This window comes from Zingiber officinale, chromosome 8B (genome assembly GCF_018446385.1).
Source record: "Zingiber officinale cultivar Zhangliang chromosome 8B, Zo_v1.1, whole genome shotgun sequence".
Classification (NCBI taxonomy): domain Eukaryota; kingdom Viridiplantae; phylum Streptophyta; class Magnoliopsida; order Zingiberales; family Zingiberaceae; genus Zingiber; species Zingiber officinale.
In genome coordinates this window covers 40,252,719-40,324,807 of record NC_056001.1, presented here as the reverse complement: position 1 = coordinate 40,324,807, position 72,089 = coordinate 40,252,719, and the positions used below count along the sequence as shown (strand labels likewise).

Here is a 72,089-nt window from a genome sequence, read left to right as displayed (position 1 = left end):
ACCAAAATCAGCATTCCCAATCGATTGAAGTTGAGTCTCAATTGATTAAAACTATTTCAATCGATCGCCTGATCGATTCCACGAGCTTTTGTTCGCAGAAATTGCCTCTGAATTGATCCACTGATCAATTCAGGTAGGTTGGATCGATCGGCTGATCGATCTAGCGAGGCTTTGCTCGCAAAGAAACGCAGCTTAATCGATCGACTGATCGATTGAGGCTTCCCAATCGATCGGCTGATCGATTAGGTTTCTGAAATTCTGAAATCTAATTTCAGCCGAATTTCAGAAATGCCATAAAAATTCTACAAAATTCTAAAAATCATGAAAATTATTGTAGACATTATTTAGGATATATATTATCATGGAAAAAATAGTTTTCTATGAAAATACTTCCTATTTTCAAAGATTGACACAAACTTGAAAATTTATAAAAACTTTAATGTTTTTTTCTAGTTTGTGTCTAACTTTTCAATGATTCTTACTATCAAAAGATAGTATTCACCAAGGTTTTCCAAAAGTATTTTAAAATTATTTTCAAAGCCAATTTCCAACCATGTTCTTCGGGCTCAATGCGCATGACTTGTACATTAGTTTTCCCAATGATTGGAGTACACACAACTATGTGTTTTGATGAACCTAAAACTCAAAAAGAATACACTAAATCAACATCTTGAGTGTCAACTTCATCAAGGTTGGGTTAACTATCCTTCTAATTAGAGTTGACGCTCTCTAACCCATCTAAGGGGTAGAGAAAATGCTCCTAGGAACCCAAAACTATTGATGCTCCTTGGATGCTCTAGGTACTCACTAGGAATAACCTCCCTAGTTATCTTCCTATGACCTTTCTAGGTTTCTTAGAAGCCTTGGTCATCTCCTCTAGGTCAACTCTAGAGATTACTTCCCTTGTGACCTTCTTAGTGACTTTCTTTGACTTCTTAGAAGTCTTAGTCACATTTGTATTTGTAAAGATACTCCTAGGGATAACTTCCCTTGTATCCTTGACTTGACACCTAGACCTAGAGTTGATTCCATAACTATATGGAACCCTATGGTAAGAAGTTACATCGTTCTTAGTCTTAGGTTTGCATCCCAAACTTTTATGGCCATTGGATGACTTTTGCACTCCTAAACCTAGGTTATGTTCATTTTGCCCTTTTAGGATATTTTCCATATTTTTTAGGGTATTTTCCATTTCATCAAGCCTTGACCTCAAAACTTTATTTTCTTTCCATAAATCCCTAGATTTTGGTTTTTCATTTTATCTTTGAGCATTTTTATTTTTAGGCCTATAACTAAAATCCTTAGAGTTATTGTCAAAATTTTTATCTACCTTCCTAATCCTAGGTGTGGTAGTCTTAGCATGAAGAGCCACATGATTTTCATTAATTCTATCATGTCTCCTATGTTTATGGTAAATAACATTAAAATGATATAGGTTAGAACTAGCATGTTTTTTACCATGATTTAGAGGGATAGGCTTAATAAATGATACCTTGGGTTTTACCTTGGAAGCTCCCCTTGACTTGTGCTTCCTCCCTTAGGCTTGATCAATTTCTTCACCTTAGGACATTGACTTCGATAATGTCCTTTTTGGTTGCACAAGAAACTCACAATGTGTTCCTTGCTTTTCTTTGTTGTGGGGATGGTCTCCTTGTGCTTCTCCTTACCTTTTTGTGCCACTTGGCCCTTCTTCTTGGTTAATTTAGGCTCTTATAATGCCCATGTTCCCTACACTCAAAGCAAATGATATGATCTTTATTATTAACAATTGAAATTGTTATACCTTTTCTTGTAGGGGTGACATCTTCTCCTTTTGATCCGGATGTAGAGACTTCATCTTGATCCAATAATGATGCTCCTCCAATTGATTTAACTTGACTTTTGGATGTGAAAACTTCTTCATCTTCATCCCTTCTTGATCCAGAGATGGAGACTTCTTCGTCCTCTTGTACATGAAACAAGGAGTATGCTCCCTCCTTACTCTTTTGATTGTACTCCTTTGAGGATGAAGCTTTTAGGACTTCTTCTTTCGATGTTGAGCATCTCTCAACCTCAGAATCCTCCTCCTCTTGGTCTTGCTCCAATGAGTTGCCCTCTTTGGATTTGTCTTAATTTGGTGTAGTGGAGGGTTCTTCATGAAACTTGACAAATTTGTTCCAAAATTCTTTTGCATCTTCAAATTCTCCAAATTTGCATAGAATTGTACTTGGCAATAAATTAACCAATAATTTGGTTACCTTGTCATTCGCCTCGCACATTTGGACTTGCTCTTGGCTCCACTTGTTTTTTTTTAAAGAATTTTACCTTTGCTATTTGTTGGAACTTGGAAACTTTCCATTAGAGCAAACCATTGCTCTATCTCTATCATAAGAAAATTTTTGATTCTTGATTTCCAAGAATCGAAGCTTGTTGATATGAATGGTGGATGCACCCTTGTATCGAATCCAAGTCCATCTTGGAATTCCATCTTGAAGTTGAGCTTTTTGAATTCTTTGACTTGATGAATTTTACTCCAACTTCTTTACCCTCTAGCTTTTTTGCCCCTTCCGGCGATGATTCCGATAAAGAGAGATCTCGTTCTGATACCACTTATTAGAGTCGAAATGTGCTAGAGGGGGGGGGGGGGGGGGGGCGAATAGCTCGTCGCGCTTGATTGCTTACTTCGTTGTTGTTGATAGGCAACGGAATAAGACTATGAAGCACTCTACAATGCTAACACGAGGATTTACTTGGTATCCACCTCAAGAGGAGGTGACTAATCCAAGGGTCCACACATGCGAGCACTCTCCACTAAGAAAATACTCCTTCTCGGTAACTACCGAAGGTGGAAAAACCTCGTACAACACTCATACATACAACACTCACACATACAACACTCAACACAAGAAGAAAAATATAAAGAGTACAAGTGTAAAACCCTCTTTTCTTGCTTACTTGTTTCTTATTGTTTCCTCTTGAACCTTGGAAGTGCGCCAACACTTGCCCCCAAGAACCTTCAAGAACTGGCGGTGAGAGCTCAGAAAGAATCGCTGAGAGTGGAGTCGAAGATCTGTAGAGGAAGACGCTCGACAACGGCTATAACTTGCGTAACGGTCAGATCCCAATCAATTGAGTTTACTCTCAATTGATTGGGGAGGTTTTGAATCGATCGATCGATTCAGAGCGCCTCTGTGCTCTCTGGAAATAACCTGAATCGATCAACCATTCGATCTAGGCTTTCTCATGATCGCGCAAGAAATCCAGCCTGTCCTCAATCGATCAACCGATCGATTGGAGGTTCCCAATCGATCGACTGATCGATTGGGAAAGCTTCCGTGCGCGCGACATAAGCTCCTAATCGATTGATTGGGCCATCTTTCTTCGTGGCGTGTATCCAATCGATCAATTGATAGATTGGACTTCGGTTCAATCGATCGGTTGATCGATTGAACCACCTTTAACTTACCTAAAACCAAGTCCAAGGTCTCCAATTCCAACATCCAGTCAACCGTGACCTAGGGATATTGCACCAACATATTTGTTGTTATATGAATGTTTTGCATATATAAATTATATTAGATTTTTTTGCAACATACATATGTTGCATTAAAATCTAGGTTTTTAAGTAGATCCTTTTTCACTAGATGTTGTTCACCTATCATAGAGATTGTTGATTACTACCAGTTAGATAGGCTAGTTTACTGTAGTCATGTAGTAAATCTAGACTTGTATGCACAATTTTACAACAATCTAGTTAAAATTGATAACCTGACTTATTCTACTAGAGTTGGTGGGAAGGACTTTCACTTCTCCCCCACTCTATTGTATGATAGCTTAGGACTCAGGATGTCAGCTTGTCCATTTTTATGCTACCCTAGTAGAGATTTACCATTTGGCGAACCCTACTCCCATATTCATTAGATATTATCTACTGTTGGATCAAGAAGTGCTAGAGGACGGGGGTGAATAGCGCTCGTGGCTATTTCGTACGATTTAGAGACAGAGTCGCAATACGTAGAGGAAAAATAAAAGCAAACACACACGCAAACACAGGTTGTTTACTTGGTTCAGAGCCTGTGACGACTCCTACTCTAAGGCCCATGCTCGTTGAGCGTTTACGGTGGGCAACACTTATAATATCGAAAAGATGTTATAATTTAGGTACAATAAACAGAAATTAAATATACCAATGACACTGGAAAATAGAAGATTCAGAGCTCCGGGTCGTCGGGATGTTGTTGCAGCACTTCGGGATGGACTCGTTAGCAGCTAGATGCAGAAGGATTGCTTTTTCGAAGATCTACTAGACTGCTGCTTGAGACCTCCATTTATTTACTGCTGAAGGCGCTTTAAAGCCCATCTGAGGCGCCTCCAACCCGCCGAGTCAGCCGCATGGTTCAGCACTGATTTGGTCGCACCTCATCCACTTGATGGTGCCTTCAAGCCACTCCAAGGCGCCTCCAAGCCACGGTCCAAGGCGCCTTCGGTCCCCATGAAGGCGCCTCTAGCTCCTCTGCACAGCTGGCTTCAGCTTGCACCCGAGGCGTCTCCAAGCTCCATGGAGGCGCCTCGGACACTGTTCATCCGAGACTTAACTTGTTCCTTTTGTACCTGCAAGATATGTTAGTCCCAAAACAACACCGTACCCTGCAAGACAAAGTTAGAACAGATATAAACATGATAAATTAAGTGGTTGACAGTCATCAGACTGTCCGGGTCTGACTTCGGATTTTCGCCGAAAACCCTAGGTCAACCCGACGCCTACTGTTCCCTCTACGGGGAACACGCCCTCACCTACTCCCCTCAGGAGAGATTACCTGATGCCAGTCCGGTCCTCTAGACCAACTGGACTTTCCACCTAGGGTTACCACCCCCTAGGATCTAGGGTTACCGCCCCCTAAGGGTTTTCTCCACCTAGGGTTACCACCCCCTAGGACCTAAGGTTACCCCCCTTAGGATTTTTCCTCCACCTAGGGTTATCACCCCCTAGGACCTAAGGTTGCCGCCCCTTAGGATTTTTCTCTACATAGAATTACCACCTCCTAGGACCTAAGGTTACCCCTTAGGATTTTTCCTTCCCCTAGGGTTACCACCCCCTATGACCTAAGGTTACCATCCCTTAGGATTTCACCCGTCTAACTGCAGTTAGGACTTTCCTGAAATCTCATTTAAGCACGTTAGATAACAAGGAATCCTAAATTTGAATCTCTTTGCCATTATCAAAACATGGGTTCGATCGTCGGATGCTTCCCGCACCAACATCTACATGTATTTTTTGGGAAGCAGATGCTGGTGCAATATCCCTGGGTCAAGGTTGACCAGGTTGACTGAGATTACGTTGGCTCAAGCTTGAGTCTTGATGTTTAGGTTTTGATGTTTGATAATATGTGGAGATTACAGGTGCAATCATTTGATAGGGGAGATTGTTGGTGAAATTCTCCTCTGGTCAAGGTTTGACCAGTTTGATGTGAAGAAGAGTCAAGCAGGTCAAGGTTGACTGATATTTGACTGGTAAAGTTCCTAACTAGAGGTTGTTAGGATCCTTCGTACGGAGGCTAGAGAGGGGGGTGTGAATAGCCGACCCCAAATCGTCGTTTCTTTCTACAAAACGTGTTAGCGCAGCGGAAAATAAACACAGAAACGAAAGGGAAAGAAGACAAACCTCAAACAAACCGATGTAACGAGGTTCGGAGATAAACTCCTACTCCTCAGCGTGTCCGTAAGGTGGACGAAGCCTATCAATCCGTCGGTGGATGAGTCCCTGGAAAACCGACTAATATGAACTCCTTCTGGGTGGAGAAACCTCGCCACAAAACTTGCAACAACAAGAAGGAGTACAAGAAATACAAGTAGAAAGACAAGAACAATGTACAAACACTAACTCGCCTTCTCGTCGACTGCCTGTGAAGCAACAACTTCTCGGACAACAGGCAATGACCGTCGATCGGAAGCTCACACTTCCGGAGAGCTCAAACAAAGCTCGGTTCAAGCAAGAAGAAGCTAGAAGAAGGAGGAAGAAAAGCGTCTCGACCATGGCCTTGACTTCTTTATATTACCCGTACTGCAAAGAACTCGCAGCGAAGGCGAAGGCGAGAACCTGGCTTGTTACTCTGGCGGCTAGATCCGCACCGATCGAGGCTTCACCTTGATCGGTGCAGGCCTTCTGATCGGTCGTGGGACCGATTAGGCCTGATCGGGTCCCATCGAAGGCTTTAACTCTATGTGGAATCTGATGGGTCCCTGGACCGATCCCACCTCGAGTGGTAGCGTCCCGATCGGTCCGGGGACCGATCAGGGCTCCATCTTGATCTGTCCCGGGCCCGATCGAAGCCTAGACCATGATCGCCTCATTTGTTATCGATTGGTCACGCCGATCGGATACACAACGATCAGGATCGGTCTGCAGACCGATCCAGAGCTTGGTTTTTGCCCAAACCAAGTCCCAAGTCTCCCAAACCAACATCCGGTCAACCTTGACCTGTTGGTACATCATGCTTAGCATCCGGTCACTCCCTTGACCTGCTAAGACTCCCCACCAAGTGTCCGGTCAATCCCTTTGACCCACTTAGACTTTTCTCTTCGTGTCAAGTATCCGGTCACTCCCTTGACCTACTTGACCTTCTCAACACCAGATGTCCGATCATCCTTGATCCATCTGGATTTTTCCTTGCCCGGCTTCACTCACCAGGACTTTCACCTAGCTTCACTCACTAGGGTTTTCACCTGACTTCACTCACCAGGATTTCCAATCTGCCTGGCTTCACTCACCAGGACTTTCCCACCGCCTGGCTTCACTCACCAGGACTTTCCCTTTCACCTAGCTTCACTCACTAGGATTTTCACCTGGCTTCACTCACCAGGATTTCCAATCTACCTGGCTTCACTCACCAGGACTTTCCACATCCGGTCCAGAGAACGAGCTACCGAGCCCTCTCTGACCACAGTTCGGAGAACGAGCTACCAAGCCCTCTCCGACTTCCACTTGCTAAGTTCCCATACTTGGACTTCTCCGTGCCAAGTCTCCATATTTGGACTTTCTCCCGTGCCAAGCTTCCTGCTTGGACTTTTCCCGTGCCAAGCTCCCTGCTTGGACTTTTCCCGTGTCAGGTCCACTCACCTCGGGTCAACCAGGTCAACCTTGACTTTTCCCGTGCCAAGCTCCCTGCTTGGACTTTTCCCGTGTCAGGTCCACTCACCTCGGGTCAACCAGGTCAACCTTGACCAAAGGTTGCACCCTCAACCCCCCAAGTTTCTATTCTTGTCAAACATCAAGATACAACTTGAGTCAGGTCAATTCGAGTCAGGTCAACCAGGTCAACCTTGACCTAAGGTTGCACCAACAATCAAAATACAACTCTTTTGTTCTTGTTAAACATCAAAATACAACTCGAGTCAGGTCAACTCGAGTCGGGTCAACCAGGTCAACCTTGACCTAAGGTTGCACCAACAGAGGTTAGGTAAAGAAAAGACCTAGTAAGTGAAGATAGACAGTTAGAAAAATCCTGGTGAGTGAAGCCAGGTGAAAAACCTAGTGAGTGAAGCTAGGCAGGTGAAAGCCCTAGTGAGTGAAGCCGAGCAGTGTGAAAGTCCCGGTGAGTGAAGCTAGGTAGTTGGGAAAATCTTAATGAGTGAAATCAGGTGAAAGATCTAGTGAGTGAAGCTAGGTAGGTGAAAGTCCAAGTGAGTGAAGTCGGGCAGTGTGAAAGTCCTGGTGAGTGAAGCCAGACAGATGGAAAGGCTTAGTGAGTGAAGCTAGGCAGATGGAAAATCTTGGAGAGTGAAGCCAGGTGAAAGACCTAGTGAGTGAAGCTAGGCAGGTGAAAGTCTCGATGAGTGAAGCTGGGCAGTGTGAAAGTTCTGGTGAGTGAAGGCAGGCTGATGGAAAGTCCTGGTGAATGAAGCCAAGCAGATGGAAAGACCTAGTGAGTGAAGTTAGGCAGATAGAAAGTCCTGGTGAGTGAAGCCAGACATAAGAAAATCTAGATGGGTCAAGGGTGACTTGACATATGGTGGAAGGAAGTCCAAGTGGGTCATGGAGGACCGGACACTTGGCATGAGATGGTAAGTCCAAGTGGGTGAACGTTGACCGGACATTTAACACAAGGAGAAAAGTCCAAGTGGGTTAAAGGATTGACCGGACAGTTGGTGAAGAAGTCCCGACAGGTCAATGTTGACCGGATGCTAGGCATGAGAAGTTCCAATAGGTCACAATTGACCGGATGTTGGAATGGGGGCCCTTGAGCTTGAGTTAAGCAAGTTAAGGGTGGACAATCGATCAGTCGATCGATTGAACCGAAGCCCAATCGATCAGTCGATCGATTGGGAGAGTGGTGCTATAAACAACAGTCCAATCAATCGGTCGATCGATTGGGAGCTTATATCGCGCGCACATAAGCCTCCACAATCGATCAGCCAATCGATTGGACACCGCCAATCGATCGGTCAATCGATCGGGGGCTGGTTTTCTCGCGCGATCGTGAGAAAGCTTGAATCAATCAGTCGATCGATTCAGGCAGTTTCCAACAAGCACAGAGGTGCTCTGAATCGATCAGCCAATCGATTCAAGCCTCTCCAATCGATTGGTCAATCAATTGGGATATGCCTGTTGCGAAGGAAAGCGCACAAAAAGCCTTCTTTCTCACAACGATTCGATACTTCTTCCTCTCTACTTCTTGCGATAATTTCTCACAGGTTTATGCTAGTTCTTGAAGCTTCTTGGAGCAAGGTGTTGATGCACTTCTAAGGTCAAGAGGCGTTCCACACAAGAAGGAGAAGCAAGCTAGGGTTTCCTCATTGTAAATCTTGTAAGATTTGTTATTGTATAAGCTTGTTTTTCTTTCTTCTTATATTGAGAGGTTGTACAAGGCTTCTCCGCCTTCATTAGTTATTGAGAAGGAGTGTTTTCTTTAGTGGAGAGTGCGTCGTGTGTGGATCCTTGGATTAGTCACATCTTCTTGAGGTGGATACCAAGTAAATCTACGTGTTAGCGTTGTGAGTCTTATTTCGAGTTCTTTCCACTGCATATCAACAACACCGAAGCAAGTAAACGAAGCTTGATGAGTTATTTACCCCCCTCTAGCTACAAATTGACCCTAACAAGTGGTATCAGAGCGAGGTCGCTCTTCACCGGAATCATCACCGGAAAGGGCAACGAGCTAGAGGGAGAAGAAGTTGAAGCAAAGTTCAACAAATCCAAAGACTTCATCAAATGCTCAACTTCAAATGGAATTCTGAGATGGATTTGGATTCGACACGAGGGTGTCTCCACCGTACACATCAACAAGTTTCGATCTTTGGAAATCAAGGATAAAAAATTTCTTCATGGTGGACATAGAGCAATAGTTTGTTCTAATGGAAGGTTTCCAAGCTCTAACAAATTCAAAAGGCAAAATTCTCAAGAAGAGCAAGTGGAGCCAAGAGAAAATTCAAAGAAGCAAGGCCAATGACAAAGTGACCAAAGTATTGGTCAACATATTGCCGAACAACATTTTGAAGTAAATAGGAGAATTTGAAGATGCTAAGGAGCTATGGAGCAAATTGGCTAAACTCCATGAGGTCCCCTCCACTGTACCAAACTAAGAAGAATCCAAAGAGGGTGACTCATTGAATCAAGATCAAGAGAAAGAGGACTCCGAAGTTGAGAGATGCTCAACTTTCGAAGGAGAAGAACAAGAAGCTTCATCCTCAATGGAATGTAATAAAAAGGGCAAAGAGGGAGCATACTCTTTTTTCAATGAGCAAGAGGATGAATATGAAGAAGCCTCCACCTCTAGGATTGAGGGGGAGCATCATGTATTGACACCGGAGCAAGAAGAGGCTTCCACTTTCGGATCAAATGAAGAAGAAGAAGATGGTGTCATCTCCACAAATAAAAAAATCAAATGGAGGATCATGTGCTACCCCTACAAGCAAAGAAGGTATAACTATTTCAATATTAAATAATAAAAGTCATATCATTTGCTTTGAGTATAGGGAACATGGGCACTATAAGAGTACGTGTCCCAAATTAGCCAAGAAAAAGGGTCAAGTGACACCTAAGGGCAAGGAGAAGTCTAAAGAGACTGCCCCCATGATAAAGAAGAGCAAAGAGCACATAATGTGCTTCTTGTATAACCAAATAGAACATTACCAGAATCAATGTCCTAAGGGGAAGAAATCGGTCAAAGTCAAAGGAGGACACTCAAGTCAAGGGGGAGCTTCTAAAAGGAAACTCAATATATCATTTGTTGAACCAATTCCTTTGACATATAATAAAAAGCATGCTAGGTCTAGTTTATATCATTTTAATGCTATTTATCATGAAAATATAAGGCATGATAGAATTAAAAAAAAAAAACATGTGGCTTATCATGCAAAAACAACTCAACCTAGGGTTAGGAGGGTAGAAAACCAATTAGGCAATAATTCTAAGGGGTTTAAGTAAATGCCTAAGAAAAGGAAAAATCAAGGCTTTAGTGAAAAATCTAAGATTAAGGAGTTGTGGAAAGAAAATCAAGTCTTGAGGTCAAGACTTGATAAAATGGAGATGACCCTTAGAAAAATGACAAATGAAACACAAGAGTCCAATAATCATAACCTAGGTTTAGGATAACAAGGGTCATCTAATAGTCGTAGAAGTTTGGATGTACAAACCTAAGGCTAAGAAGGATGTGACATCTTATCATAGGGTTCCATATAACTATGGAACCAATCCTAAATCTAGTGGTCAAAACAAAAATACAAGGGAAGTTAACCCTAGGAGTATTTTTGGAAAGATTAATATGACTAAGACTTCTAAGAAGTCAACGAAAGTCATCAAGAAGGTCACAAGGGAAGCTATCCCTAGAGTTGACCTCAGAAAGTGATCAAGGCTTCTAAGAAGCCTAGAAAGGTCATTAGGAAGGTATCTAGGGAGGTTATCCCTATTGAGTACCTAGAGTATCCAAGGAGCACCAATAAGTTTTGGGTTCCGATGAGCATATTCTCTACACCCTAGATGAGTTTAGAGAGTGTCAACTCTAAATTGGTTAAGGTGGTTAACCCAACTTTTATGAAGTTGACACTTGGAGGTATTTTCAAAGTTTTTGTTAACCTTTGAAAATGATAAGGATTAATTATTACTCTTTGGAAGAATAAAATGTGCCAAAATTTGAGGAATTGGACTTAATTTTATTTGGCACAACAAATCAAGAGTAAAAGAAATGCCAAGTTAGGGTTTGGCATTTTTCTTGAGAAAATGAGGGTAAATCTAGGATTAATTTTAGGTTTAACTAAAGATTAAAGACACTTAGATAGAATATCTAAGTATATTTTATTTATGCTAATAGCCATGATTTTATTTATGCAGTAAATTCTCTTTGAACGTAGACAATCATGATATTTTCCAAGAACTCTTCTTCCATATTATTTCAAAGAGAAGTTTTAAGAAGTTTCATAGTTGAGAATAATCGTTCCATTGTTACAATAGAAATATGAAGCATTAAAACAAGACAAATCAGCCTGTCAATTAAGTGATAATACTTTGCCTTTTTAGTCTCTACTAATGGTTGACATAATTCAGAAATGGTAGACATATTATAAAACCTTTCATGATGAATTATATCTAACTTATAATGCTCCAACTGACTTCTTAAATAATGTAATTCTCGTCCTTTGAAATCACTCATATAAAATTTCTCTACAAGATTGTAAATATCATCAACATTAAACAACTTAAAGTTGTATCAAGGTTCCAAAGCAGCATTAAGTCTAAGAACTTCTACAACCCCATCATCGAATCTGCTATTTATCTCTTCCACTTGAAAATCTATTGTAGTATTAAATACATCGAAACGATAATGACACTCAAATGTAATAGAATCTCTTTATTGGCATGAACGTTCTGTAGCAGATCTATAGCAAGCATTCATATATTTATTATCTCAATACTATTATTTTCACAAACTGATTGCACAATCATTAGAAGAATATTATAATCTTCTGCTCTCAACGTATAAAGTAAAACTTTTGTAGTTTAGACAAGATTCATTGCATTTAATATGTCTAAAGACTTCTTTTGCAAAGCTCGACAAAGCAAATATGTTATCCTCATAATCTTGTACGTCAAATATAAAATAAATATAAAATCAAATGATCTGAGCACAATCAAAGAACCCGTAGCTTCCTCACATATAGAATTCAAAGATGTTTCCTCCATCATGTGCTCAAGCACAACAATTACTGATTTGTATATATCTATCAAACTGCAAATCGACTCAAAATGAGAACTCTAACGTATCTTACTAGCTCACTACAATGTACCAATTTGATTAAGGTCAGTACTTGTGTTTAAAAAAAAAGAGAAATGGATGATTAATAATATATCAAAAATACATTATGTACTTAAGTTTAGTGTCTATCTCACGAATAGCAATGGTTACCATATTTGCAATTTAAATAGGAGTTTTAGACTATGTGGGCAACTGAGTGAACTTGGGGTTGTTAGCTAGAGCCCTAGAGTCAATCATTTGATGATTGTATTTTGGACTTGTTGTATCATATTCTATATAAATAAAGGCATTTGGTTTTTGGTTATTATACTTACTTGTATTGGTGCCAAATAAACTAAGTATAATAACGTCCTTGAGTAGACGGTTCTCACCTATATCAATCGGTTAGTTGAACCGATAGTGAGATGATATAGGGAACACTACTCTTAATCATTCCTGGTCGAGTATTAACATTCAGGGACAATGTTAATGCAATAAGACTAGCATGTAGGTCAACTCGATGACTTAATCTCACAAGTCATGGATATAGAGATATCAAGTTGACACATGGGTATGCATTAGAGAATATATACTGAATGACCCGCCATGAGAAAGTATCATGGATCGTTATATGAGTGTCATATACTTTCTCATGTGGCTATTAGTATGACTACTAGTCCTTAGACCTGAAGTCACCATGGTTCCCTACATAAGGAGTTATGTACTTTGGTTTCGTCAAACGTCACCCGTAACTAGGTGGACCATAAAGGCGATTACTGGGTATGTAACAAATTATGCGGAGGGATGTGAGTGATGTAGATGGGATCTATCCCTCTTATATGACGGGAGAGATATCGGTATTCTTGATAGAGTGAGACCACGAAGTGCATGGCCATGCCCAAATGAGTCAATATAGGATATTGAGCTCATTTGATTGAGTGAGTCTACTTGGAGTTCAAGATTTAGATTGATTAGAGGATGACACAGTCTATGCCTCACATTGATCAATCTAGATGTCTAGGATAGAAGGACACTTGTCATATATTGTGAGGAGTCACAATTAGTAGTCACAAGGTGATGTTGGATCTCAACATTCTTGTAACTTGGGTAGTAATGATGTATTGCTAGATACCGCTCATTACTTATATTTCTAAATGAGTTTAGGGGCATTACCAACGTTACAAGAACCTATTGGGTCACACACAAAGAACAAGTGGATGGAGATTAGGTTCATATGATGAACCAAGAGGATTAGATTCATTTGATGAATCAAATTGGATTAAGAGTAATCCTAATTGGGCTAATTGAGTTGGACTCAAATTGATTCATGTGTTCAATGAGTCTAATTTAGATTATGACTCATTGAATCAATTTAATTAAATGAATTAGATTCATTATATTAAATTGGCTTGAATTAAATGGTTGGATTAGATCAACCATGAGAGAGATTAAGTCAAGTTTGACTTGACTTGAGAGGAAGATGAAGAGTCAAGTTTGACTTGACTTTATGCCACCTCATTGGTGAGTTGGCATTAAGTGGACCAATGATGATGCTCCACATCATCATGGTTACTTAAGTGAAGTGCCACCTCATGGGAGTTACCAAGAGTTGTGACTCTTGGTATCCCATGGAGGTTACAAACCACTTAATTAGATGAAAAGAGTTTCATTTTGCAAGTGTAACTCTCATTCAAGTGATCTTCCTCCTCCTAAGCTATCTTCTTGCTCCTTCTCTTCTCTTGGTCGTGGGTTTCAAGCAAGGGAGAAGAAAGGAGAGTGAATCTAATCCAAGAAGAAAGGTTAGTGAAAGTCACATAGAGATTTTAGAGGAGTGTGTTCTCTTCTTTTCCTTTCTTCTTCTTCCAATCCTACCCGAGAGCCCTAGAGAGTGCTAGCACACTTGTGGTGCTCTCTTCTCCATCCTTGAGTGTTAGAGAACACTTCTTGTTCGTGTGAATATCACTAGAGAGTTGTCTACGTTGACAACTTCGAGATCCGGCGTACCGTTGGATGAGTGGGATTTGCGAGGGCACGCTTCAAAGGTATAAAATATTTTTCCTTTGTAGATCTACTGTAGATCATAGTTTGAAACTCGTACTCGTATTTTCGAAAGTTTTTCTTCGCACGAGATCCAGTGGCATGAGTAATTCGGGGTTTCCGCGACGCGAAAAGCAGTTTTTGCGGCCCGAAAAACCCAACAGTGGTATCAGAGCCACATGCGAAGCGAGTACGAGTTTAGATTCATATTTTTATGAAAAATATAGATCTGTAAACTTTCTGTAAATTCATGTTTTTATAGTTTTTATGGGTATTTTTCTCGTAGAAGCGAAGCACAAGTGTTTAGACACTTGTAGGCTTCGACTACCGAGAAGAATTTTCCGAAACGGCAATGTTTCGCCCCAAAATTTTTTGGGACAGCGGGCTTAGGTGCTGTTAGATCGCAAAGGAACCCTCGCGATGGTTAGATCGTGGGTAGGGGCGCTGCCCCTGGCCCCGCAAGGGGATTCGTTCCGCGATTGCGCCCGAAAACGCTAAACGGGACCGCCGGGAAAAATTTACTCATAAAATTGTAAAAATTATGAAAATTACAGAAAATTATAAAAAATATATAATTTAGAATTATATATTAATTTTGTGATAGTCATGGCCCAAACAACCCAAATTGGATTTGAAAATGTGTTGTAATTCATAATACAGCCTGCGTGCCGTTATGTGATGTGTGTGCTGTATTTATTTTATTTTCACGGCCTGCGTGTCGTGCCTTTCTCTTATATTCTGGTTGTAAATTAGATTTAGGCTCGAATGTAACTCGAGTTTCAAAATTGTAATGTAATTTTGAAGCGGTGGAAGGTCCACACGAAACGGAGTTACGAGGAGGGCGCGAGCAACACAAGGTGGTCAAAGGAAGAAGCTTGAGAAGCTGTTGACCTTAGGTTGACCATCTGATCTTCTCATTGGCTTGAGAAGATCGTAGTAGGGCCATGACACAATCACAAAATAATTTAATTAATTGCTTATATGTATGTGATGCATGTTTAATTAAGTAGTTAATTAGTGCCTAGCGATTAGATTAGATCTAAATCGTGCACATGATGCACCCCACGATTAGATTAGATCTAAATCAAGTATTTGATATGCATCATCGTTTAGATTAGATCTAAATCGCGTCAACTCATAATGCCTACCATGCCGTGATACCTACCACTACCTTGATCGCATGTTGTTGTTGAATCTGCCAAAGCAGAGCAACACATACTATCTTGGTAGGGTATGGAGGGACAATCTTGGTCCCGCCTATCAACGCATGGGTGAGTACAACTCAATTAGATTGAGTATTCCTAGTTAACTCGGTTGGATCGAGTATAACTATATGCATTCTTCCAACGGTTGGAAAGATAGGTCAAAATCGCATATATATTAACTCTCGGGCGTATTAGCCAAAGCTAACTCGAGTTTTAATATAAATGCGGATATTGATCCTATAAACAAGAGTTGCATAGAGATGTAATTGGTAATCGTTACCTACCGATCATACTAAGTCTTGGGCGTATTAGCCAAAGCTAACTTAAGGGTTAGTATGATGTGGATCTTGTCCCACATGAATTATAGAATTCAGTGGGAGCATCATTTAGTTAAAGGCCTAATTAAATGATTAAGAATATGATACTTATTTCTGCATTTATTTCTGTTGTAGAATTGCCATAACGTCGAACACGAACATCTTCTCTCTGCGTTCTGTCCTTAAGAAGGACAAGCTCAACGGAGCAAATTTCCTGGACTGGTACAGGAATCTGAGAATAGTTCTCACTCAGGAACGTAAACTTTAGAGGCTCCTCCTGCCACTGCCACGCGAGCAGACCATGATGCTTACAAGAAGCATCAAGATGACGCATTAGATGTGTCCTGTCTTATGCTCGCGACCATGAACTCTGAGCTTCAGAAGCAACATGAGTTGATGGGCGCTTACGATATGGTTGAACATCTTTGTCACCTATATCAAGGACAAGCAAGGCACTGGAAGAGGAACTCCAAAGAATACCTGGAAGATCTTAAGAAGAAGAGAAATAAGATTTCTACTTCAGGTATACATGTTATAAAAGTCAACCTCTCTATTTCTTCAACGTGGGTATTAGATACCGGATGTGCTTCGCACATTTGTACTAATGTACTGTTGGTTGCTACTCGGAAAACCTAGAGGTTCCACTGTACAAAAATTTTGTACAAAGGTCTGAACCTTTTCCTAGCTACCATGTGTTCTTTTAAATTAAATTTTGGATCGCCTGCGGAACTTAACACGTTTTATCCAAAACTTAATCTATTTGTTCTTTTAGGTTTTGACTTGGATCTCCTGCGGAACTTAACACGTTTGATCCAAATCACCTAAGTTATTTAATTCCATTAAATATTAATTTCCAAAATTGGTTCCCAGTACTGATGTGGCGAGGCACATGGCCTTCTTGGATATGGGAGCAACCACCACCGACTAGACAAAACCTTTTAAGGAAAGCTAATATTTAATTTCCTAAAATAACTTTAGGTCAACCGAAAAAAACAATCAAATCACAAGGGAAAGAAAAACAAAAGAACACTATATCGAAAACAAATTCGAAACTCTAGAATCGTATGCATCTTGTATTTAGTATTATTTCCAAAAATAACTAGTATGATGCGGAAACAAAAATTACTAGTTATACCTTTTAGAAAGACCTCTTGATCTTCTACCGTATTCCTCTTCTAACCTCGGACGTTGTGTGGGCAACGATCTTCCGAGATGAGAACCACCAACCACCTTCTTCTTCCTTGCAAGTTTCGGCCATCAAAACTTCTTCTAGGATGAAGAGGTTCGGCCACCACCACCATGCTCCAAGGGATACTAGAAACGAGGCTTGCTTTCTCTCCTTCTTCTCCTTCCTTGATCCGGCCACAAACAAAAGCTCCACCAAGAGATAAGTTTCGGCCAACAAGAGGAGAGGAGAGTAATAGGGCCGGCCACCAAAACCAAAGAGGAGAGGAAGGAAAAGAATAGAGATCATTAACCATGAAGCCTTCTCTATCCCCTCTTTTATAATCCTTGGTCTTGGCAAATAAGGAAAATTTAATAAAAATTTCCTTAATTCTTTTTCCATTGAAAAGGAAAAATTATTTAATTAAAAATAATTTTCTTTTTCAAATACAATGGCCGGCCACCTCAAGCTCCAAATCAAGGAAAGTTTTAATTAAAACAAGAATTAAAATTTCCTAATTTGTTTCCAGAAATTTATAAAAATTTCTCCAATAATTTAATCCCTTCATGATTGGTTAATAAAAAGGAAATTTTATAAATTAAAATCTTTCTTTTAAACATGTGGATAAAAAGAAAGTTATCTCTAAAAATTAAAATCTCTTTTAATTTACAAATAAGGAAAGATATCAAATCTTTTCTTAATCTCTTGTAGAAACTTATAAAAGAGAATATTTAATTTTTAAACTTTCTTTTAAATCATGAACATGGTTAAAAAGGAAAGTTTTTCTTAAAATTTAAAATCCTCCTTTAATCAACAAATAAGGAAAGATTTCAAATTTTAAACTTTCTTTTAAACATATAGATGATTTACAAATAAGGAAAGTTTTTACCAAAAATTAAAATCATCCTTTTAAACTACAAATAAGGAAAGAGATTAATCTCTTCTCTTAATCTTTTGTAGAAAGCTATAAAAGGAAATTTTTAATTTTTAAACTCTCTTTTAAAATCATGATATCCACATAAGAAATAATTTTAATAAAAATCCTTTTTAATATTCTAGTGGCCGGCCACCTAAGCTTGGGACCCAAGCTTTGGCCGGCCACCTACATGGCTCATCCATTTGGTCTTGGCCGGCCCTAGCTTGGGTTCCAAGCTAGCTTGGCCGGCCCCATTGGATGGGTAAGAAGGTGGGTATGTGGTGGGTATAAATCTCTATATACTAGAGGCTACGATAGGGACCGAGAGGAGGAATTGGTTTTGGTCTCCCGATGAAATTAAGCATCCCGTGTTCGCCCCGAACACACAACTTAATTTCATCAATAATAATTCATTCCACTAAAGAACTATTATTGAACTACCGCACCAATCCCAAATTACATTTTGGGCTCCTTCTTATTATGAGTGTGTTAGTCTCCCTATGTTTAAGATAACAAATGTCCACTAATTAAGTAAGTTACTGACAACTCACTTAATTAATATCTAGCTCCAAGAGTAGTACCACTCAACTTCATCGTCATGTCGGACTAAGTCCACCTGCAGGGTTTAACATGACAATCCTTATGAGCTCCTCTTGAGGACATTCTCAACCTAGATCACTAGGACACAGTTTCCTTCTATAATCAACAATACACACTATAAGTGATATCATTTCCCAACTTATCGGGCTTATTGATTCATCGAACTAAATCTCACCCATTGATAAATTAAAGAAATAAATATCAAATATATGTGCTTGTTATTATATTAGGATTAAGAGCACACACTTCCATAATAACTGAGGTCTTTGTTTCTTTATAAAGTCAGTATAAAAGAAACGACCTCTAATGGTCCTACTCAATACACTCTAAGTGTACTAGTGTAATTATATAGTTAAGATAAACTAATACCTAATTACACTACGACCTTCCAATGGTTTGTTCCTTTCCATTATGGTCGTGAGCTACTGTTTATAATTTATAAGGTACTGATAATATGATCTTCTGTGTGTGACACCACACACCATGTTATCTACAATATAAATTAATTGAACAACTACATTTATCATAAATGTAGTCATTTGACCAATGTGATTCTTATTTCTAGATAAATGTTTATACCAAAAGCTAGGCTTTTAGTATACACTCTTGATCCTGTCCGAACCAGGAGTCAACGGACGCTGGGGATGTGGCGCTCCCTGCTGGATCCTCGAGTGCTCCGGCGAACCTGCAACAAAACTGAGCCGGGAGGGGTGTCCCGGCGACGGCCCTCCGACGCTCAAGTCAGGCGAGGAATAATAGAGAGGTGGCTTCAGAGATTCAGACCAGCGTATCTCCGGTGAAGAAATGGAGATCTTATATAGACCTCTCGAAGGAGCGGGGTGCGCCAATCAAAGCAATCACCTGCTTTCGACCATGCCCAGGTATGGGTCTGTCAGAAGGGCATCCATAAGGCCATACCGCTACTGTATCGACCTCTTCATGATGTGACGGCAAGACCCACTATCGTAAAATCTTGTGTACGGCATAATCATCAGACATGCCTTTGCTGACATCCCATATCCCGAGCCGAACGAATAGGCCGCTCGGCTAACCTTTGTATCCTCGCCCTTATCCTGGCCGAACGGACTACCCGGCCCCGGTTCGGGCATGCACCGCCGGCTATTCAGTCCTCCGCCTTGGCGTGAAACCCAAGCCTATGGTGGGTTATCTCAGCTCCGCTCGGACCTTCTCAATTGCTTGACGCCATTACGCTTAGTCGCCCTCCATCCGTCCTCGGTGGGACCCTTGAAGTGGGTCCCCATTCTTCTGGGATCACTTGCCTCCCCTTCAAGTCTAGTCGAAGGAGGCAGTGAGTCCGACTGACTGGACTATGTGTCCGAGCGGGCGGTCGTCGCCTTACCGTCGCTTATAATATCCCTTGAGCCGTTCGGCCCAAATTCAGCTGCTCGGCTCTTCGTTTTGGATGTCTTGGCGCTCAACGTGGATGCTTGCTTGTCTAAATCTTCTCGAAAATCACGTAAATCCTTTTCATTAAGTCGAAGCATGCGCGGTATGGGCGCATTAATTGCGCCTGGTGACAAAGCGCCACGTGGCTCTTCTCGCGTGGCGGTGATGATCCGTACGATGGGACGCCGATTGTTTTGAAATGGACGGTTAGATGATGACCTCATCTCTCGTGACCTACATCCGACGGACGAGGCCGACCAGCCTCGTTCGCATAAAGCCTTCGTCTTCGCCCTTACGCCGCATTCTCTGTTTAATTGCGCGTCCTCCGTCGAAGGTGCCCGCGGCTGCATCGTTCCGGCTGTCCTAGTTCTTGCCTCTTGGTGGTTTTCGGCTTTCTGGTGATCCTCTCCGTTCATCTTCCCTCAGTAAGCTTCTCCCTTCCTTTCGTTCGGCCTTTCCCTTTCGCGGGGAACTCCTTTCGTCCCCTTGCTTGCGAACTTTTATCTGTCCTCCGTTTCCGAGTTTCTTTCGGCTTCCTTCTTTCTTTTTCTTGGTACTTTAGTCATGGCGAGCACTTCCGTACCCGCTGTTGATGTTCATGGTCCCTGGTATATGACCATGGAGAGTAAATTTGACGAGGGCGCTCGGCGTCTTGTTCGACGTACGGGATCCCGACGACCATGAAATAGTTGTGGCCGACCCGACCGACCGGCCCCGCTTTTTTTTGGACCAATTCCAGGAGGCCTTAGATTTCCTACCCATCGTTTTGTTTTGGAAGTTTGTAATTATTTTCGCCGCCCGGCCAACTTGTGCCGAATTCCTTTAGGTTACTGAGGTCTTTAGGCTGCACAGTATCCCGCTCGACCCCCAAATATTCCACTACTTCTTCTACCCCAAACAATCCGAGTTGGGTGCTTTTATTTTCCAAAGTAGGATAGGCTTCAAATTTTTTGATAATATGCCGACTTCCAACAAGCACTGGAAGGAGTTCTTCTTCTATATGCGACTTCCCGAGCGGCCAACATTCCGAACCAAATGGCAGACCGCTGTGCCGACCCAGCCGGAGCTCGGCAAATTCAGAAGCAATCCAGCCTACCTTCATGCGGCAAACTGGTTGTCCGGTCAGCGGTACAAAATCGACCAGTTGCTTCTCAAGGGGGTGTTGTACATTTTTGGATTATCTCCCGTTCGGGCCAATCTTCCCTACCGCATGAGTAAGGACTCTTTACTCACTTCGCCTTTTTTGTCTAACTGATCTTAATTTTTTCTACTGCAGCTGAAGTCATGTGGCGCTCCAAGGCTACTGATCATCTGAAATTGAAAGCCGTGGAAATTGAGGCGGCTACCAAAAAAGAACTCGCCGAGCGGGGTCTAATACCCAGCCGCCCGGCAGCTACAGGAGAGGGGGGGACGCATCCGCCCCTGAAACGGAAGTTACCCCAGCCGCTTCAACGGAGGTTGAGGCGGATCCTGTTTCCTCTGCTCCAGCAGAGCTGGGAGTCCCCCAGGCCGGGGATTCACCACTGGAAGTTCGGAGGAAACGTCGAAGAGACGCCAACCTTCCGTCGACCCAAGAGGGCGAACCACAAACGCCGATCGAGATCGCTTCGCCAGACCGCACGCCGTCGCAGATCAGGACCCCCGTGGCCTCGCCCACCGCACAGCCCTCTCGCTCTCCTCCACGGACTCGTCGTCGCTTACGACGGTTGGGCGAGACTTCAACTATAGGGGAGTCCTCGGGCCAGGCGACTGCGGCTGGGGAAGTGCCGGCCGGCCACCCGACCATCAAGACGACCCTTCGATTCCCATCGGAGGAATATTTATTGTCTGCCGATCGGCCATCAAGCCCCGTTCACGAAATAACCTTGATGGGTCTGCTCGCCAAACTTTTCGAGGACGCCCAGATCCTCATGACGCCTTTCGGCGATAACCACATGCGGCGAGCCACCGGGTAGGTTCGTTTTCTTCCGCACCATGCTCTTGTTTGGTTTCGATTTTATTATTTCACTTACATTGGGCAAATCGCCACTAGCCATCGGTGGCCGAGTGGAGGTTCTCATGGAAAACTCCAAGTCTCGGGGTCCATCGCGAACAGAAGAAGGCCGAACAGAAGAAGGCCGTCGACCTGGCTACAGAGGTGGCTCGACTTGAAGGATTGGTGAAGAAACACGACGCAGACGTGAAGCGCGCCAGTAGCCGGAAGAAGCGGGCGATCGCTGATCTGGACAAGATGAAAGTTGAAGTCCGAGCCCTAGATCAGCAATCTAAGGATCTGGAAGCCCAATTAACTGCCGAACGGGATGGGCGCTCAGCTGAACGCACTAAAGCGGAGGTGGACCAAAAAATTCTCCAAGATTCACTTATTGCCTCCCGAGCGGCGCTCAGAAAGTACAAGGAGGGAGAGCCGAGTCGCCTAGCAGCAGCGCGCCAAGAATACCTCCGCTCGGAGCGGTTCGGCGCAAAATTTGGTGGCAACTGTTGGAGTGTATACTGAAAGCCTAAGCTTTGTAAACATTCATTATGAATAAAGAATCACATTTGGTCTAATTATCTACATTTGTTTGTAGTTGTTCATTTAATTTATATTGTAGATAACATAGTATGTGGTGTCACATACAGAAGATGATGTTATCAGTACCTTATAAATTATAAACAGTAGCTCACGATCAGAATGGAAAGGAACAAACCATTAGAAAGTCGTAGTGTAATTAGGTATTAGTTTATCTTGACTATATAATTACACTAGTACACTCAGAGTGTATTGAGTAGGACCATTTGAGGTCGTTCCTTTTATACTGACTTTATAAAGGAACAAAGACCTCAGTTATTATGGAAGTGTGTGCTCTTAATCCTAATATAATAACAAGCACATATGTTTGATATTTATTTCTTTAATTTATCAATGGGTGAGATTTAGCTCGATGAATCAATAAACCCGATAAATTGGGAAATGGTATCACTTATAGTGTGTGTTGTTGATTATAGAAGGAAACTGTGTCCTAGTGATACTAGGTTGATAATGTCCTCAAGAGGAGCTCATAAAGATTGTCATGTTAAACCCTGCAGGTGGACTTAGTCCGACATGATAATAAGGTTGAGTGGTACTACTCTTGGACTTAGATATTAATTAAATGAGTTGTCAGTGACTCACTTAATTAGTGGACATTCGATATCTTAAACACAGGAGACTAACACACTCATAATAAGAAGGAGCCCAAATATGTAATTTGGGATTGGTGCGGTAGTTCAATGATAGTTCTCTAGTGGAATGAATTATCATTGATAAAATTAAGTTGTGTGTTCGGGGCGAACATGGGATGCTTAATTTTATCGGGAGACCAAAACCAATTCCTCCTCTCGGTCCCTATCGTAGCCTCTTATTTATAGAGTACTATACCCACATATACCCACCTTCTATACCCACCTAAAGGGGTCGGCCAAGCTAGCTTGGGAACCAAGCTAGGGCCGGCCTAAGCATGGTCGGCCCTAGCTTGAACCCAAGCTAGTAGGGCCGGCCATAATTAAATAAAAAAGAAATTTAATTTTAGATTTTATTATTATGTGGAAGATATAATTTAAAGAGAATTAAAATTAAAATATCTCTCTTGTAAAAAATTTACAAAAGATTAAAGAAAGAGATTAGATCTCTTTCCTTATTTGTAGATTGGAGAGATTTTTATTTTCTCTTTAAAATTATTCACATGTTAATAAAATTAAAATTATAGATATTTCCTTTTATTAACCATGAAGAGATTTTTAAAGAAAAATTTTATTTTTTAAAATTTCCGGAAACAAATAAGGAAAGTTTTAATTGTTGATTAAAACTTGTCCAAATTGCTTCCTCTTGATGTGGCCGGCCATTAGAGTTTATTTGGGAAATTTTATTTTATTTTTCTCAAATAAATCATGTCAAGGAAATTAAGGAAATTTTATTGTAATTAAATTTCCTAATTTGCCTAGGCCAAGGAATATAAAAGAAGGGGTGAGGGTGCCTTCACAAGACACAACCTCTATTGTTTTCTCTCCCTTTCTCCTTGGTGTTGTGGCCGGCCATTACCCTCTCCCTCTCTTCCTCTTGTGGTGGCCGAATACTTCATCTCTCTTGGAGTTCTTGTGGTGGCCGGATACTACTTGGAGAAGAAGAAGAAGAAGGAGAGAAAGCTAGCATCTCTTGGAGCTTGGTTAGTATTTTGATTTTCTTCTTTGGTAAAGTTCTTCCTTTGTGGCCGAACCTTGCTTGGAGAAGAAGAAGGTGGTTGGTGATTTCTCATCTTGGAGCTTGATCGTTGCCCACACAACGTCCGAGGTTAGAAGAGGAATACGGTAGAAGATCAAGAGGTTTTTCTACAAGGTATAACTAGTAATTTCTATTTCCGCATCATGCTAGTTATTTATGGAAATAATACCAAATACAAGAGGCTTACGTTCTAGTATTTCGAATATGTTTTTTCGAAGTTGTGTTCTTTTGTTTCTTTCTTTTCCTTGTGATTTGATTGTTCTCTTTGGTTAACCTAAAGTTATTTTAGGAAATTAAATATTAGCTTTCTATTAAAGGTTTTGTCTAGTCGGTGGTGGTTGCTCCCATATCCAAGAAGGCCATGTGCCTCGCCACGTCAGTACTGGGAACCTTTTATGGAAATTAATATTTAATGGAGTTAATAACTTAAGGAGACTTGGGTCGAACGTGTTAAGTTCCGCAGGAGATCCAAGTCAAAACCTAAAAGAACAAATAGATTAAGTTTTGGATCAAACGTGTTAAGTTCCGCAGGCGATCCAAAATTTAATTTAAAAGAACACATGGTAGCTAGGAAAAGGTTCAGATCTTTGTACAAAATTTTTGCACAGTGGAACCTATAGGCTTTCCGAGTAGCAACCAACAATTGGTATCGAGCTAGGGTTTTGCCTCTGTGTATTTGGTATTTAGTTTAATTATGCACATGTCATACATAATTTAGGCAGTATAATAGTAGGATGTGCTAACTTTGTGGATGCAGGATCCAACTATTATGGCTTTTAGTTAATTATGTGTGTGATTGGACCCTTGGACATGTCAAGGGCAATTTATATGTGTGTGCATGATTGTATTAAAATACAGCAGGAGCTGTATTTAGTTTTATTAGGATTTTATTTTTGATCTAGATACATGTACATTCCTTTTATGGAATATAGGATCAAAATGTAAAATTCTATTTATGTCGTGGATCGAATCTTGCAAAGCGTGGAACCTTCTAAGGACCAGAGGCGCAGCGGAACTCGGAGCAAGATGGATGCGACAGTTAGACCCGGTGGCGGTGGCCAAATATGGCAGCAGCTTCGGATGACAACACACGGAGGACAATTAAAGATAAAAGCCATAATAGTTGAAAATTAGATTTTCTATTTATTGCTTTTATATTGTGTGTGCATGTTAGTTTACAAGTTTAGTAGGCTAGCATAGTTAAAATTCCTCATTTATAAATAACTAAGTGGGAGAGGGATTTTTAAGTAAGTCCCATGGTCTCCATTACTGGTTTGTAAGTGATGCAAACAAGCTTGCGCGTTGGCTCTGAGTGCCTTCCTCCATAACGGATGAGCTTGTTTGCGGATCACTAGAACAGACTTCCATTTTTTGGATGACTATAGGAAGTTAATTAAGAGCGTGTGATCTTCCCCAACGGAAGGGGCATAATCTTATTAATGGACTTAGTGTTAAGTAATGGTGTACACTTAGACACATCTAATAGTATCCTCCCCAACGGAGTCACTGCTATTATTTGTGTGACCAAATAATACCAACTATTAATTTTATTTGTCAAAAAGTTAGGTTGACAAGATAATAAAATTAATGGGTTAAAACCCTCCTTTACGAATGTTGAATTTGTATACGTCCACACTAACGTGGCATACAAAATTCACGGTGTTTTAAGGTGTTGGTTAATTTAAAATAGTATTGTTTGAGGAATCAATATTATTCTAAATTTAGAGTTCTGACCAAAAGTTATTTGTGATTCTTAGGATGACTTTCAACCCACTGTCCATCATACTTCAACAAAATAGACTTACTGGACCAAATTACATAGATTGGAAAAGAAACACGGATATTGTTCTTCTTCGAAAGCTATAAATTTGTATCTTGTTGAGCATTGCCCTCGATGCACCCATCGGTGAATCTACCAAGAGGAGATTGAATATCATAGGAAATGGGTAAAAGCAGATGAGATGGCGCGGTGTTACATTTGGCTTCAATGTCAAATGTATTGCAACATCAAGATTTACCAACAACTTATGATATTATGAACAATCTCAAGGAACTCTTTGGTCATCGGGATAGGGCTTCTAGACAAGAAGCTATGAGAAAGATAATGACAGCCACCATGCAAGAGGGTACTCCTGTAAGGGATCATATCCTAAACATGATGGCTTATCTGAACGAAATACAGATCCTTGGAGGAGAAATTGATGGGAAACCCAGATCGATATGATCCTCCAAACCCTACCTAGAAGTTTTGAGCGATTCACTGAACTATAATATGAATAAAAGGATTTATTCATTAGGGGAACTCCTGACAGCAGCAGAAGGGTTATTTCGTCACAATGCTCAAATTCACTATTTTGAAAATGGTTCTACTTCTAAACCGAAAGGTAAGAAGAAGAAGAAACAAACTGGTTCAAGAAAGAAAGTGAATAAATCTCAGTGTGATTTAAAGTTGGAATGAAGAAGCCAAGGGCAAGTGCTTCATCTGCAAGCGGGCAGGACAGGCGGACTCTCCTCGTAAGAACCAAAACAAAGGTATATCTCATACTCTAGTTGTTGAAACATGTTTAGCGGTGTTATCTACCAACACCTGGTGTGTAGATACGGGAGCCACTGATCATGTCTGCAATTCCTTGCAGGGGTTCCAGGAAACCCGACGACTATCTGAAGGGGAGATTACCGTCTACATGGGCAATGCTACTAAGGTGGCAGCTGTTGCAGTGGGAGACGTCTACTTATCTTTTAGTAGAAATAGAAATTTGGTTTTAAGAAATTGTCTTTATGTACCCAGTTTTAGAAAGAATTTAATTTCAGTTTCTAAACTGTTTTTAGATGGATATTCAGTTTCTTTCAGTAACGATGTAGTTATTAAAAGAAATAAAGTGATTATCTATTCTGGTGCATTAGTTGGCAATTTGTATATTTTAAATCCAAATTCTTCCACAAAGCAAAACATGGAAATTCATAATTCATCTTCTAATTCTAATAAGAGAAAAGAACCTTCAGAAATGAACCAAGCATATCTTTGGCATCTAAGGCTTGGTCATATTAACTTAAGTAGGATTCAGAGGCCGATGGACTTTTAAGTTCATTAGAGTTGGAAAATTTTCCAACTTGTGAATCTTGCTTAGAAGGTAAAATGACCAAGAGGCCGCTCAAAGCCAAGGGTATAGAGCAAAGAAGTGTTAGAGTTGGTTCACTCGGATTTGTGTCCTATGTCTGTCGAGGCAAGAGGAGGTTTTGAATATTTTGTCTCTTTCATGACGATTATTCAAGATATGGATACATTTACCTAATGCGCAGTAAGTCAAAGTGCTTTGATAAGTTCAAAGAATACATGGTGATGTGGAGAAACGACTAGGTAAAAGTATCAAGACACTACTGATCGATCGTGGTGGCGAATACCTCTTAGGAGAGTTTAGGAATTATTTATCAAAGGCGGATTCAATCCCAATTGTGCACTGGAACACCCCAATGTAGAATGGTGTGCAGCGAAGGAATAGGACTCTTATGGAGATGGTTAGATCAATGATGAGTTATTCGATTACCAAATTCGTTTTGGGGATATGCTCGGAAACAACGGTATACGTTCTGAACTTAGTACCTTCTAAATCGTTTCTTCTACTCCCATAGAATTGTGGAATGGGCGAAAACCCGTCTAAGACATATTCGGATATGGGGTAGTCCGGCACATGTGTGAAACCAGATCTTGATAAGTTAGAATCTCGCAGTTCGCGTGTTTGTAGGATATCCCAAAGGAACGAAGGTGGTTTATTTTATAGTCCTAAAGACCGAAGGTCATTGTTAGCACCAATGCCCGTTTTAGAAGAAGACTATATAATGGATCACAAGCCCAGTAGTAAAGTTGTTTTAGAAGAACTTAGAGAGGACATGTCTACTTCAGAAACAAGACAAGATGAAGTACCACAAGAGACGCAACACGTGTCACACATGATACACAACCACGGATGCCTCGTCGTAGTGGGAGGGTTGTAATGCACTGAAAGATTCATGTTTTGGGAGAGTCTTGGACTTGATCCTGGTAAACATGATCTCCGATCATATGATGAAGCACTCCAAGATATAGATGCGAGATCTTGGCAAAAGGCAATGAATTTGAAATAGAGTCCATGTACTCTAATAAGGTCTGGGAGCTTGTAGAACCACCGATGGTGTAAAAGCCGTTGGATGCAAGTGGATTTACAAAAGGAAAAGAGGACGGACGGAAGGTAGAAACCTTCAAAGCTAGGCTTGTTGCGAAACACTCAAAAAGAGGGAATCGATTATGAGGAGACCTTTTCACCGGTAGTCATGCTTAAGTCTATTCGGATACTCTTATCCATTGCTGCTCATATGGATTATGAGATTTGGCAAATGGATGTCAAGACAGCTTTCCTTAATGGAAGTCTTGAAGAGAACATCCATATGAAGCAACCAGAAGGGTTCATTGAAAAAGGCAAAGAGCATCTAGTGTGCAAGCTCAATCGGTCCATTTATGGACTGAAGCAAGCTTCAAGGTCTTGGAACATCCGGTTTAATGAAGTAATCCAGTCGTATGGATTTATTCAGTGTCCGGATGAGTCTTGTGTATACAAGAAGTGTAACGGAAATGTGGTGGTATTTCTTGTACTATACGTAGATGATATTTTGTTAATTGGCAACAATGTCAAGGTATTATCAGACGTAAGGGTATGGTTGTCCAAACAATTTGATATGAAGGACTTAGGAGAATGTGCACACATTCTTGGGATCAAAGTTATAAGGGATCGCAAGAAAAGAATGTTGTGTCTATCCCAAGCTTCATATATAGATACAATCCTTGCTCGTTTTAGCATAAGACTCCAAGAAAGGTTTCTTACCTTTAGACATGGAGTAGCTCTATCTAAAGAGATGTCTCCAAAGACATCAAAAGAGATAGAGGACATGAAAGCGGTTCCTTGCTTCGTTGTAGGAAGCCTAATGTATGCAATGTATGTACAAGACCGATATCTGCTTTACGTAGGCATGGTCGTGAATATCGAGTAACCTGGACAAGGACATTGGTGCGGTGAAAGCATATATTAAAGTACACGAGAAGGACTAGGATTATATGCTAGTTTACCAGCAGATGATTTGCTCCTGTGGGTTACATTGATTTCCAATCGGATAGGGATAACAGAAGTCTACATTAGGCTATGTGTTTACTTTAGGAGGTGGAGCCATTTCATGGAGGAGTGTTAGCAGAAATGCGTTTGGACTCAACCATGGAAGTCGAGTATGTAGCAGCCTCTGAGGCGAAGCAGTATGGCTCGGGAACTTTCTAATGGACTTAGATGTGATTCTGGTTTGCCCAAGATCATCACAATTTATTGTGATAATAGTGGTGCGACAAACTCGAAGGAACCACGAGCTCATAAGGCGAGTAAACATATAGAGCGCAAGTACCACGATCGAGATATCGTGAAGCGAGGAGAAGTTGTCATCGCCAAGATTGCATCATGGATAACCGGGATCCTTTCACTAAGGCCCTTAAAGCTTTCGATCGGCATGTGGAGGAATGGGAATCGGATGTATGGTAGAAGATATGGCACTTAGTCATTAGTATAAGTGGGAGATTGTTGAGGTGTATCGAAAGCCTAAGCTTTGTAAACATTCATTATGAATAAAGAATCACATTTGGTCTAATTATCTACATTTGTTTGTAGTTGTTCATTTAATTTATATTGTAGATAACATAGTATGTGGTGTCACATACAGAAGATGATGTTATCAGTACCTTATAAATTATAAACAGTAGCTCACGACCCGAATGGAAAGGAACAAACCATTAGAATGTCGTAGTGTAATTAGGTATTAGTTTATCTTGACTATATAATTACACTAGTACACTCAGAGTGTATTGCGTAGGACCATTTGAGGTCGTTCCTTTTATACCAACTTTATAAAGGCACAAAGACCTCAGTTATTATGGAAGTGTGTGCTCTTAATCCTAATATAATAACAAGCACATATGTTTGATATTTATTTCTTTAATTTATCAATGGGTGAGATTTAGCTCGATGAATCAATAAACCCGATAAATTGGGAAATTGTATCACTTATAGTGTGTGTTGTTGATTATAGAAGGAAACTGTGTCCTAGTGATACTAGGTTGATAATGTCCTCAAGAGGAGCTCATAAAGATTGTCATGTTAAACCTGCGGTGGACTTAGTCCGACATGATAATAAGGTTGAGTGGTACTACTCTTGGACTTAGATATTAATTAAATGAGTTGTCAGTGACTCACTTAATTAGTGGACATTCGATATCTTAAACACAGGGAGACTAACACACTCATAATAAGAAGGAGCCCAAAAATGTAATTTGGGATTGGTGCGGTAGTTCAATGATAGTTCTCTAGTGGAATGAATTATCATTGATAAAATTAAGTTGTGTGTTCGGGGCGAACATGAGATGCTTAATTTTATCGGGAGACCAAAACCAATTCCTCCTCTCGGTCCCTATCGTAGCCTCTTATTTATAGAGTACTATACCCACATATACCCACCTTCTATACCCACCTAAAGGGGGCCGGCCAAGCTAGCTTGGGAACCAAGCTAGGGCCGGCCTAAGCTTGGGTTTAAGGTGGCCGGCCCTAGCTTGAACCCAAGCTAGTAGGGCCGGCCATAATTAAATAAAAAAGAAATTTAATTTTAGATTTTATTATTATGTGGAAGATATAATTTAAAGAGAATTAAAATTAAAATATCTCTCTTGTAAAAAATTTACAAAAGATTAAAGAAAGAGATTAGATCTCTTTCCTTATTTGTAGATTGGAGAGATTTTTATTTTCTCTTTAAAATTATTCACATGTTAATAAAATTAAAATTATAGATATTTCCTTTTATTAACCATGAAGAGATTTTTAAAGAGAAATTTTATTTTTTAAAATTTCCGGAAACAAATAAGGAAAGTTTTAATTGTTGATTAAAACTTGTCCAAATTGCTTCCTCTTGATGTGGCCGGCCATTAGAGTTTATTTGGGAAATTTTATTTTATTTTTCTCAAATAAATCATGTCAAGGAAATTAAGAAAATTTTATTGTAATTAAATTTCCTAATTTGCCTAGGCCAAGGAATATAAAAGAAGGGGTGAGGGTGCCTTCACAAGACACAACCTCTATTGTTTTCCCTCTCCTTTCTTTGGTGTTGTGGCCATCATCCTCTCCTTTTCTTCCTCTTGTGGTGGCCGAACTTCATCTCTCTTGGAGTTCTTGTGGTGGCGGATACTACTTGGAGAAGAAGAAGAAGAAGGAGAGAAAGCTAGCATCTCTTGGAGCTTGGTTAGTATTTTGATTTTCTTCTTTGGTAAAGTTCTTCCTTTGTGGCCGAACCTTGCTTGGAGAAGAAGAAGGTGGTTGGTGATTTCTCATCTTGGAGCTTGATCGCTGCCCACACAACGTCCGAGGTTAGAAGAGGAATACGGTAGAAGATCAAGAGGTTTTTCTACAAGGTATAACTAGTAATTTCTATTTCCGCATCATGCTAGTTATTTATGGAAATAATACCAAATACAAGAGGCTTACGTTCTAGTATTTCAATATGTTTTTCAAGTTGTGTTCTTTTGTTTCTTTCTTTTCCTTGTGATTTGATTGTTCTCTTTGGTTAACCTAAAGTTATTTTAGGAAATTAAATATTAGCTTTCTATTAAAGGTTTTGTCTAGTCGGTGGTGGTTGCTCCCATATCCAAGAAGGCCATGTGCCTCGCCACGTCAGTACTGGGAACCTTTTATGGAAATTAATATTTAATGGAGTTAATAACTTAAGGAGACTTGGGTCGAACGTGTTAAGTTCCGCAGGAGATCCAAGTCAAAACCTAAAAGAACAAATAGATTAAGTTTTGGATCAAACGTGTTAAGTTCCGCAGGAGATCCAAAATTTAATTTAAAAGAACACATGGTAGCTAGGAAAAGGTTCAGATCTTTGTACAAAATTTTTGTACAGTGGAACCTATAGGCTTTCCGAGTAGCAACCAACAATTGCCTCCCGAGCGGCGCTCAGAAAGTACAAGGAGGGAGAGCCGAGTCGCCTAGCAGCAGTGCGCCAAGAATACCTCCGCTCGGAGCGGTTCGGCGCAAAATTTGGTGGCAACGTCTCCTCAACTTTCGCCGAGGCGGTCAAGGTCACCACGGCGTACTGGAAGAAGGGAGGGCACCTTCCTGCTGACCTGAGCGTTCCCTCTTCAGATCTGGCGGCTATGATTGACGATATCCCGGACGCTTTTTTTAATTTTGAGGACCCAGAGTGAGGCGAGTTCTTCCAAGTACTCTCTGTATTTAATTCGCTTTGCGGATGTAAAATTTTTGTACGCGCCGTTAGGCATAGTTATGTTCCTTTGCTTGTATTTTTGTTTGCCCTTCATTGCCCCCTCTTTTTTTTTTTGTCTGTTTGGTGCTTATCCGTAGAGTCAATTAAGCTCCATGTGTTCCCCACTAGGCGACCGATCAGTTGATTTGCTTTCCTCGAAATCGTTTAGCGCTTGGCAATGCTGTTTGTATTCAGTGAATGCGAAGTATTGGCAAACTGATGGCCGATCGGATTTAATCAATTTAGTACTTGCGAACGCTCATTATTTGGCGTCCTTAGTTTCGTCCAGTAAGCTCACAATCGCGGGTTCGACTCTCGATCTTTAACGACGGAGCTCGTCGGCGCGGATATTTATAGCCGGCCTGCGGCTCGATCTTTAACGACTGAGCCCGGCCGGTCTTCTCGCCAGCATTTATAGACGGCCTCCGTTTCACCGAGGGTTTATAGACGACCATCTCGATTTTAACGACGAGCTCGTCGGCGGATATTTATAGCCGGTCGGCGGCTCTCGATCTTTAACGACGGAGCTCGTCGGTCTTGACTCGAGGATTTATAGACGCTCGCCTCTCCTATCCCGCAGAGGGTTTATAGGCCGGACCGTCTCGATTTTTAACGACGGTCGTCGGTAGCGGATATTTATAGCCGGCCTCGATCTTTAACGACGGAGCTCGGTCTTCCTCGGGCATTTATATAACTGGCTCGTCTCCGGTTTCCTACGGAGGGTTTATAGGCCGGACCGTCTCTCGATTTTTAACGACGGAGCTCGATATTTATAGCCGGTCCGCGCGGCTCTCGATCTTTAACGACGAGCTCGTCGGCCCGCTCGGGCATTTATAGACGCGGCTCGTCTCCGGTCTTTAGCGAGGTTTATAGACGCCGGACCGCCTCTCGATTTTTAACGACGAGCCCCGTCGGTAATATATAGCCGGGCCGGCTCGATCTTTAACGACGGAGCTCGCCGGTCTCTCCGGGCATTTATAGACGCCGCCTGCCTCCCGGTTTCCCGGAGGGTTTATAGAGGCCGACCGTCTCTCGATTTTTAACGACGGAGCTCGCCGGCGCGGATATTTATGTCGGCGCGCTCTCGATCTTAACGACGAGCTCGCCTCTCTCGCCTTCGGCATTTATAGACGCCTATTGCCTCCCGCTTTCCTACCGGAGAGTTTATAGGCGGACCGCTCTCGATTTTTAACGGAGCTCGACGGTATTCCGCGGCTCTCGATCTTTAACGACTGAGCTCGTCGGTCTTCCGCTCGGCATTTATAGACGCCTGCCTCCCGGTTTCCCTCCGAGGGTTTATAGGCTGACCGCCTCTCGATTTTTAACGACTGAGCTCGTCGGTCTTCGGCTCTCGATCTTTAACGACGAGCTCGTCGGTCTTCTAAGCCTAATTTGATTAACGCCACCGCCGACCGACAGGGGTCTTCTAATCGAGCCTTGACTCGTACAATATACCGAGCTGGGCCTTGCCGAGTGCTTGGCTCTGAGATAATTTACCTCGGCCTAGCGGCACGGGCCTTCTGAGAACTAACTGCTCGGCTATGAACACGTAATGCCTTGGGAATAATTTGTTTTCTGCGATAAAAGGAGTACAACTATTTTGAATTTACACAAAATAGAGCAAGTGCACCTCTCACCCACTCTATATGGTCAAGGTGATTTGGACTCCATGGCCGATCCAAAGATCCGACCTTCCGCATCCTTGAGGTAGTAAGCGCGAACGAGCTTCTCGACCACTTCAAAGGGTCCCATGGAGCTTCCAACTTGCCGACATCTCCGACAGTGCTTGACTTTCTTCCAAACTAGGTCGCCACGAAGGCTCTAGGATCACGCCAGGTTGTAGTTCCGTTTACACGCTGTCAGACGCCATCACCGGACGGACGCTTTAGCTCTTTCCTCTTGACAAAGTCTAGCTCCATGTTCCTCCGCTCGGCGTTATTTTCATCATAATTTTGTACCGAACGGACTCCACCCCACTTCAATCGGGATGACTGCGCCTCCATATACCAAGTGAAATGGAGTGACGCCTGTTCCCTCCTTTGGTTGCGGAGAGCCCATAGGATGCCCGGCACTCGCCTACCCACCTGCCTCCTTCATGGTCGAGCCGAGCCCAGAAAATTCGAAAATCTCTCGGTTGGTTACCCGTTACTTTGAGGGTATGCCACCGATGTGAAGTCCGCTCGATGCCATAACTTTCGCACCACTTCCGAGCAGCTTCCCAGTGAATTGACGTCCGTTCGGGACGAGATTCTGGATGCCAAAGCGGCAGATGATATTTTGCCATATGAACTTTTTAACCATCTGCTTCGGATATTTTTGCAAGTGGCTCGTCTACCCATTTTGAGAAGTAGTCGACCGCCACCAATAAGAACTTCCGCTCCATGGGGAAGGGTCCCACGATGTCCATCCCCATTGGTCGAACGGCAGGCCACAGCTGATGCTTTCATCTCATCTCACGGTGGGACATGTTTGGATACTCGACAGATAGACAATTTGCACGGTCCCGGCAAAGATCCTTTGAAGGGTTGGCCAAAATACCCGCTAGCAAAATCTTCACGTTAACGATCATTCACTGATGCCCACCGCACGAACCTTGGTGCACTTCTCGAAGGATGTACTCGGCATCTTCCCATGACGATTTTAGGAGCGGACGGGAGAAGGCCTTCTTGTAGAGTTGATCTCCCACGAGGGTGAACCGACTTGCCCTTCTCTTCAATAAATGAGCTTCTTCCCGGTCGGATGGGGTAGCTCCCGAGCGCAAGAACTCCACAATAGTTGTCCTCCAGTCGCTCGGGTATGTGATGCCTTCCATCCGATCGACATGTGCTACTAAAGATACTTGCTCGATCGGCTTCTGATAGCCGATCGGGATAACGCTGCACTGGCCAATTCATCCGCCACTGATTCTCCTGGGATCTTCAATAATCACCTCCTAAAGTTGAGCTTAAGTTTTCAATGGCCTCCACGAGAGAGCTTGAGCCTTGTACTATTTATCTCGAAAATTCCTAGATTTGCCGAGCACCCAACCGAACTGGAATGAGGATGACCGACGGCCCAACGTCGAGCGGCCCAATCCAAAGAATAAGGGCTTCATATTCTCGTTGTTGGTCACTTGCATCTAGCCGGACGGAGAGTCGATCCGCTCTCCTTGTGGGGACAAAGAACTATGCCAATTCCGGCCCGTGTCTAGTGGACAATCCATCCACGAACACTTTCCACACAGCTTCGGGTTCCGGACCTTCACAAAATCGGCTAAGGCTTGTGCCTTGATGGCGAGCGGGGCTGATATTGGATATCAAATCGCTTAGCTCGGTTGTCCATTTGATGAGCCGTCCGAAGCTTGGATTTAATAGCACTCGTCCCAACGGGCTATTGGTCTTGACGATAATCGTGCGCCAAGAAATAAGGACGAAGTCTCCGAGCGACAAGGATCGAGCAAAGGCCAACTTCTCGAGTCCGGTGTAGCGGGTTTCAACATCTTTCAAGATATGACTAAGGAAATATACAGTTGCTCCTCACCTCCCGACCGGACTAACGCCGATCCCACCGCTCGGTTGAGGATAAATAAATGTACAACGTTCACCAAACGGTGGCTTGCGGCCACAGCAGTAGGGAGTTTACACGCCTTCAGTTCTTCAAAGGCCCGATCGCGTCTTCATTCCATTGGAACTTTGCTGCTTTATGGAGGATTTTGAAGAACGGAAGGTCTGCAGTCTTGGAGATGAAGCGTGATAGCGCCAGAATCCGACCCCCACCTTTGTACTTCCCTTTGTGTTTCAAGGTGGCATGTCCTCAAGAGCCTTCACCTTGCTAGGATTAGCTTCAATACCCTGCTCGGTCACAATATAGCCTGGAAACGCCTCCTTTGGCGCCGAACAAACACTTATGAGGATTTAGCTTGACCCCATATTTTCTGAGTGTACGGAAGGTTTCTTCCATGTCTTTGCATAAAGTGGCCGCTCGGAAGGATTTGATGAGGATGTCATCTACATAGACCTCCGGGTTGTGTCCGATTTGCTCGCGGAAGACCCTATTCATCAATCTTTGATATGTTGCTCCAAGATTCTTCACCCGAACCATCACCAGATAGCAATACGTCCCTGCCCGTGTAACGGGCTAACTTTTTCCCGATCCTCCGGCGAGCAGACTTGATGATAGCCTTGTAGGCGTCCAACATACATATAAGCTCGCATCCGATTGTAGAATCTACGAGCTGGTCGATTCGGGGCAAAGGGTAGAAATCCTTGGCAAGCTTTGTTCGGATCTCTGAAGTCGATGCACACCTCCATTTGTTGCCCGGCTTGGAGACGAGCACCACATTTGCTAACCAACTTGGGAATTGAACCTCCCAGATGTGGTCGGCCTCTAAGAGTCTTTCTACCTCGCTCGAATGATAATATTCCTGAAATCTCTTCTCCTTTGTTTTACTGGCCGAGCGTCCGGCCGGACGTGAAGCTTATGTTGGGCTATGCTGGGGAGACACCGGGCAGCTCATGCGTCGACCAGGCGAAGACGTCATGATTCATCCTGAGGCATTTGACCACTTCTTCTTTCTGTTCGTCCTCCAGGTCGGCGACAATAAATGTTGTAGCCTCCGATCGGCTCAGATGGATCTGAACCTCCTCTTTTTCATCATAAATTAAAGCAGGAGGTTTCTCGGTTATGGCGTGTACCTCGATCCGTGGAGCCTTTCGCGCTGCGCTGGATTCGGCTCGGACCATTTCCACATAGCATTTCCGAGCGGCCAACTGATCTCCTCGTACTTCACCGATCTTGTCCTCGACCGGGAATTTGATCTTCTGGTAGAACGTCGACACAACAGCTCGGAATTCGCTTAACGCCGGTCGCCCCAGTATCATGTTGTAGGATGAAGGGGAGTCGACCACCACAAAGTTTGTTGTCCTTGTTCTTCGGAGCGGTTCTTCCCCTAAGGAGATAGCCAGTCTTACCTGTCCGACCGGGAGAACCTCGTTGCCCGTAAACCCATAGAGGGGGGTTGTCATGGGCAGTAGCTCGGCTTGATCGATTTGTAGTTGATCAAAGGCCTTTCTGAAGATGATGTTGACCGAGCTACCAGTATCAATGAAGATACGATGGATGGTGTAATTGGCTATCACCGCTTTGATGATAAGGGCATCATCATGCAGCACTTCAACTCCCTCAAGATCCTTGAGCCCGAAACTGATCTCGGGCCCGCTCGCCTTTTCTTGACTGCAACCCACCTCATGGATTCTGAGCTGCCGGGCGCTTGCCTTTCTTGCCCTGTGTGAATCTCCTCCGGTCGGCCCACCCGCAATAATATTGATTTCTCCCCGGGAGGTGTTGTTTCTGTTCTCCTCTTCCCGAGCGGACTGCCTAGGTCGCTCATTGGACCGAGAACGATCTTCATGCCTTGGTGGGAAGCGCTGTTCGGGAGATCTCCTATATGTTCGTTGACCGGACTCTTGATGCTGCTGCCGGCCGTCGGGCGAAGGCGGTCGACGCGGGCCACCCCGTCGTACGGGATGGGTGATTGAAGGCAGGCCCCGACAGTCGCGGGTGTTGTGGGAGTCAGTATTATGGAAAGAGCAAAACATTGGGGTCCATACCCTCTTTTTCTTCATCTTTGACCGCTCGGCCGCTACCTCTTGGACCACCGGGGACTTCGCATGATGTGCCTGGGATGCCTCAACTCTTGGTCCTCTTGGTGGCTGATGGGCAGCGGGCTGCTTCCGTTCGGCATGAGCCGGACGTTCGGCATGAGTTCCCTTCCGTCGGGCAGCCTCCGCCTCTTCCACGTTTATATACTCATTCGCCCGGTGTAGCATGTGGTCGTAGTCTCTGGGCGGTTTGCGAATGAGCGCGCGGAAGAAGTCCCCTTCCACGAGGCCTTGCGTGAAAGCGTTTACCATTGTCTCCGAGGTGGCTGTGGGGATGTCCACCGCTACCTGATTAAATCGCTGTATATACGCCCGGAGAGATTCTCTTGGTTCTTGTTTGATGGTGAACAGGCTGACGCTTGTCCTTTGATAACGTCGGCTGCTCGCAAAGTGATGAAGAAATGTCGTTCGGAACTCCTGGAAACTAGTGATAGAGCCGTCCGGCAACCTCCGAAACCACCTATGTGCAGATTCCGATAGAGTGGTGAGAAATACCCGGCATTTTACGCCATCGGAGTACTGATGCAAGGTGGCGATGCTGTCGAACTTCCCCAAATGATCGTCGGTCGTCCCATTGTAAGCTCCGATCGGCGGTGGTGTATAGTATTTTGGTAACGGATCCCGATGTATGGCTTCAGAGAACTGTCGGTGAACCTGCTCGGGCGGTGCGTTCGCTCGGGGAGTTTTGCCCTTCCTATGATCCCGAACGGGAGGCTCATCAGATGAAGATCCTTGCTCCCCGTGAGCGGGCGCGATTCTGGGGGAGTACGAAGAGTGCCCGAGGGAACCCTCCTTGAAACATATTCCGGCGGTCCGCTTGCGCACGCCAAACCGGGCCAAGGTTGTTTCTTTGTCATGCCCTCACCAGGCTTTCTCCTTTGCGCCACTATCTTGGCCGCCTCGCCGACTATAGCGCCCAACTCTTCTTGGGAGAGTACCACAGATGTAGTCTTCCACTCGCCCATTGCCTCCGCCGGATGCAGTGCGTCCCACGACGGCGCCAAATTGATCCGTCCAACCAGAGTCAACGGACTGGGATGTGGCGCCCTGCGATCCTCGAGTGCTCCGCGAACTCGCAACAAAACCGAGCCAGAGGGGTGTCCCGGCGCGACGCTCAAGTCAAGCGAGGAATAACAAAGAGGTGGCTTCAGAGATTCGGACCAGTACCTCGGTGAAGAAATGGAGACCTTATATAGACCTCTGAATGAGCGGGCGCGCCAATCAAAGCAATCACCGCTTTCGACCATGCCTGTACGGGTCAGAAGGGCATCCATAAGGCCATACCGCTACTGTATCGACCTCTTCATGATGTGACGGCAAGACCCTCTATCGTAAAATCTTGTGTACGACATAATCATCAGACATGCCTTTGCTGACATCCCATATCCCGAGCCGAACGAATAGGTCGCTCGGCTAACCTTTGTATCCTCGCCCTTATCCTGGCCGAACGGACTACCCGCTCGGCCCTTCGGTTCCAGCCGGGCATGCACCCGCTCGGCTATTCAGTCCTCCCGCCTTGGCGTCGGAAACCCAAGCCTATGGCTGGGTTATCTCTGGCTCCGCTCGGACCTTCTCAATTGCTTGACGCGGCCATTACGCTTAGTCAGCCCTCCATCCGTCCTCAAGCTGGGACCCTTCAGGAAGTGGGTCCCCCATTCTTACCGCCGGATCAACTCTAATAATCTCCCACTTATACTAAAAGACTAAGATGTTATATCTGCTGCCATACATCTGATTCCCATGCCTTTCAAAAAGCTCTTGCCTTAAGGACCTTAGGTTATCATCTGATGTAATCTAGGCGGCAACAACTTCTCCTCATTTATACGATTTCTCGTATTGGGTGGTACTTGCGCTCTATTGTGTTTTCTTGCCTTATAGACTTATGGTTTCTTCAAGTTTGCTACTGCACCAATGTTATTACAATAAATTGTAATAATCTTTGGACAAACCAGAAATCATATCTAAGTCTATCTTGAGGTTATTGAGTCATTCACCTTTTATGGCTACCTCAGAGGCTTGCCATATACTAAGCTTCTATGGTGGAGTCCAGAAAAACACCTATGCTTATCACTCTTCCATAGTTATGACTTTACCTCCTAAAGTAAACACAAAACCCCGAGGTTGACTTATTATTGTCCCTATCCGATTGGAAGTCAAAATCCATGCAACTCACAGGGACCAAATTAACTGCCTTGTAAGCTAGCATATAATCTCTAGTTCCTCTAAGGTACTTTAATATATGCTTTACTGCAGTCCAATGTCCTTGTCTAGGGTTACTTTGATATCTGCTAACTATGCCCTTGGCAAAACAGATTTCTGATCTCGTGCATAGCATACATTAGGTTGTCTAACTGCCGAAGCATAAAGAACTGCCTACATGTCCTCAATCTCCTTTGATGTCATCGGAGACATCTCTTTAGATAAAGACACTCCATACTTAAAAAGTAAGAAACCTTTCTAGGAGTTTTGCATGCTTAAAACGAGCAAGGATTTTTCTGATGTATCAAGCTTGGGATAAGTAAAATATATTTTTTCTTGCGATCCCTTATTACTTTGATCTCAAAAATATATACATTCTTCCAAGTCCTTTATATCGAATTATTTGGACAACCATACCCTTACTTCTGACAACATTTTGATATTGTTTCCAACTACCAAAAATGTTATCTACGTATAGTACAAGAAATACCACCACGTTTCCATCACACCTTTTGTATACACAAGACTTATCCGTTTACTCAATAAATCCATAGGTCTGGATTACTTTGATAAACTGGATGTTCCAAGACCTTGAAGCTTTGCATCAGTCCATAGACTGATTGAGCTTGCACACATGATGCTCTTAGCCCTTTGCAATGAACCCTTCTGGTTGCTTTATATGGATGCTTTCTTCAAGACTTCCATTAAGGAATGTTATCTTGTCATCCACTTACCAAATAGATAAAAGTATCCGGATAGACTTAAGCATGGATACCAGTGAAAAAGTTTCCTTTTTCATCTAACCTTGCTTTGAAAGTTTCTACCTTCCTGTCTATCCCTCTTTTCCTATTATAGACCTTTTTATACCCAAAGGCTTTTACACCATTTGGTGGTTCTACAAGCTTCCAGATTTTATTAGAATACATATATTCTAATTCTGTTATTCATTACTCTTTGCCAAGATATTGCATCTTTATCTTGGAGTGCTTTGTCATATGTCCGGAGATCAGATTCATGTCCTCCAGGGATCGAGTCCAAAAACTCTCCCAAAACATGAATCTTTTTAGGTTGCCTAACAACCCTCCCACTACGACAAGGCACTTTCTGTAATTGTGTATCATTTGTGATACGTGTTGCAGTTTCCTTGTGGTATCTCATCTTGTACAATTGGTACTAGATTAGACATGTCTTTTATTATTTCCTTAAGAATAAATTTTCTTATGGGCACGTGGTTTATTACATAGTCCTTTTCTAAAAATCGGTCATTGATGCTAACAATGACCTTCTGATTTTTAAGACTATAAATCTACTTTCATTTCTCTAGGATAACCCACAAACAAGTGAATTTCTGTCCAACTTATCATTGTCTCTCTTCAGCATATGTGCTGGACTACCCGTATCCGAATATGCTTCGAAATAGGCTTACGCCTATTCAACAATTCTATTTGAGTAGAGAGTTCCGACTTTGGAAGGTACTATATTCACTTCCGTTTCCAGAGTATATCCTAAAAATGATTTTGGTAATATTCTAAATAACTCATCAATCTACTTATTTCCATAAGAGTCCTATACCTTCCTTTTTCTACACCATTCTGTTGGGGTGTACCAGGTGCAGTTAGTTGGGATTGAATCCCTACTTCTGATAAGTGACTCCTAAATTCTCCCAAGAGGTACTTGCCACTATGTTCTTACCATAGTGACTTTTACTTTAACATTTCTCCGCATCAGCCTTGTACTATTTGAACTAATCAAAGTATTTAGTCTTGCGGTACGTTAAGTAAATTTATTTGTATCTTGAATAGTTGTCTATAAAATAGACGAAATATTCAATACTACCTCTTGTCTGGATAGTTATAGGATCACACAAATCAGAATGAACCAATTTCAACATATCTTTGACTCCATACCCCTTAGACTTAAAAGCTTCTTGGTTATTTTTTCTTCCAAGTAAGACTCGCAGGTTGGAAAGATTTCCACTACTAATGAACCCAAAAGTTCATCAGCTACCAATGAATCCTACTCAAGTTAATATAACCTAGCCTTAGATGCCAAAGATATTAATGGTTCATTTCCGAAGGTTGCTTTCTCTTAAAATTAGAAGAAGTGCCACCTCATGGGAGTTACCAAGAGTTGTGACTCTTGGTATCCCATGGAGGTTACAAACCACTTAATTAGATGAAAAGAGTTTCATTTTGCAAGTGTAACTCTCATTCAAGTGATCTTCCTCCTCCTAAGCTCTCTTCTTGCTCCTTCTCTTCTCTTGGTCGTGGGTTTCAAGCAAGGGAGAAGAAAGGAGAGTGAATCTAATCCAAGAAGAAAGGTTAGTGAAAGTCACATAGAGATTTTAGAGGAGTGTGTTCTCTTCTTTTCCTTTCTTCTTCTTCCAATCCTACCCGAGAGCCCTAGAGAGTGTTAGCACACTTGTGGTGCTCTCTTCTCCATCCTTGAGTGTTAGAGAACACTTCTTGTTCGTGTGGATATCACTAGAGAGTTGTCTACGTTGGCAACTTCAAGATCCGACGTACCGTTGGACGAGCGGGATTTGCGAGGGCACGCTTCAAAGGTATAAAATGTTTTTCCTTTGTAGATCTACTGTAGATCATAGTTTGAAACTCGTACTCATATTTTCGAAAGTTTTTCTTCGCACGAGATCCAGTGGCATGGGTGATTCGGGGTTTCCGCGACGCGAAAAGTGATTTTCGCGGCCCGAAAAACCCAACACTGGGTGCGAATCACGGGATACCCCATGTTCAGTCCGTAGATTCCGTAATAAGTGTACGTGACTAACAATTATATATATATATATATATATATATATATATATATATATATATATATATATATATATATATATATATATATATCGGGTACATAATACAAGAATATGCATAATTTAGTGCCTCATGTCCATAAATTGGACTTGGTAAGAATGTGACAGGTTCATGCAGTAGTGCAATACAAGAGTGATGCTTGAGAACTCGAGCAGTAAACTACTGTAACGGACTCTCCCTTATAAAAAATTAATTTAATTTTTTATACCAAATATTAAACTGATAAAAACAAATACTACATTTGATCTTAACCAAAAGGCAGAGAAATATATGCTTTCTAATATTGCCAGCCCAAGATATTTATAGAAGTTTCTCTACTCGTGATGTTAATCATCTTAAGATGTGAGACTAAAGAGAAGTATAGTTGTATATATTTTTTTATATAAAATAATCAGATAAAATTATTAATAAACCTTAAAGTTATTTTCAGTATGAAAAGAAAAAAAAGTTGGCAACTTAATTTAATTTTAGATTTAATCAAAATTAATTAATAGTCTAAAGTCTTAATAAAATAGTAATATAAATCATTCATTGGGAGGCAGTGCCCAACGAAAGTTTTTCATTGATGATAGGATAAATTTGAAAAGTGCATATGGGTCACGGTGGATGGCTTAGTACCACGAGTGCATGATTCGAATGCCGCAGATGTTTATTTGAACTGTGTGAGAAACGAACTCTCATTGTTTGGGAAAGTAATCAGTCTATTTACCATCACACCAAATCCTAGGGGCTACGAAGGTTCCTTTCTAAAGTATATATCAGATTAAAGTGCAAATTATTTAACAGTTTGGATTGAATCACACACATTTTCTTAGATCCAACTGCATGAAAACGAGCCTTCACAATAAAAAATTAGATTCTTTGCAGGCCCCTCCATCCCAGTTTTGTGCCAAACTCACTCATCATGAATTGCTGAAAAGTAGTACTATCTGTTATTTCTCCAAGTCGCGCGAGACAGAGTATCCTGCAATCTTCTTATTAACTTTTAAATCAAAAGTATATATATCATAATAAAAAGACAAACTAAGAAAAAAGTAGCCTTCTAAATTAATCCACCAATCATTCACGATCGAAGAACCACAACAATAACTACAAACTTTTCCCGTTGGATCATTTACGTCCAACATTGTCATATGGCAATTTCTGCAAGCAAAGTCCGGGTGATTGATACAATTCAACAAGATTTTTCTTTTGTAAAAGAAAAGAAAAATCAATTATGCTCGCACACATGCACGCTATACAATTACACAACACGTCAACACCCAAATAATACACCATAATTAAATAACCTCCACCAACTTAATTAATTACCGTCAGATTTGAGTTAAGTGAACATGTCGTCGATGTTGGACGGAGCTTGATGAGGCTGATGATGATCGCCGGCGGCGTTAATGATGTCGAGGTTAATGGCAGCGCCTTGGATTTGCTCCCAGATCAACGGGCTGGACGACCACTCGCTGCTCGCGTCGCCGATGTTGCTCTCCATGCAGTCGTCGACCAGCGCCGCGAAGTTGCTGGAGTCCATGCACGCGCCGAATGCGAGAAAGGGCGGCGCCGCCATTGCATTGACAATGCTTGCCTGGTCCTGCGAGCAAGGGTTCCACATGGTGCAGGCGCTGCTGCGCGAGGACGATCCGGAGGCGGCGGTCGCGGTATCCCCGGCGCCGACATCGAACATGAAGAGAGGCGAAGGAGGAAGAGGAGGGGGAGGGACGAAGAGCATGGCGTCGAGTTGGTCCGAGGAGGCGAAGAGGGGCTGGACGTGGTCGTACCCGGATACCGAACTCTGAGCCGATTTGCTCACGTTCATGGTCGATTTGTGGATCTTCTTTTTGATCCACGAGTTCCAGTAGTTCTTGATCTCGTTGTCCGTTCTCCCCGGCAAGTGGCTCGCAATGTGAGCCCATCTACAATCGGAAGCACCAATCGACATGACAGTTAAGTCAACGCACGAAATTAAAGCTCTTTGAACACGAACATAGATCACTACTCATCGGACCTGTTTCCGACGATCTCATGGAGGCTGATGATCAGCTTCTCTTCCTCCGGCGTGAACCGCCCTCGCCGGATGTCGGGTCTCAAGTAATTGATCCACCTCAATCGGCAACTCTTCCCACATCTCTGAAGACCTGTACATTAAAATATGCTATATCTAATTAACGGCATTAATGCATGCGATCGATATGAATCAAAGCGCGCGCGCGCGCGCACTCACCGGCTTTCTCAGGGACCTCGCTCCAGCAGCCGTAGCCATGGGCGGTGATGTACCTGATCAGCTTCTCGTCTTCCTCGGGCGACCACAAGCCTCTCTTCACCTTCTGTTGGTTGCAGCAAGAGTGGTGCCCCATCACATTAACCAAAAATTAAGTAACTATATCTCGACAGATGATTCACCCTATAATTAATTAATAAACCAGAACACCCCGTCGATCGATCGCCGGCCGGTGGTCGGAGAGAATTAAAGCTCGAGCCAGCTATATATATAACAATTAATGCCGTAAGAGGTACAGTAGCTCTCTCAATGTGTATGCGTCGCTGTTAATTACAACGACAAGTGCACCAATTGGGCCCCTTAATTCCGGCCCTCCCCTTTGCTTTATATCTAACCCTAAAACGACACTGCATCAGACACTTCCGATTCTCTAAAACAGGAGTAGTTTTCCACAAGCTCTTGCCGGTGGCCGGTGTGAGTGAGTATGCGGCATGTTTCAGTGATACATCAACATAAAACAGGTAACATAAGTGATTAAATAATTAAATACACACATATAATATGCGCATATATTGTCTTAGCTTGTTAAATTAATTGGTTATGACTTTGAATGCACTCAAACTATATATGCATGGCTTTGGTTAACAATATCATCATCTATGAGCCCATCCACTGTCATTTTGAACTTTTGGCTGCATTTTCAAATGATGAGCCAAGGACCAATTTCATATTTGTTTTCAATATTGGTTCCATAGCTAGTGGAATCACTCCTAGTGATGACATCATATCATGCAATGTTGGTAGTGCTACATGCTAACTGCATCTAGTTATAAAAAATATTTTTTAAGAAGAAAAAAATAATGTATCACTCTAACAGTGTGAAAGTATTCTCCAATCAGTATAAACTAGGCTAAATAATTGATGCATGATGAATTTAAATTTTAAACGCATATAACTTTTGAGAATTATAACTATTCTCCAATTATAATTTTAATCTTAGGTTTAAAGTCCATATAAACACATGAAATTGTATGAGAATTAATCCTCTATTATTAATAAAATTTTTAGTTTTGGTAAACGGAAAGTTTCTTTTCTTCTCATTTAATTTAAAAATGAGAATTAATCTTCTATTTTATTTTGTATTTAGATTAAAAGTGATGCTACTCATCATTTAATTTTACTGTCTTTACGACTTAGAATTTAAATGAATCAACTAAGCCATTAATTTAAGAAATCCAAGTACAAAATTGACGTACATTAATTGACACTTCTATGCCTCCTGTTTACCTGTCTGTCTTCTCAGTCACAAATAATAATTGTTTGAATCTCTCTTCCAGCTGCTTCATGCTTATTAATTACTTAAGCACTCAAAAAGAAAAAGAAAAAAAAATCAAACAAATATAGAGGAAGAGCTAACGTGCATTGTAGGAAATCTTTTCTTTATCCGGAAAAAAAATGTAAGGAAATTAAGAATCATTCTTAACTACATATACTGACTCATATAATTCATTTAGACTTCAATCTGTCAAGGTTTCCATTAAACAAATTGAACTGAGAATTTAAAGTCAAATTTGTTATTCATGTTTTGTTTTCTTCTGCATTTCTTATTGGAACACTAATCATACATATTTTGACCAACTCGATAAAAAAAAAATCAATCAATAAGTTGGTGAGTCAGACGAAGAATTAAATCATTAATCATCCATCTTCCAGCACAGGCAGGTTCCAAATTAAACGATATGCACACACATCATATGGCGCACTAAAACGCAAGTCCATTTCACAGCACAGGCCTTGCGGTTTTGACAAAAAGATAGAGGGAGCTTTCACAGTCTGGTACCTCATCAATTTGTTTCTCTCTCTCTCTCGATCGATCGCCTCAACAATCTGGTTAAGTAAGCAAGTCTCATTAATTAATCCCTCAAATTAATACCTCGACGATCCCAACACTTGTAACAGTATTTGGCAGGTATATATATGGAGCCAGCTAGCTAGAGAAGACGACGGTTGCTGTCAGCTGTTGATGAAGTCGACGTCGTCGTTCACGTCGTCGGGGGCGAAGCTCCGCTGTCTGCCTCAGGGCATCGTCCCTCTCCCGCATTTTGTCGAACACTTAGATTGCGCCTGGTGGACCAGCAAAATCCTGTACAGAAAATGTCATGCTCACCAACCATATGGGGCAGGAGGGGCACTGGCTCTGGCACTGACTCGGCACGCATGCAGCGCATAGTGCGATGCAGTCAAATTACGTTTGATTGATTTGGAGTGATTGATCGAGGCCAGTTACTGATCGTCGTACGTGTTTGACGTGGGAGTGGGAGGAGGCTAGGCAGGCGAAGTCAGTCAGTTTTGCTTGGATGCATAGCAAAGGCCTGTGTACTGACAAGAATGGATCAAATCTGAGAAAAAAGGAAGCGAAATGATTAGCAGATAGCTTTGGGGAGGAGCAAGCTAATTAGGGCATAGTGCATTGTGTGTTCCTTCGATCGATCGGTGCCATTAATTGACACACAAGGTTTTGGGGGTGGTTAAACCAACATAGTCCGGGACAGATGAGACGTCCCTCGCTTGCTTATTAATTCAACCCCTACATGCATCATCGCAATCATCCTATTTTAATTAATTAATTCATCATTAATTAAAATGACTTGAGCTTCTTACTTCAATTGGAATGAATTAGGACTTTCATGCCCCATTAATCATTTCTTGAATATGCTTCTCACTTTATGTTGGTTATTCATTGAATCATCTTTTGCCAAAAATACTTTTGAGGGTTGATACTTCTACAACTTTATAATACAATTATTATCATAACTATGTTAAAGCTAGCTAATTTGATCGATATGACAATCGACTTTGCAGAGGAGGCTCTTACTACCTACCATCCACTCCAATGAAATTGCAGTTGATGATCAAAAAATTAAAGACATTATTATGATATATTCAAGTCTTTTAATTTAAATGTTTTAGTAAAAAAATATTTTAAATTTAATCACTTAGATAATACGAAGAAAAATAAAAAATATATATATACATAATTAAATTATGAAGCTTCATGTACAAATTTTTAGTTTTTATTTTAATCTCTTAATTATACCTATCCAAGGAATTAGTTTATTTATATTTTTTTGTTTTACATCCACCCATTTAGGTTAAAAGTCAACATGGTGAAAAGGTCGAAGGCCATAGCCCATATAAATTTGGCCCATTAACAATGTAGTTGCGTACACTTACAAATGAGGCCCATTACCTTCCTTTATGGACTAGATTTTTTTTCTTCCATTTTTATTTTCTAAAAAAACAAATATTAACCTTTTAGTATAAAAATGGTAAATAATAAATATATATTTAACTTTATTTTTTATTTCTAAAAATTAAAATTGAAAATAATCTTTATGGCCTAAATAAGGCTTCACAGTCAAATTTAAGGTCTCAAATAAAATGTCACAATAGTCATGTAAATTAAAAAAATATAGTATCCATAATATAATATAGACACTCTAGGAATTAGCGGACGGATGATTAATTTCAATCTCTTCGTCTTATTGATTTGTTAAAATAGAAAAACTCAGAGCAATGTTAATATCCGAATTTATTTAGTATTCATCTCATTGAGATGATTAATTCAAGGATCCATCTAGTGCATCACACACTTCACTATAAAAATCACTCATTTCAGAAATAATATAGAGGTAGAGAAATCTCGTATAAGCTCATAGTAAAAAAAATATAACAAAAACAAGGAAATGAGTACACAAATATAATAAAAATCTTGCATGCTTTCTTCTTAATTGGAAACGCCTCTTGTAGACTTGGAAGTATAGCAACGCTTCACTCTGAATTGTCTAAGAACCAGCAATGAAGTGCGGAGAAGAAGTAATGATTTGAATCTTTGAACACCTTTAAATCCCGCGGATTAGGGTTCCCAATTAATCGATTTTACCCCCAATCGATTGCCATATCAGATCCAAGCAAATCCAGTTGTCCAAATCTTGCAATGGATCTTTTCTTCTTCTCTCAATTGATTAGCCAATCGATTACGAGACTTTTTAATCGATCACCCAATCAATTCAGAAACCCACTATTCGCTCGCGAACTTCTCTCAATCAATCACCTAATCGATTCAGAAGTCCATTATTTGTCACGATTGAAGAGGGTTAAATTGATTAGCCAATCGATTCAGCGCCTCTCTATTCTCGTGAGAATAACCCCCAATCGATCACCTGATCGAATGACTTTGGCCCAATCGATTGCCCAACCCTAACTCACTTAACCCGAGTCTAGGGTTCCCTTACCCAACATCCAATCAACCGTGACTTGTTGGGAAATGCCCAGTTAACCTTTAATCTACTTAGACTTTCCATCTTGTGCCAACTTCCCGTTGGACTTCCAATCACTAAGTGTGATCCTCTTTGACCCACTTAGATTTTCTTCTTGCCTAACCATTGTTAGGACTTTCCTCTTGCCAACGTGTGGTTCTTCTTGATCTACTTAGACTTTTCTCTACTTAACTATAGTTAATGCTTCCCTTTACCAACGTGCGGTCCTCTTTGACTTACTTGAATTTTCTTTTGCCTAATCGTAGTTAGGACTTCCCTTTGTCAACGTGTGGTCCTCCTTGACTCACTTGGACTTTCCTTTGCCTAACCATAGTTAGGACTTCCCTTTGCCAACGTAATGTCTTCCTTGACCCACTTGGACTTTCCCTTGCCTAACCCTTGAGTTAGGACTTTACCTTACCTAACCTCCGAATTAGGACTTTACCTATGCCTAACCTCCAGTTAGGACTTTACCTTGCCTAACCTCCAGTTAGGACTTTACCTTACCTAACCTCCAGTTAGGACTTTACCTTGCCTAATCTCCAGTTAGGACTTTACCCTTTCCTAACCCTTGAGTTAGGACTTTACCAGTCAAATATCCGGTCCTACATGACCTACTTGACTTTCCTCTCACATATCTATAGGTCTTTTGAGGCCGACAAGAGTGGGGTGAATTGCCCTACAAACACCTTTTTTAACTCGATTGGGTTTAACACAATTATACACTTAATTAAACAGGATGAAAGAAAAATAAGTACGAGACAAGCAATGATTTACTTGGTTGGTAATAAGAGGATTGTTACTCCAAGAAAAGTAAGCTCAGTAGAAAAATCTCCTTCTCGAACAAAACGTTGGAGGTGGAGAAGCCTTGTACATGAAAGTGACACTCAGAAATGAAGAACTGAATAGAACTTGAAGTACCAAGTGTGTTGTACCGAAAGGAGAAGATCAGGGCTTTATTTATAGCCCACTGATCGAAACTAATCGTTATTGATGTGGCATGATCTGAGCGCCTAGAAGGGCTCCGAGTGCCTATGTGTGGATAAAAGTTTATGCATGTCGCAGCAGCTACACAACAAGCCAAAGATAATATTTTATCTGGTGTGGGTGCCTGTAGGGATGTAAATGAACAAAACGGTTCGCGAGCTATTCGGAGCTCGATTCGGTAAAAAGCTCGTTCGAGTTCGTTCGTTTATCTTATCGAGTCGAGCTCAAGCTCGATTTCGAGCTCGACAGTTTTATCGAGCCGAGCTCGAGCTTAAGGATATTCGGCTCGTGAGCTCGCGAACATGTTCGTTTATAGGCTCGCAAGCAAAAAAAATGAGCCTTAAAACGAGCCTTAAACCGAGCCAAAAAACGAGCTCTAAAACGAGAAAAAAAACAAGCTCTAACACGAGCCTTAAAATGAGCTTTAAAATGAGCCAAAAACGAACTCTAAAACGAGCTCTAAACGAGCCCGAAAACGAGCCCAAGCTCGCTTAACGAGTTAGGCTCGTTAACTTTGATAATCAAGCTAATAACGAGCCGAGTTCGAACTGTTCGCGAGCTTGATAATTCTAAAACGAGCCAAGCTTGAGCCTTGTGATAAAAGCTCGATTCGAGCTCGAGCCGAGCTCGAGCCCGAATATAACTTAAATGAGCCGAGCTCGAGCCTATTACTGTTCGGCTCAGTTCGGCTCGTTTACATCCCTAGGTGCCTGGAACAACTCGGACGCTCGGACTAGGGGTGTAAACAAACTGAATCGAACCGAATATACAGAAAAATCTAAGGCTTAAATTTGGCTTAAAATAGGTATATTCGAGTTCGAGCTCGATTTGAAGCTTGAAAAATTCAAAATTTTTTGTTCGAGTTTGGTTCGAATTAGGGCTCGAGTTTGAGTTTGGCTCGAAAGATTTGAACATGTTCGTAAACTATTCAAATTATTGCTCGAAAATAGCTACTCGAAAGGCTCAAAATTTATTTATTTAATATATATTTAACTTATATTAATAAAATATGAAGGCTCACAAGCGGCTCGCGAACATTCGAACAATATAATTTGGGCTCGAGTTTAGCTCGAAAAAAAATTCGAACATGTTCGAGTTTGGCTTGAATTCGATAAATTCGAATACAAATCAAATATTTTGGAGTCGGCTAGAAAATCTCGCGAGCCGGCTCGAAAATCTCATGAGTCGGCTCGATTCGTTTGCACCCTTAGCCCGAATCGCCTTCACACAGGGGCGCCTCACCAAGGTGCCCTAGTTGGATAAAATCGGTCCGGGCCCTCAAAGTAATTCTGGGCGCCCTGACCAAAGTTAATACCAAGTTGACTTTTTGTTTGAGTCTTCCGCTCTAGCTCCGCTTGCTTGGGTGATTTCGGCCATTCAAAATAGGGTTCACCCGAACCTTTTTTCTTGCCTTCTCAAGCAACCTTCTGCTCCGGCTTCTCATTCCTCGAAAATGTTGCGTGCTTTTTTCTCGTCCATCGGTGTACTCTTCCGCGATGCCTCATCCCTTGAGTACACCGAGCCCATCGACTCTCTCTCATGTCGTCCTTCTCGTTAGCTACGTCTTTTGCTCACCTTCCTATGCTCCTAAGTTCCTATACACTTAAACACAAGACAACAAAAAATAACATGACCTAACTTGACTTGGTTGATCATATCAAAACTATCACGGGGTACTATAATCTTTCCCTTTTTTATGTGAGCAAACCAAGTTAAGTTAGATTAACTAAAAATAAATAATAGTAAAAATAGCAAATACATTATTTAAAATTCATAACATTTAATGCAAAATGAATGTACCCTCCTTTAGACTTAATCTCTAGATTTTTTTCCTTTTGATCGCATTAAAAATAGAAAAAAAAATTTATAAATAAATCTGAATTATTATATAAGGAGAAAATTTACTAACATTTAAAAAATTAAAATTTTGAATAATCTAAAATTTTGTGAATTATGAGAAAAATTTTTTTACGGTTATTTTAAAATGTACAAAAAATTTGAAAATTTTATAACTGTTAAACAAACATAATTAAAGTTGTGATAAAATTTTTACAAAATTATAAAATTGATTTAAGAAAAAATAAAATATTTTTTTACAGAAAGTTATATTTTTTAAAAAAATACTTAAAAGTAATTTCTAAGTAAAAAAATCATAAAAAATTTCCTGAGAATGTAATCGAACAAGTATTTTAATAAAAAAATAAATTTTCAAAAATACAATCTTTGATCATTTTTAATATAAAAAATTAGTATTTGGATAATTAATTCATAGAAAATTTAATAACAGTTAAACAAAATTTAAAAAAAATTCCTTGGATAGAGAATATGATAAATTTTGATAGAAAAATAAATTTTGCAAAAAATAACGCTACAAAATATTTTTAAATTGAAGAATATGATTTAAAAATAAATTTATAAGAATTAATACAATGGTAAAAAATTATTGAAATTTTTTCTACAGTTAAGAAATAAAATTCTATTTTTAAAAAATTAATATTCAATTAATTTTGAACAAAAATTATATGAAAAAAATTATTTAGATAATTCTAAGCAAACAACCCAAATTAAATCAATTTAAAAGTATGACATATATAAAAATTTAATTTAAGTACGATTTTAGAACTCAATAGAGGTTCCTTCCAACCGGATTAATTAAAAACTTTATATGGATATATTTTGATGATAATTTTTAATTTGACTCTTATGATATCTAAAATATCAATTAAGTCTTGAATAATTTTTAATTTGTTGAACATGTGAGCATGTATAATTTTTCAAATTTTCTATTTCTACTTTTAATTTTTATCTTGTCGAAATCTTCTAATCGACAAGATGTTGCTAAGGTTATTTTTAATTCTTTATTTTCCTTTTTAAAATTTCCATTTTTAATTTCTAATTTATAAGAATTTTTTGATAATATTTTTATAAATTTAAATAACTTATCAGGAGGTAAAGATCGTACATGACTTACCTTGTCGATCTCATTATCTGATGCTCCCCCTATAGAGTTGCTTTCTTTTGACATTGCTTTCCCTTCATCGATGCTTTCGATGCTCATCTCTGATGAACTTGCTTCGTCATCTTCTTGGTGACTTGTCATCAGTGGAAGTCCGACATAGGCTACGATGTCCGAATCTGATGACGATGTTTCATCCCATGTCACTTTTAGATTCTTGTGCTTCTTTTGGGTCGCTCTTTTGTCCTTATCCTTGTCATTGTTCTTCATTTTTGGACAGTTGTCTTTGACGTGTTGTTCTTCATTGCAATGATAGTACCTTACTTTCCTTTTCTTCTTTTAGCCTGCACTTGATTAAACTTATTAGTTTTAAAAAAAATTTTAAACTTCCTTACCATGAATGTCGTTTCGTTATCATCGTGAGAAGTTTCAGATTCTGGTTCATCCATTTTTACCTTCAAGGCAATATTGTACTTCGACTTCTTTAGATCTACGCATCTAGACTCATGAATTTTAAAAGTAGAGAATAATTCTTCTAAATTACTTACCTCTAAGCCCCTAGAGATAAAATATGCATCTACTAGGGTTGCCCATTTAGGAGTCCTAGGAAAAACGTTAAGCGCGTACCTTAGCGAATCTCGGTTGGTTACCTTTTCTTCGAGATTCGTGAGTTCGATGATGAGTTTTTTGATTTTCGAGTGGAGGTGTGCGACTATTTCGCCTTCTTCTAACCGGAGGTTGCTGATCTGGTTTTGGAGCAGACATTGTCTCATGAGTTTTGCCTCCGAAGTCCCTTCGTGTAGTTCCAGGAATTTATCCTAGAGCTCTTTGGCTGACTCGTAGGCTCCGATCCGGTTGACTTCTTATGGCGGTAAAACGCTCAGTAGATGGAATCTACCTTGCCATTTACCAAGAAGTCGACTTGCTTATTTTTCATCTATTGATGTTCTTTTTTGTCGTTCCCTTATTGATCCTTTGGTGCTACAAAGCTATACTTCATTATTATTAATATTCAAAGTCAGTTTTGAAGAATACCTCTATGTTCTTTTTCCAAATCGCGAACTCTCCCTCGAACTTAGGGGGGGTAGATGCTTGGTCCGGCCATTGTCTTTTGTACTTCGATCAATGGTTACTCCTTCTAAAGTGGTTGAGCTCTGATATCACATGTAGGTTCCTTGTGGCCAACAAAAAGGGGATGAATTTCCCTTTATAATTTAAAACAAACACCTTTCTCAACTTGATCGGGCTTAACACAATTACACAATTACACACTTAATTAAACAGGATGAAAGAAAAATAAGTACGAGATGAGCAACGATTACTTGGTTGACAATAAGAGGATTGCTACTTCAAGGAAAGTAAGCTCAATAGGAAAATCTCCTTCTCGAACAAAATGTCGGAGTCGGAGAAGCCTCGTACATGAAAGTGACGTTCAGAAATGAAGAACTGAATAGAACTTGAAGTACCAAGTGTGTTGTACTGAAATGAGAAGACCAGAGCTCTATTTATAATCAATTGGTCGAAATTGACTGTTGCTGACGTGACACGGTTTGGGTGCCTAAGTGTGGATAAAAGTTTATTTACGTTGCAACGGCTACGCAACCGGCGAAAGATAATGTTTTATTTGGTTCCGGTGCCTGGAACAACTCTGGGCGCTCGAACCGCCTTCGCATTGGGGTGCCTCGCCAAGGCGCCTCAGCTGGACAAAACCGGTCCGAGTGCTCGGAGTAGCTCTGGGCGCCCGGACAATGGTCAACACCAAGTTGACTTTCTGTCCGGGTCTTCTGCTCCGGCTCCGCTTGTTTGGGTGATTTCGGTCATCTGGAATAGAGCTCACCTGAACCATTTTTCTTGTCTTCTCAAGCAACCTTTCGTTTCGGCTTCTAATCCCTCGAAAATGTCGCGCACTTCCTTCTCGTCCACCGACGTAATCTTTTGCAGTGCCTCGTACCTCAGACGTACCAAGCCCGCTAACTCTCTCCCATACCGTCCTTCTCGTTAACTACGTCTTTTAATTTGCTCGCCTTCTTGTGCTCCTAAGTTCCTGCACATTTAGACACAAGACATTAAAAAATAACAAGACCTAACTTGACTTGGTTGCTACCACGGGGTACTTACAATATTGTCAACCATCCGATCTGTAGGATCGAAAAGAATTTAGATATCTCTACAATAGCATGATATTGTCCACTTTGGGCCTAAGCCCTCATGGTTTTGCTCTTGGGCTCTACCCAAAAGGCCTCATGCCAATGGAGATATCTTTCTCTTATAAACCCATGATCTTTTCCATGTGTTTTCAATATGAGACTATGTTTGCAACCTTGCAACCCCAACAATCGCCCCCTCAAACAAAGGACCATGGGCTTCCCACGTCCGATCCTCGACCCACTAGGTCTTCCTGCCCCTCGGTCTACCCGACCTACTAGGACTTCCTTGCCTAGCCGCAACTAGGACTTCCTGCCCCTCGGTCCACCCGACCTACTAGGACTTCCTGCCTGGTGTCTGGTCCTCTTGATCCGAACATAGGAGCCCCCACTTTCTTTGTTCGAGGTCAATATTGTACTCACATGGTTCAATCAGACCATAGCTCTTGTGCACAGTCGGCGGTTAAACCTTCTGGCAGTCCGGGCTCTGATACCAATTGTAGGATCGAAAAGAATTTAGATATCTCTACAATAGCATGATATTGTCCACTTTGGGCCTAAGCCCTCGTGGTTTTGCTCTTGGGCTCTACCCAAAAGGCCTCATGCCAATGGAGATATCTTTCTCTTATAAACCCATGATCTTTTCCATGTGTTTTCAATATGGGACTATGTTTGCAACCTTGCAACCCCAACACGATCAACATTGACCTCTTTGACCTCTTTCAGATCTTTTCCAAATATATTGTCCAAATATCGAAACTCAAGCTCAAATCCACTCGAACTTAGTCAAACTGGTCAACCTTGATCTAGGAATGGTTGCACCAACTATCTCCCAACACATAAGGCATGAAGGTTAAAGCGAAAGACAATTTTCTAAGCTTAATGAGTAGTAATATATAAGCTCATTATACATGGGCATGTAGCAAAGATTTTGTTCAACAATTTGCACGATGAAAAAAGGAATTAACTTAAAGTAACAAATTTAATATTAATTATCTAGGTAAAAAGGATGTATAGGCCTTTTGAGGTGGTTAGGTAGATTTGAGACCTAAATTTGTTTTAAAATCTTTAGGTCTATAATATGATGGATAAATACAACACCAGGGAATCATAAATCACATGAACCTCATCTTGTCTCACACATGCATGCTACGAATGGAGGCTTCAATTGTTTAATCACTTAGGGGCACCCCACAAAGCTATGATTATTAACATTTAGAGGCACTTTAAGATATTGCAACAATAATTATATGGAAGATGTTAAGGATGCCAAAGGAGATCATTTTGAATTTTCCAACCATGCATTATTATTGTTACTTGGGATGTTGAAGAATTATTTAAACATGCTAAAATGACAATAGTGCAATTATGAATGAGATTAACGTCAAATTCAGTGATCAAGAGATAAAAAGTAATTCCACTAAGGGGTTTAGCGATGATCTCAAAAGGGGAAGTAAAATCGGTGGCATGTCTGATATCTTTGCCAAATAATTCACTTTTGCTTGGCATTTAGGTGGAGTTCCAACTTATTGTAATTCCCCGAAACCAAATTAAAGAACAATTATGGAGAATGCTATATATATTTTGTACATAGGGGTTTAACCTTTGATCTAAGGATAGGGAACAAATGTCTATTCTATTGGCTAGATCTGTGAATGTGTAATTTCTTCTTGGAGGTAGCTAGTGCTTTCGAAGAAAAAGGATGATGCATTAATTGCTGCTATCTTTATCTGTGAAGTAGTTGGGTTTATTAATGATGCAACAATGACACAAGTAGTGATGATCAAGATGGATTTGATCCTTAGTCAAGTTCTTATATTCGTGTTCTAAATAAGTGTTATTGTTGCGATGATAGAAAAATTTAGATTAATCTCTTTTGGAATATTAGAGGCCTTAATATATTGGTAAAAGTGAAATGACAATCTATTATAAATCTTGTTGTAGATCATGGCTGTGATGTTATGATGCTTCAAGAAATGAAGGCTGTTTTGGATAATATGTTATTGACCATACTTGTTGTGATACTTGTCTATACTCGATACTTTAGTCGTGATGCTTGGCTATTCCATACTTCAACCTTTGCCAAATACTCTATGAAGAAGTTTATTTGCAAAATCTTATTTCTCTAATTGAGATAGGGAGTTAGCTTGGTATTGGATGGTTCTTGGTCTATTACATGGAGGCATATTTTGTAGGTTAAAGATTTTTGTCGGTTGAGAATGGCGGTTGATTTACATGTAGCCTCGAAAGCATACCTTGGGGGCATGGGGGCATATATAAGACAATGTGGTGGCTCGACACTAAAATGCCAATTTTCGGTTTCCCACCTTGGGACTCTCCTTTATTAGGCTAATTCCCATTAGCGAGCTATGTAATAATTCTTCAAGTGGAGACCTAGTGTTCAATTTAGGTCGATGAGTCGATAAGCTAGAGATGGTGAGATATCTTTGTATAGGATGTTAAAAGGTGGTGGTTGTTAACTTTGTTGGTCTTCACTCTATTTGGCTTTCTCTACAATCAAATGAAAAATGGTCACTTGGCTAATCATAATTAGGTTTGATTAGGATGTGCCTCTTGTATTTAAATTTTAGCCATGGGAGTACAAATGATTTGATTATAGAGAAAACCAACCACTTGAAAAAGCCAATGACTTATATATCTAAACTCCGTGACAACTAATATGCAATGGAACAAAAGAAAAAAATAAAGAAAAGTATAGAATTCAATTGATAATCAACACCATAACTTCTCCTTGGCACATGTACTTAGATATTGTTTATTCCCCCCTAATCTAAGAATGATAGCCTAGTGTTGTTTAAGTGCAAAATCAAAACCAAAACTCCAAATCCTAATACAATGTTAGATTAAATTATAACATGTTTCAAGTTTCCATTTGCAAATCTTTATGTATTCACTATGTATCATATTTTATCATGTACGTGAATAATATATTAAATACTTTAGCATCATCAAATCATATTTGTTGTAGCTATTTGAGTTTGGATTCATGAATTTACTCTCCATTGAACTCTATTCATGCAATGCCACTAACAATATTCATATTAGTTAAATCAATTTTATTGATAAAAATGTATTTAGCATATCAAAATTTCTCTAAATTTATTTAGTAATAAATGATAAAGTATATGTGAAAGAACAAATTCAATAAACATTTGCATTCAAATTCATTATTTATGACAATTTTGTTTATTCAATTCCACAACTTAATTTGACCTAATTCCATCGTCTAATATATACTAGAAAAATAATTTAATAAAAAATCTTTGAATAAATTAATTAATCCCATTTCTCATCAATAAAATTGATAAGGAGATCATTTGTCAGTACATTTGTGGTTTTTTAGAAATCCTAATATCTGTCACGTGATCCAACTTGAAATAATCATGAAAATCTTGTCAGTCTTAATTGCACCAAGAACAAAATAATGTGAGGATCCAATTAATATAATAGCTCCATTAATCATAAGACTTAAAAGAATGATACTAAATGGATATTAAAATGGAGTAATTACATAATAATGCATGGGCTAGCATTGGGGGTTTGACCTGAAATTAAATAAAAAAAATCCCCTAGGTATATGTTTGATAATTTTATATATCATCTCTCAATATTTTTCTCTTTTGTCGTGAAGATTACAATAATTAATTAACACCTAACTCAATGATTACCATCACTCAACACTATGAACATTAATATATATATATGCTTTTCACTTTTACTATGTTCGCCCCTCTATTTGGATGTCGAATGCACTCAAATGACTTCATTGTTTCTTTTCCCATATATAATTAAGTTTTTATATATATATATATATATATATATATATATATATATATATATATATATATATATAAGTTTTATTCGATATATTAAGCTAGGTTTGATTGGGTTTAAGGAGAATATACACACAGGGATCGGTGTAGTTAAGCCAAGGAAATGAGTCAATTAATCTAGTGCCACGCTATCATCAACACTTGGACACAACACTTTAATAGCTATAGTTAGTATAGACTCATCATCATAGTGGGTCCCCCACCATCACATGGCAAGCACACACTACTCCTTTTCATCTTTTCTAAACAATAATAATAATAATAATAATAATAATAATTATAATAATAATATTTTTTTAAAAAATGCATCCCACTAGATATGATGAATGAATAAATAAATAATGGTTGATTAATTATAATTAAACTGATGCTCGGCTTGGGCCTCTAAATCTAATCTAGATTTGCTTTGTCTCCATTGGATACGCCTTGTCTCCTGACGACCAGCATACCATAGAACACTCTCATGCATGCTCATGGACTTGGCACTGCTGGATCGATCGAAACAACTGCATAATATTTATCTCTATCTATGGCCGTGCAGGTCAGAGCTAGAGGAGGATGAACTGATGTCATGCATGGATGATGGATCCTACTCATTGCTGATGCACTGTAATTTGACAAGAGGATAATTAGGGTTTGCAATTGCCATGCATGTACGAAGCTTTTTAACTGAGAAGGACTGATTAATGCTTCTTCTTCTTCCATGCATGCAGCATTTTATTTATATATATATATATTCGCTTCCGCACGACATGCATGTGACGCGATGAAGAGGCTCATGGCTCGAGGTATTGGGAAATGCGAATCCAGTCAATCATAAATTAATAGCAAGATAATTTTCCCGTTTTTACTGAATCGTCCTTGTCTCACCTTCCATTTTCACTCAAAACACGCTTTTATATACACAAGAATATTAGTTTACTCGTCTCATGATGCGGGACCCATGAGCATCAGGTATATTTTTAATTTTTTTTTAGAGTTTAAAATTTCGGTAAATAGGAAAAAAATTTCTGAATAAAACTTCAATTTTACATGAGCCCCATCTTAAAAAAAAAATTATTTTCACTCCATGTATATAAAGTTTTATTTACTTCAATTCTCTCGTATAAACATTGTTACCTAATTATCCATTATATTTTTTAATTTAGATAAAAAAATTTAAAAATGAGTATAATTTCTCTTAAATTCAACACTTTAAACTAGAATTGAATATATTTTCTATCAAATTGAGCACGATTTTTTTCCCGTTTAATATAATTTCTCTTAAATTCAGCACCATTTAAAGAGAGTTTAGTATTTTTTTCATCCAATTGAGCACTATTTAAAGAGAATCTAGTATATTTTTCATCCAATTGAGGTGGAAAAAGAGTCATGCTCAATTTGATAGAAAATACATTAGATTCTAGTTAAATATATTGAATTTAAGAGAAATTATACTCATTTTAGACTTTATATCTAAAAAATATGAGAGACAATTAGGTAAATTAGTATCCATTATATTTGGTTAGCGAGTGGAAAATTGAGATGATTTTTTTTCTCGCTTAATATAATTTCTCCTAAATTCAGCACCATTTAAAGAGAATCTAGTATATTTTTAATCAAATTGAGCACTATTTAAATAGAATCTAGTATATTTTTATCCAATTGAGGTGGAAAAAGAGTCATGCTCAATTTGATAGAAAATATACTAAATTCTAGTTTAATATGTTGAATTTAAGAGGAATTATACTCATTTTTGGACTTTTTATACCTAAAAAATATGAGTGACAATTAGGTAAATTAATATCCATCATGTTTGATTAGGGAGTGGAAACAAAGTTTTTTTAGTAATGAGGACTACATGCAAAGTTTTATTTATAATTGGGGGCTGCATGTAATTTTTTCCTTAAAATTTAGTGATATATGTAGGGTGGAATCGGGTAGGGACTCGTCCTATAACCATCTTACCCAATCTCCGTCCCGATAAAAATTGGGAATCATTTTTTTCTGCTGATCTTGTACCCGACAAATGTCGGGATCCGAATGTTCGAGATCTCATCGGGTAGGGAGATAATATCTCGAATGTTCAAATATTTTCATTATACAACAACATTTTGAGTCAATATTACCATGCTCCAGGATCCACATTTCCAGTCGAATTATCACCCAGATTCAATCTCGCAATAGATAATTTACAAAACCAAGAACAGAAGATAAAAGTGGAAACATTAGCTTCAATGTCTTGAACACGATTATTAAAAGATTACTGGAATTTTGATGAAATATTTACACAATAACCTTTTCCTGTCTTGAGTTCAATCATCATAGTTACAAGAAACTTGAACAAATACAGAAATAAACAACTATCTAAACAAAGAAAAGCATAAACATTAGCATTGTAATTTTTCTCATGACACATGAAATAAATTTTGTAGCTCTTGCAATTAATATTTCACGAAGGGGGTTTCAATCCCACATGATCACCACCAATGTTCATAAATGACTTCATCAATACTCCATGTTTACAAGAAATTTTCATGCAGAAACTAATATAAAACTTATGACTTTAAGGTAAATGAAAAGATATACATTGATGGAGATAACAACAGTCAATTTTTTGATTATGAAAATGTTAGTTACTTGATTATGAAAATGTTAGTGGGTAACTAAGTGGATGTCTTAAAGATCATCATTCACAAAATACTAGTGCTGATGATATTCAGATTCTTTAATATCAGGTAAGCAGGAGCATCCATAATTAAGCAATGAGGGTACCTACAAACAAAAAATATCATATAAGCATAATCTATAGTCTATACCAAGATAAACAAGTTAAATATTGACTTACTTGTATAAGTTGAATTTGTCTTCTGTCGGCTTCTTGTTTAAGTTAATTTCTTCACCTTTAAGCCAGTCACTAGTATACACTAGTGCCTCCACCATTTGGGAATGCAATGATGCCCTAAATGGATCTACAACCCTCCTCCTAAGGCTAAAACATTCTCACTAGCAACAATAGATGAAGGGATTGAAAAAATATCCTTGGCAATCTTAGAAAAGACTGGAAATGTCGTTGTATTCCCTTTCTACCATTCCAAAATATCGAAGCTTGAGCTTCATTTCACAAAAGGATCCAAGAAGTACTTGTCCACCTCATTGGTTATTTCTGCTTGCTTTTGAGTTTTTCTTACTTGAGCCATTTTCAGATGGTAGTTTAGTTTAATGGGATCATTTTTATATATTTCCATTAATATGATCCAAACGTAAATTTTCTTTATATGCATGATACAACTCCATTAGATAATTTTTTAAACAGTCAACAAAGGATTGCATTTTACTAGCATCCAATTTCATATCTTCCAAATGGATCCCAATCATTTGAAGTTTATAACGAGATTCTAGAATGTGACCTAGGAAAACAAGCTTGTTCACCTTCTCAAGATTACCCCAATACTTCTTAAACTTACTCTCCATTCTCTTAGCAATTTCTTGCAATAAAGGATCAGTGGTGTCAAGTATTGTCTCATCAATGGCCGCCCTCATTGCAACTATTTCCTCCCAAATCAAGGGTGATGTCTTTTTCTTGGTAGCACTAAGTTGCAATGTAGTATCATGAAACCTCTTGAGAAAGTTCACTAACTTGCGCCTTCTCCCAATCTTTTTCTATGGGAAGCCCCACTCTCTTTTTCTTCTCCAAACCATCTACCTCTTCAAAGTATTTAACAAATTGAACATTCTCTGCCATCCTACCAAATACTTTCTTAAACTTGTATGCAACAAAAAGCATTGTAAGGATAGAATTCCATCTTGTAGGCATATCCATTGGAATGGTTGACATTTTATCCATCTTCAATATGATAGTACACTCCCTAAATTGGTCCAACTGTGCCCCCAGAAGAGTAAATAAATTTCACACAATTTCTAATGGACTCAATTGACTCATTAGGAAACTTCAACCCACTTTTGACAATTAAATTTATGATATGACAACAACATCTCAAATGCAAGTACTTACCATCAAATAATAGAGTGCCCATTTCCTTTAGCCTCTTTCCCATGTACTCCGCCACTTTATCGTTCGTGCTAGTATTATCAACTGTGATAGTGAAACCTTTATCTATCCCCTAATTTCTCAAGCACATTTTTAAAACTTTGCCAATGTCATCTACTTTGTGAGAAGTAATCTTGGTGAAATTTATTATTCGCTTATGAAACTTCCAATCATTGTCCAAGAAATGAGTTGTGATTATCATGTAATTGATATTCTAAATTAAAATCCAAGTATCGGTCGTGATACTTGTTGGAGTGTATACTGAAAGCCTAAGCTTTTGTAAACATTTATGTTGAATAAAGAATCACATTTGGTCAATTTATCTACATTTGTTTGTAGTTGTTCAATTAATTTATATTGTAGATAACATAGTATGTGGTGTCACATGCAGAAGATGATGTTATCAGTACCTTATAAATTATAAACAGTAGCTCACGACCAAAATGGAAAGGAACAAACCATTAGAAGGTCATAGTGTAATTAGGTATTAGTTTATCTTGACTATATAATTACACTAGTACACTCAGAGTGTATTGAGTAGGACTATTTGAGGTCGTTTCTTTTATACTGACTTTATAAAGGAACAAAGACCTCAGTTATTATGGAAGTGTGTGCTCTTAATCCTAATATAATAACAAGCACATATATTTGATATTTATTTCTTTAATTTATCAATGGGTGAGATTTAGTTCGATGAATCAATAAGCCCAATAAATTGGGAAATGATATCACTTATAGTGTGTATTGTTGATTATAGAAGGAAACTGTGTCCTAGAGATACTAGGTTGATAATGTCCCCAAGAGGAGCTCATAAGGATTGTCATGTTAAACCCTGCAGGTGGACTTAGTCTGACATGATGATAAGGTTGAATAGTACTACTCTTGGACTAAGATATTAATTAAATGAGTTGTCAGTAACTCACTTAATTAGTGAACATTCGATATCTTAAACACAGGGAGACTAACACACTCATAATAAGAAGGAGCCCAAAAATATAATTTGGGATTGGTGCGGTAGTTTAATAATAGTTCTCTAGTGGAATGAATTATTATTGATAAAATTAAGTTGTGTGTTCGGGGCGAACACGGGATGCTTAATTTTATCGGGAGACCAAAACCAATTCCTCCTCTCGGTCCCTATCGTAGCCTCTTATTTATAGAGTACTATACCCACCTTCTATACCCACCTAAAGAGGGCCGGCCAAGCTAGCTTGGGAATCAAGCTAGGGTCGGCCTAAGCTTGGTTTATGGGTGGCCGGCCCTAGCTTGAACCCAAGCTAGAGGGGGCCGGCCATAATGAAATTAAAAAGAATTTTAATTTTAATTTTTTATTATGTGGAAGATATAATTTATTAAAGAGAATTAAAATTAAAATATCTCTCTTAAAAGGATCTACAAAAGATTAAAGAAAGAGATTAGATCTCTTTCCTTATTTGTAGATTGGAAAGATATTTTATTTTCTATTTGAAAATTATTCACATGTTAAAAATTAAAATTATAGAAATTTCTTTTTATCAACCATGAAGGGATTTTTGAAGAGAAATTTTATTTTTAAAATTTTCGGAAACAAATTAGGAAGTTTTAATTTGTTGATTGAAACTTGTCTAATTTGTCTCTCTATGATGTGGCCGGCCATTATAAGTTTAATTGGGAAATTTAATTTTATTTTTCTCAATTAATTCATGTCAAGGAAAATTAAGAAAATTTTATTGTAATTAAATTTCCTAATTTGCCAAAGCCAAGGAATATAAAAGAAGGGGTGGGGGTGCCTTCATAGGTTACACCTCTATTATTTTTCTCCCTCTCTTGTTCCTTGGTGTGGCTGGCCATCTTCTTCCTCTCTTCCTCTTTGTGGTGGCTGAAACCTCTTTCTTGGCTTGGTGCTCTTGTGGTGGCCGGATACTACTTGGAGAAGAAGAAGAAGAAGAAGAAGGAGAGAAAGCTTGCATCCCTTGGAGCTTGGTTAGTGGTTTTCTTCATCCTTGGTAAAGCTCTTGTTTTGGCCGAACCTAGCTAGGAGGAGAAGAAGGTGCATTGGTGGTTTCTCATCTCGGAAGCTCGTTGTCCACACAACGTCCGAGGTTAGAAGAGGAATACAGTAGAAGATCAAGAGGTCTTTCTAGAAGGTATAACTAGTAATTTTCCTTTCCGCATCATACTAGTTATTTTTGGAAAAAATACCAAATACAAGAGGCTTACAATTCTAGTATTTCAAATTTATTTTCGATGTAGTGTTCTTATGTTTATTTCTTTTCCTTGTGATTTGATTGTTCTTTTCGGTTAACCTAAAGTTATTTTAGGAAATTAAATATTAGCTTTCTATAAAAGGTTTTGTCTAGTCGGTGGTGGTTGCTCCCATATCCAAGAAGGTCATGTGCCTCACCACGTCAGTACTGGGAACCAATTATGGAAATTAATATTTAATGGAATTAATAACTTAAGGTGATTTGGGTCGAACGTGTTAAGTTCCGCAGGAGATCCAAGTCAAAACCAAAAGGAACAAATAAATTAAGTTTTGAATCAAACGTGTTAAGTTCTGCAGGCGATCCAAAATTTAATTTAAAAGAACACATGGTAGCTAGGAAAAGGTTCAGACCTTTGTACAAAATTTTTATACAGTGGAACCTCTAGGTTTTCCGAGTAGCAACCAACAATTGGTATCAGAGCTAGGGTTTTGCCTCTGTGTATTTGGTATTAGTTTAATTATGCACATGTCATACATAATTTAGGCAGGATAATAGTAGGATGTGCTAACTTTGTGGATGCAAGATCCAACTATATGACTTATAATTTTATGTGTGTGATTGGACCCTTGGACATGTCAAGGGCATTTATATGTGTGTGCATGATTGAATTATAAAATACAGCAGGAGCTATATTTAGTTTTATTAGGATTTTATTTTTGATCTAGATACATGTACATTCCTTTTATGGAATATAGGATCAAAATTATAAAATTCTATTTATGTCGCGGATCGAATCTTGCAAAGCGTGGAACCTTCTGAGGACCAGAGGCGCAGCGGAACAAGGAGCAAGATGGATGCGACAGCTAGACCCGATGGCGGTGGCCAAATATGGCAGCAGCTTGGAATGACAACACACGGAGGACAACCATAGATAAAAGCCATAATAGTTAAAAATTAGATTTTCTATTTATTACTTTTATATTGTGCTGTGTGTGTATGTTAGTATACATGTTTAGTAGGCTAGCATAGTTAAAATTCCTCATTTATAAATAACTAAGTGGGAGAGAGATTTTTAAGTAAAACCCATGGTCTCCATTACTGGTTTGTAAGTGATGCAAACAAGCTTGCGCGTTGGCTCTGAGTGCCTTCCTCCATATCGGATGAGCTTGTTTGTGGATCACTAGAACAAACTTCCATTTGGGATGACTATAGGAAGTTAATTAAGAGCGTGTGATCTTCCCCATCGGAAGGAGCACAATCTTATTAATGGACTTAGTGTCAAGTAATGGTATACACTTAGGCACAACTAATAGTATCCTCCCCATCGGAGTCACTGCTATTATTTGTGTGACCAAAGGATACCAACTATTAATTTTATTTGTCAAAAAGTTAGGTTGACAAGATAATAAAATTAATGGGTTAAAACCCTCCTCTTACAAATGTTGAATTTGTATACGTCCACACTATCGTGGCATACAAAATTCACGGTGGTTTGAGGTGTTGGTTAATTTAAAATAGTATTGTTTAAGGAATCAATATTATTCTAAATTTAGAGTTCTGACCAAAAGTTATTTGTGATTCTTAGGATGACTTTCAATCCACTGTCCATCATACTACAACAGAATAGACTTACTGGTCCTAACTACATAGATTGGAAAAGGAACCTGGACATTATTTTTACTGCTGAAAGCTATAAGTTTGTACTGACTGAGCTTTGTCCTGATGCACCCACTGGTGAATCTACCCAAGAGGAGATTGAATATCATAGGAAATGGGTAAAAGCAGATGAGATGGCGCGGTGTTACATTTTGGCTTCAATGTCAAATGTATTGCAACATCAGCATCAAGATTTACCAATAACTTATGATATTATGAACAATCTCAAGGAACTCTTTGGTCATCAGGATCGGGCTTCTAGACAAGAAGCCATGAGAAAGATAATGACAGCCACCATGCAAGAGGGTACTCCTGTGAGGGATCATATCCTAAAGATGATGGCTTATCTGAACGAAATACAGATCCTTGGAGGAGAAATTGATGGGGAAACCCAGATCGATATGATCCTCCAAACACTACCTAGAAGTTTTGAGCAATTCCACCTGAATTACAATATGAACAAAAGGGTATATTCATTGGCGGAACTACTGACAGAACTTCAGGCAGCAGAAGGATTGTTTCGTCACAACTCTCATATTCACTATGTTGAAAATGGTTCTACTTCTAAGCCGAAAGGAAAGAAGAAGAAGAAACAAGTTGGTTCAGCAAAGAAAGTGAATAAATCTCAGAGTACAGGACCTAAAGATGGAATGAAGAAGCCGAAGGGCAAGTGCTTCATCTGCAAGCAGTCAGGGCATTGGAAGGCGGACTGTCCTCGTAGGAATCAGAACAACAAAGATATATCTCATGCTCTAGTTGTTGAAACATGTTTAGCGGTGTTATCTACAAGCACCTGATGTGTAGATACGGGAGCCACTGATCATGTCTGCAATTCCTTGCAGGGGTTCCAGGAAACTCGACGACTATCTGAAGGAGAGATTACCGTCTACATGGGCAATGCTACTAAGGTGGCAGTTATTGCAGTGGGAGACGTCTACTTATCTTTTAGTAGAAATAAAAATTTGGTTTTAAGAAATTATCTTTATGTACCTAATTTTAGAAAGAATTTAATTTCAGTTTCTAAACTGTTTTTAGATGGATATTCAGTTTCCTTTAGTAACGATGTAGTTATTAAAAGAAATAAAGTGATTATCTGTTCTGGTGCATTAGTTGGTAATTTGTATACTTTAAATCCAATTTCTCCCACAAAGCAAAATATGGAAATTTATAACTCATCTTCTAACTCAAATAAGAGAAAAGAACCTTCAGAAATGAACCAAGCATATCTTTGGCATCTAAGGCTTGGTCATATTAACTTAAATAGGATTTAGAGGCTTATAGACGATGGACTTTTGGGTTCATTAGAGTTGGAAAATTTTCCAACTTGTGAATCTTACTTGGAAGGTAAAATGACCAAGAGGCCTTCAAGGCCAAGGGGTATAGAGCCAAAGAAGTGTTAGAATTGGTTCACTCTGATTTGTGTGGTCCTATGTCTGTCCAGGCAAGAGGAGGTTTTGAATATTTTGTCTCTTTCATAGACGATTATTCAAGATATGGATACATTTACCTAATGCGCAGCAAGTCCGAGTGCTTTGATAAGTTCAAAGAGTACAAGGCTGATGTGGAGAAACGACTAGGTAAAAGTATCAAGACACTACGATCTGATTGTGGTGGCGAATACCTCTTAGGAGAGTTTAGGAATTACTTATCAGAGGCCGGGATTCAATCCCAACTGTCCGCACCTGGTACACCCCAACAGAATGGTGTGGCAGAATGAAGGAATAGAACTCTTATGGAGATGGTTAGATCGATGATGAGTTATTCAGAATTACCAAATTCATTTTGGGGATATGCTCTGGAAACAGCAGTATACGTTCTGAACTTAGTACCTTCTAAATCAGTTTCTTCTACTCCCACAGAATTGTGGAATGGGCGAAAACCCAGTCTAAGACATATTCGGATTTGGGGTAGTCCAGCACATGTGCTGAAACCAGATGCTGATAAGGTAAAATCTCGTACAGAAGTTCGCATGTTTGTGGGGTATCCCAGAGGAACGAAAGGTGGATTATTTTATAGTCCTAAAGATCAGAAGGTCATTGTTAGCACCAATGCCCAGTTTTTAGAAGAAGACTATATAATGGATCACAAGCCCAGTAGCAAAGTTGTTTTAGAAGAACTTAGAGAGGACACGTCTACCTTAGTACCAACAATACAAGATGAAGTACCACAAGAAACTGCAACACGTGTCACAAATGATGCACAACCACAGACAGTGCCTCGTCGTAGTGGGAGGGTTGTAAGGCAGCCTGATAGATTCATGTTTTTGGGAGAGTCTTCGGACTTGATCCCGGGTAAACATGAACCTGATCCCCGGACATATGACGAAGCACTCCAAGATATAGATGGATCTTGGCAAAAGGCGATGAATTCGAAATAGAGTCTATGTACTCTAATAAGGTTTGGGAGCTTGTAGAACCACGATGGTAAAAGCTGTTGGATGCAAGTGGATCTACAAAAGGAAAAGAGGGATGACGGAAGGTAGAAACCTTCAAAGCTAGGCTTGTTGCGAAAGGGTACACTCAGAAAGAGGGAATCGATTATGAGGAAACTTTTCACCGGTAGCCATGCTTAAGTCTATCCTGATACTCTTATCCATTGCTTCATATGGATTATGAGATTTGGCAAATGGATGTCAAGAGCTTTCCTCAATGGAAGTCTTGAAGAGAACATCCATATGAAGCAACCGAAGGGTTCATTGAAAAGGCAAAGAGCATCTAGTGTGCAAGCTCAATCGGTCCATTTATGGACTAAAGCAAGCTTCAAGGTCTTGGAACATCCGGTTTAATGAAGTAATCCAGTCATATGGATTTATTCAGTGTCCGGATGAGTCTTGTGTATACAAGAAGTGTAACGGAAACGTGGTGGTATTTCTTGTACTATACGTAGATGATATTTTGTTAATTGGCAACAATGTCAAGGTATTATCAGACGTAAGGGTATGGTTGTCCAAACAATTTGATATGAAGGACTTAGGAGATTGTGCACACATTCTTGGGATCAAAGTTATAAGGGATCGCAAGAAAAGAATGTTGTGTCTGTCCCAAGCTTCATATATAGATACAGTCCTTGCTCGTCTTAGCATGCAAGACTCCAAGAAAGGTTTCTTACCTTTTAAGCATGGAGTAGCTCTATCTAAAGAGATGTCTCCAAAGATATCAAAGGAGATAGAAGACATGAAAGCAGTTCCTTATGCTTCGGCTTTAGGAAGCCTTATGTATGCAATGCTATGTACGAGATCTGATATTTGTTTTGCCGTGGGCATGGTCAGAAGATATCAGAGCAACCCTGGACAAGGACATTGAACTGCGGTAAAGCATATATTAAAGTACCTGAGAAGGACTAGAGATTATATGCTAGTTTACCAAGCAGACGATTTGCTCCCTGTGGGTTACACGGATTCAGATTTCCAATCAGATAGGGACAACAGTAAGTCTACATCAGGCTATGTGTTTACTTTAGGAGGTGGAGCCCTTTCATGGAGGAGTGTTAAGCAGAAATGCGTTTCGGACTCAACCATGGAAGCTGAGTATGTAGCAGCCTCTGAGGCAGCTAAAGAAGCAGTATGACTTAGGAACTTTCTAATGGACTTAGATGTGATTCCTGGTTTGCCCAAAATCATCACAATTTATTGTGATAATAGCGGTGCAGTTGCAAATTCGAAGGAACCACGAGCTCATAAGGCAAGTAAACATATAGAGCGCAAGTACCACCTGATACGAGATATCGTGAAGCGAGGAGAAGTTGTCATCGCCAAGATTGCATCAGCGGATAACCTGGCAGATCCTTTCACTAAGGCCCTTCCGGCGAAAGCTTTCGATCGGCATGTGGAGGGAATGAGAATCAGATGTATGGTAGAAGATAAGGCAGCTTAGTCATTAGTATAAGTGGGAGATTGTTGGAGTGTATACTGAAAGCCTAAACTTTTGTAAACATTTATGTTGAATAAAGAATCACATTTGGTCAATTTATTTACATTTGTTTGTAGTTGTTCAATTAATTTATATTGTAGATAACATAGTATGTGGTGTCACATGCAGAAGATGATGTTATTAGTACCTTATAAATTATAAACAGTAGCTCACGACCAAAATGGAAAGGAACAAACCATTAGAAGGTCGTAGTGTAATTAGGTATTAGTTTATTTTGACTATATAATTACACTAGTACACTCATAGTGTATTGAGTAGGACCATTTGAGGTCGTTTCTTTTATACTGACTTTATAAAGGAACAAAAACCTCAGTTATTATGGAAGTGTGTGCTCTTAATCCTAATATAATAACAAGCACATATATTTGATATTTATTTCTTTAATTTATCAATGGGTGAGATTTAGTTCGATGAATCAATAAGCCCAATAAGTTGGGAAATGATATCACTTATAGTGTGTATTGTTGATTATAGAAGGAAACTGTGTCCTAGAGATACTAGGTTGATAATGTCCCCAAGAGGAGCTCATAAGGATTGTCATTTTAAACCCTGCAGGTGGACTTAGTCCAACATGATGATAAGGTTGAGTGGTACTACTCTTGGACTAAGATATTAATTAAATGAGTTGTCAGTAACTCACTTAATTAGTGGACATTCGATATCTTAAACACAGGGAGACTAACACACTCATAATAAGAAGGAGCCCAAAAATATAATTTGGGATTGGTGCGGTAG

The 72,089-nt window shown here is 40.0% G+C and overlaps 1 protein-coding gene and 1 pseudogene across 1 annotated transcript; both read right to left on the bottom strand.

Annotated features, from left to right (window-relative positions):
- Window positions 1-43,174: 43,174 nt before the first annotated feature.
- On the bottom strand, window positions 43,175-43,349 carry LOC122018161 (annotated as a pseudogene).
- A 791-nt stretch (window positions 43,350-44,140) lies between these two features.
- LOC122016397 (transcription factor MYB61-like) lies at window positions 44,141-45,525 on the bottom strand. Its single transcript, XM_042573678.1, has 3 exons — window positions 45,297-45,525; window positions 45,081-45,210; window positions 44,141-44,988 (listed from the first exon to the last, which is right to left on the bottom strand). The coding sequence occupies exons 1-3, from the start codon at window positions 45,427-45,429 to the stop codon at window positions 44,406-44,408; spliced, it is 846 nt and encodes a 281-aa protein (XP_042429612.1). The 5' UTR covers window positions 45,430-45,525; the 3' UTR covers window positions 44,141-44,405.
- Window positions 45,526-72,089: the final 26,564 nt, after the last annotated feature.

Excerpts from the sequence above, each read along its gene's own strand:
- LOC122016397 (XM_042573678.1), bottom strand. The coding sequence starts at position 45,429 with ATGGGGCACCACTCTTGCTGCAACCAACAGAAGGTGAAGAGAGGCTTG. Across the intron at positions 45,211-45,296 it reads CGAGGTCCCTGAGAAAGCCG|GTCTTCAGAGATGTGGGAAG; the intron begins GTGAGTGCGCGC and ends TTTAATGTACAG. Across the intron at positions 44,989-45,080 it reads CATGAGATCGTCGGAAACAG|ATGGGCTCACATTGCGAGCC; the intron begins GTCCGATGAGTA and ends TTCCGATTGTAG.